Genomic DNA, 72,089 nt, shown 5'->3' on the forward strand with positions numbered 1-72,089 from the left:
CCTCAATACTTCTAACACCTTTCTCAAATGTTCACCGTGTTCTTGGTCATTCTTTGAGTAAATAAGTATGTCATCAATGAAAACAATGACAAACTTGTCAAGGTATGGTCCACACACTCGGTTCATAAGGTCCATGAACACAGCTGGTGCATTAGTTAAACCAAACGGCATGACCATAAACTCGTAATGACCGTAACGTGTTCTGAAAGCAGTCTTTGGAATATCATCTTCTTTCACCCGCATTTGATGATACCCGGAACGTAAGTCAATCTTTGAATAAACAGACGAGCCTTGTAGTTGATCAAATAAGTCGTCGATTCTCGGTAATGGGTAGCGGTTCTTGATGGTAAGTTTGTTCAACTCTCGGTAGTCGATACACAACCTGAATGTACCATCTTTCTTCTTGACAAACAAAACAGGAGCTCCCCACGGTGATGTGCTTGGTCGAATGAAACCACGCTCTAAAAGTTCTTGTAATTGGCTTTGCAGTTCTTTCATCTCGCTGGGTGCGAGTCTGTAAGGAGCACGAGCTATTGGTGCAGCTCCTGGTACAAGATCTATTTGAAATTCAACGGATCGATGTGGGGGTAATCCCGGTAATTCTTTCGGAAATACATCGGGAAATTCTTTTGCAATGGGAACATCATTGATGCTCTTTTCTTCAGTTTGTACTTTCTCGACGTGTGCTAGAACAGCATAGCAACCTTTTCTTATTAGTTTGTGTGCCTTCAAATTACTAATAAGATGTAGCTTCGTGTTGCCCTTTTCTCCGTACACCATTAAGGGTTTTCCTTTTTCTCGTATAATGCGAATTGCATTTTTGTAACAAACGATCTCCGCTTTCACTTCTTTCAACCAGTCCATACCGATTATCACATCAAAACTCCCTAACTCTACTGGTATCAAATCAATCTTAAATGTTTCGCTAACCAGTTTAATTTCTCGATTCCGACATATATTATCTGCTGAAATTAATTTACCATTTGCTAATTCGAGTAAAAATTTACTATCCAAAGGCGTCAATGGACAACTTAATTTAGCACAAAAATCTCTACTCATATAGCTTCTATCCGCACCCGAATCAAATAAAACGTAAGCAGATTTATTGTCAATAAGAAACGTACCCGTAACAAACTCCGGGTCTTCCTGTGCCTCTATCGCATTAATATTGAAAACTCTTCCACGGCCTTGTCCATTCGTGTTCTCCTGGTTCGGGCAATTTCTAATAATGTGGCCTGGTTTTCCACATTTATAACAAACTACATTGGCATAACTTGCTCCGACACTACTTGCTCCGCCATTACTCGTTCCGACACCATTTGTTCCTTTCGTTCTATTAGCCCCTGGTCCGTAGACCTCACACTTCGCCGCGCTATGACCATTTCTTTTACACTTGTTGCAAAATTTGGTGCAGAACCCCGAGTGATTCTTTTCACACCTTTGGCATAGCTGCTTCTGATTGTTGTTGTTGTTGCGGTTATTATTGTTGTTGGGATGATTGTTGTAGTTGCTGTTGTTGTTGTTGTTGTTGTTGTTGGGCCGTTTGTTGTAGTTGCGATTGATGTTGCGATTGTTGGGATAATTGTTGCGATTATTGTTGTAATTACTGTTGTTGTTGTATTGGTGATTCTTATCACCGTTTTCCTCCCACTTTCTTTTGACTTGCTTCACATTGGCCTCTTCAGCAGTCTGATCTTTAATTCTTTCTTCAATATGGTTCACTAGTTTGTGAGCCATTCTACATGCCTGTTGTATGGAGGCGGGCTCGTGTGAACTTATATCTTCTTGGATTCTTTCCGGTAATCCTTTCACAAACGCGTCGATCTTCTCTTCCTCATCTTCGAATGCTCCCGGACACAATAGGCACAATTCTGTGAATCGTCTTTCGTACGTGGTAATATCAAATCCTTGGGTTCGTAACCCTCTAAGTTCTGTCTTGAGCTTATTGACCTCGGTTCTGGGACGGTACTTCTCGTTCATCAAGTGCTTGAATGCTGACCACGGTAGTGCGTACGCATCATCTTGTCCCACTTGCTCTAGATAGGTATTCCACCATGTTAACGCAGAACCTGTGAAGGTATGCGTAGCGTACTTCACTTTGTCCTCTTCAGTACACTTACTTATGGCAAACACCGATTCAACCTTCTCGGTCCACCGTTTCAATCCGATCGGTCCTTCGGTTCCATCAAATTCCAAAGGTTTGCAGGCAGTGAATTCTTTGTAGGTGCATCCTACACGATTTCCTGTACTGCTAGATCCAAGGTTATTGCTGGTATGTAGCGCAGCCTGTACTGCGGCTATGTTTGAAGCTAGAAAAGTACGGAATTCCTCTTCATTCATATTCACGGTGTGTCGAGTAGTCGGTGCCATTTCCTTCAAAATAGTTAAATGGAACAAGTTAATCATACAGAATATTAAGAGTAGTTAATAGTATTTCGTAGCATAATATGAACTCATTTATAAAAGCTTTTTCTTCATATTAGCGTTTTATAAGTTTAAATTCGGGTAGTACCTACCCGTTAAGTTCATACTTAGTAGCTAATATACAATTCAACTACTACAATTCTATATGAAAAACTGATTATAATAATATTTCACGTTCAAACTTTTATACAATATTTTACAAACTTACAATACCGCTTATTTTACATAAAGCATGAAATATAGCACACAATAACTTTGATACAAGATAGTTGTGAAGACAATTCTAGCTAGTACACAAGTCGTTCAGCAAAGGCAATAAAGACACGTAATTCATACATCCAGAAACAAGTCATGCATTCTGGTTTTACTAGGACTACTTCCCATCCTTGGTCTTGTGCAACATAACCGTTATGGCCGTTGATAAGACAGCGTGTTGTAACGTCATCAAAGGGACGAGGGTTACGTAATGTCCAACAGTCCCGTAATAATCTAAAAACCTCATTTCTTACCCCAATTACCGACTCCGTCACTTGTGGAAACGTTTTGTTTAATAGTTGTAGCCCGATGTTCTTGTTCTCACTTTGGTGAGAAGCGAACATTACTAATCCGTAAGCATAACATGCTTCTTTATGTTGCATGTTAGCCGCTTTTTCTAAATCACGAAGTCCAATATTCGGATATATTGAGTCAAAATAATTTCTTAACCCGTTGCGTAAAATAGCATTTGGGTTCCCCGCAATATATGCGTCAAAGTAAACACATCGTAACTTATGGGTTTCCCAATGTGATATCCCCCATCTTTCAAACGAAAGTCTCTTATAAACCAAGACATTCTTGGAACGTTCTTCGAATGTCTTACAAACTGATCTCGCCTTAAATAGTTGTGCCGAAGAATTCTGGCCGACTCTAGACAAGATTTCATCAATCATGTCTCCGGGTAGGTCTCTTAAAATATTGGGTTGTCTATCCATTTTGTGTTTTTAAACTGTAAAATAGACAAGAGTTAGATTCATAAAAAAATACTTATTAATACAAGCAATTTTTACATATATCATAAAGCATAAGAACACTATATTACATATATTACACCACACGAATACAACTATCTTATTCCGACTCGCTCGTTTCTTCTTCTTCGGTTTTGGTTCGTTTTGCCAAGTTTCTAGGGATATATGATGTTCCCCTAATACGAGCCGTCGTTGTCCACATTGGTTTAGAAAAACCTGGTGGTTTAGAGGTTCCCGGGTCATTGTTACAACTTAAGGACTTCGGGGGTTGACGATACATATAAAGTTCATCGGGGTTGGAATTAGATTTATCTATTTTTATGCCCTTTCCCTTATTATTTTCTTTTGCCTTTTTAAATTCAGTTGGGGTAATTTCTATAACATCATCGGAATTCTCGTCGGAATCCGATTCATCGGAGAATTGGTAATCCTCCCAATATTTTGCTTCCTTGGCGGAAACACCATTGACCATAATTAACCTTGGTCGGTTGGTTGAGGATTTTCTTTTACTTAACCGTTTTATTATTTCCCCCACCGGTTCTATTTCTTCATCCGGTTCCGATTCTTCTTCCGGTTCCGACTCTTCTTCCGGTTCCTCTTCAGGAACTTGTGAATCAGTCCACGAATCATTCCAATTTACATTTGACTCTTCATTATTATTAGGTGAGTCAATGGGACTTGTTCTAGAGGAAGACATCTATCACATAATATCAAACACGTTAAGAGATTAATATATCACATAATATTCATATGTTAAAAATATATAGTTTCCAACAAAAATGTTAAGCAATCATTTTTAAAGAAAACACGGTCGAAGTCCAGACTCACTAATGCATCCTAACAAACTCGATAAGACACACTAATGCAAATTTTCTGGTTCTCTAAGACCAACGCTCGGATACCAACTGAAATGTCCCGTTCTTATTGATTAAAAACGTTCCATATTAATTGATTTCGTTGCGAGGTTTTGACCTCTATATGAGACGTTTTTCAAAGACTGCATTCATTTTTAAACAAACCATAACCTTTATTTCATCAATAAAGGTTTAAAAAGCTTTACGTAGATTATCAAATAATGATAATCTAAAATATCCTGTTTACACACGACCATTACATAATGGTTTACAATACAAATATGTTACAACAAAATAAGTTTCTTGAATGCAGTTTTTACACAATATCATACAAGCATGGACTCCAAATCTTGTCCTTATTTAAGTATGCGACAGCGGAAGCTCTTAATAATCACCTGAGAATAAACATGCTTAAAACGTCAACAAAAATGTTGGTGAGTTATAGGTTTAACCTATATATATCAAATCGTAACAATAGACCACAAGATTTCATATTTCAATACACATCCCATACATAGAGATAAAAATCATTCATATGGTGAACACCTGGTAACCGACAATAACAAGATGCATATATAAGAATATCTCCATCATTCCGGGACACCCTTCGGATATGATATAAATTTCGAAGTACTAAAGCATCCGGTACTATGAATCTAAACAAAAAAGGTATAGGTTTCTAGTCGGAAAAATAAGTTACAAGTCGTTTTTGTAAAGGTAGTCATTTCAGTCGAAAGAACGACGTCTAGATGACCATTTTAGAAAACATACTTCCACTTTGAGTTTAACCATAATTTTTGGATATAGTTTCATGTTCATAATAAAAATCATTTTCTCAGAATAACAACTTTTAAATCAAAGTTTATCATAGTTTTTAATTAACTAACCCAAAACAGCCCGCGGTGTTACTACGACGGCGTAAATCCGGTTTTACGGTGTTTTTCGTGTTTCCAGGTTTTAAATCATTAAGTTAGTATATCATATAGATATAGAACATGTGTTTAGTTGATTTTAAAAGTCAAGTTAGAAGGATTAACTTTTGTTTGCGAACAAGTTTAGAATTAACTAAACTATGTTCTAGTGATTACAAGTTTAAACCTTCGAATAAGATAGCTTTATATGTATGAATCGAATGATGTTATGAACATCATTACTACCTTAAGTTCCTTGGATGAACCTACCGGAAAAGAGAAAAATGGATCTAGCTTCAATGGATCCTTGGATGGCTCAAAGTTCTTGAAGCAAAATCATGACACGAAAACAAGTTCAAGTAAGATCATCACTTGAAATAAGATTGTTATAGTTATAGAAATTGAACCAAAGTTTGAATATGATTATTACCTTGTATTAGAATGATAACCTACTGTAAGAAATAAAGATTTCTTGAGGTTGGATGATCACCTTACAAGATTGGAAGTGAGCTAGCAAACTTGAAAGTATTCTTGATTTTATGAAACTAGAACTTTTGGAATTTATGAAGAACACTTAGAACTTGAAGATAGAACTTGAGAGAGTTCAATTAGATGAAGAAAATTGAAGAATGAAAGTGTTTGTAGGTGTTTTTGGTCGTTGGTGTATGGATTAGATATAAAGGATATGTAATTTTGTTTTCATGTAAATAAGTCATGAATGATTACTCATATTTTTGTAATCTTATGAGATATTTCATGCTAGTTGCCAAATGATGGTTCCCACATGTGTTAGGTGACTCACATGGGCTGCTAAGAGCTGATCATTGGAGTGTATATACCAATAGTACATACATCTAAAAGCTGTGTATTGTACGAGTACGAATACGGGTGCATACGAGTAGAATTGTTGATGAAACTGAACGAGAATGTAATTGTAAGCATTTTTGTTAAGTAGAAGTATTTTGATAAGTGTATTGAAGTCTTTCAAAAGTGTATAAATACATATTAAAACACTACATGTATATACATTTTAACTGAGTCGTTAAGTCATCGTTAGTCGTTACATGTAAGTGTTGTTTTGAAACCTTTAGGTTAACGATCTTGTTAAATGTTGTTAACCCAATGTTTATAATAACAAAAGAGATTTTAAATTATTATATTATCATGATATTATGATGTACGAATATCTCTTAATATGATATATATACATTAAATGTCGTTACAACGATAAACGTTACATATATGTCTCGTTTCAAAATCATTAAGTTAGTAGTCTTGTTTTTACATATGTAGTTCATTGTTAATATAATTAATGATATGTTTACTTATCATAATATCATGTTAACTATATATATAACCATATATATGTCATCATTTAGTTTTTTTACAAGTTTTAACGTTCGTGAATCACCGGTCAACTTGGGTGGTCAATTGTCTATATGAAACCTATTTCAATTAATCAAGTCTTAACAAGTTTGATTGCTTAACATGTTGGAAACATTTAATCATGTAAACATCAATCTCAATTAATATATATAAACATGGAAAAGTTCGGGTCACTACACATTTAACCAAAGAAGACCTTAATTTCCTTAATTATCAAAGAATCAAATCTTATTACTAAGATTTTCTCTAAATCCCTTGAATTTTGGAAATCAACCGTGTCTACGTCACCGGTTAAGTCAAATCTTCATTTACTCATTTTCGCTCTTTTGTGATAGCTTCACTAGTACGCTTCGAGTAATCGTATTATTTTATCAAAATTACTCAATGTTGATAAACTCTATTTTATCAACTCATAATCATCATGAAAACATTTTTATTGTTAGCCATGACGATTTCGATCAAATTTCGGGGACGAAATTTCTTTAACGGGTAGGTACTGTGACGACCCAGAAATTTTCTATCAAATTTAAACTTAATTTTTATATGATTTCGACACGATAAGCAAAACCTGTAATATTGAGTCTCAAAATTTTTAGAACTGTATATATGAATTCATTTGTCCTTCGACTGTTCCCGATGATTTACGAACTATTGTCTGTAATAAAAATGTAAATATAAATATAAGAATATTTATATAATAAATAAGATATAAAATAATTAAGTTGTACTTAAAATAAAATTATATGATAGATAAATTATTATAATATGTATATTGTAATATTTACATAAAAATTTATTATTCAATATAAGTTACTATATACATATATAATTATTAAACATTACATAAATAATAAATTATAATATTAAAGGTAATTCTAAATTAAAATATAGTTATTATATTAATATTTTATAAACATTAATACTAATATTAATATCAAATTTATTAATATTATTAAAATTATAATATGAAATTTGATATAAATTATTATGTTATTATTGTTATTAATGTTATCATTGATAATATTAATAATATTATAACTAGCATTATTATTAGTATCATTAATAATATTATCATTATCATAATTACTTTTATTCTTATTATTATTAGTAAAAATTTTATAAAATTATTATTAATATTAATATTAATATTATATTTCTTTTATTATTATTAGTATTAGTATTCTTAATAAAACTTAATAACATCCTCAGATTTATTAATAGAATTATATTATAAGTAATATTACAAAATTAAATTGGATATATATGAAAGGACCCGTTCATATCGATTATAAACGATTCACAATAGTTGATTACATAGCGAGGTACTTGACCTCTATATGATACATTTTACAAACACTGCATTCGTTTTTAAAAGACAAACTTTCATTACATCGAAAGTTGACGACATGCATACCATTGCATAATATATCCAACTATAATTGACTTAATAATAATCTTGATGATCTCAAAGACTCGAATGCAACGTCTTTTGAAATATGTCATGAACGACTCCAAGTAATATTTCTAAAATGAGCAAATGCACAACGGAAGATTTCTTTCATACCTGAGAATAAACATGCTTTAAAGTGTCAACCAAAAGGTTGGTGAGTTCATTAGTTTATCATAATCGATTATTTTCATCATTTTAATAGACCACAAGATTTCATATATTTATTTGTACACGTAACCCGAGTACAAAATAACACGCGTAACCCGCGAATTAAAAATCATTCATATGGTGAACGCTTGATAACTGACTTAACTTTAATGCATAGAATATCCCCAAACATAACCTCTAGTCTGTATAATAATAATAATCTCGAAGTACTAAAGCATCCGTACCCCGGATGGGACTTGTCGAGGTCCATAAATCTATCTTTAGGATTCGCGTCAATTAGGGGCCATACCCGTTTCCTAATTATTAGGTTACCAAGCTAAAAAGGGGTGATATTCAATATTCATAATCCAGCCATAGAATGTAGTTTTTGATCACTTGTGTCTATTTCGTAAAACATTAGTAAAATCAGCGCATGTATTCTCAGTCCCAAAAATATATATAAAAAGGGAGTAATGAAACTCACAATACTGTATTTCGTAACAATTATGCATATGACAGCACTGAACAAGTACAGGGTTGGCCTCGGATTCACGAACATATATCATTTGTATATTCATTAATACATATAGTCGTAATCGAATAAATATATATTATTATTAGTGATGTAATTTATATTTTTTATAATTTATAGGTTTCATTATTTATATATTTTCATTTTATATATATAATTGTTAATATAGTTAAGTTATGTGTATTAAATACATTTATATATATAATCTTTACTTATAACCTTATTAATGTCATTAAAACCTTTATTTTGATAATCAATATTATTTTAATAAATGACCTAGATATTACTTGTTAATACAAATAATGTTAGTTTTAAGGATAATAAATTAATATTTTTTGTAAAAATGATAATAAAAATAAAATATTAGTAGTGATCATAATAATAATATTATTAATAATAATACTTATTACCATCTTAAGAACTTAACGGTGTTATATCTATACTTACATATGTATAGCTATTTTGTTTACAATATGCACGATCATAGTTATATCCTAATTAATATAAATCTTATATTTATCTAATACTTATCTTATTCAAGAACATAAGAGTTTCCATAATTTCCAAGTTTAGTTCATAAACGTATAATACTTATTAATAATCATAATCATAATTGTACGACAATAATAAATATAATAATAACAATCTTAATACTAATGATAATATTAACAATAATACTACTTAATAATAATGCTAATAATAATAATAATAATAATAATAATAATAATAATAATAATAATAATAATAATAATAATAATAACACTAATAATAATAACACTAATAATAACACTAATAACAATAATGATTATAATCATACGTATAACATTAATAACTAATAGTAATAATAATCATAACAATAATAATAATAATCATAATAATTAATAATAACAATAATAAAAATAAAAATAATTCTGTATACCCTTTAAAGCTTTGTGTAAAAAGAATTGTCCCTAACCGGGCTCGAACCCATGACCTTCCGCTCACCCATGACACCCTCTAACCGTTCCTCCAATTCTGTCTTTCTGAAATATATCCCTTCCCATTATTTAAAAACCCATCCGTCACTTGTTCTTCATCTTCTTCTTCGTTTAATTCACACAACCCAAAACCCATTTAATCTTACTAATTAATGCAAAAATCGATTTTAGGAGTTAATATTCAACACATAAATATCTATTAGTGATTGATTGAATTGAAAAAAAAAATATAAAAATAAGCACAATAATCTGCTGCCGCTGCTATATGAAAAAAAATATAATGATTTGGAAATGCAAAACGTTTTACAAGATTGTTACAACATAAAATAAGTTTCAAATGATCCATAAAAACTTTTTCAATCATTAATTTTGACAGAAACAATCTATAGAACTTCAATTTGATCTTAGAATGACGTTTGACTTTTTTTCCTTTAAAACTTTGACCTCGAAACTCTTACTCAATTTAAGGAATTGAGATTTGAAACTTTGCAGAAAGATTGAACACGTGATTCCTAACAACTTTGCTTTAATAGTTTTTGAAAATTTATACGAATTTGATATTTAGGTAAAAAAAGTTAAACGAACAGATGAAAGACTTGGTGTTCGTTTTTAATTTTCTGTTTCTTCAACAATAATAACACTTGATAATATATAATGTGTATGTGAATAATTAACACAGTATCCAGAAGTGACTAAAGTTGTTTTGTAGCCAAGATTGCTCAACAGGAAATCAAGCTGGAAGAGAAAAATAATAAAAAAAAAATATTAACAGATGACATCGACCTTCAACAGATTTCATTTGAATGTGGAATCGATTTTGATTTAGCAGACAAGAAACAAAATTATGATAAAGTTTGATGTGGATATATCAAACGGCTTTGACTGTTAACAGATTTTTACATATATATCATAATTAACAATTAATATTCAAAATATATTAATAATAATAATACTAATAATAATAATTATAATATAAATAATAATATAAATAATAATAATAATAATAATAATAATAATAATAATTAATAATAATATTAACAATAATGATAATAAAAATTATTAATAACAGTAAAAAAATATCATTAATGATACTAATAATGTATTGTATTATTTTTATAATATAATAATGATTTTAATGATAATGGTAATTATAAATATAATGATAATAATAATCTTAATAATAATAAAAAAATCATAATCATAATAATGATATTAATATAATAACAATTATATTAGTAATTTAATGTATCCAATTTCATATATATATTATATGTATATAATAGTATTAATAATACTGATATTAATATTAATAATAATAATTAATATAACAACTATATTTTAACTTGTGATTATATTTTTATATATTAATCTTTTATATTATTAAGTATGTAATACTTATATCATATTTGAATTGTTAATATTTATATATTTTATATTTAATACAATATACATATAATATTAATTATGTATGAAAGTCATATATATATATATATATATATATATATATATATATATATATATATATATTCATTTTAATAATATATTTAATTCAATTGATTAAATTGTATTTTTATTATTTCAAATTATTATATATATACTTTTGTTTATAGTCATATGTATATATATACACATATATGTATACATATTTATTTACACCCCATTGTTCGTGAATCATCGGGAATAGTCAAAGGTTGATTGAATCTATATAAATAGATAAAAAAAATTTAGACTCAACATTACAGACTTTTCTTATTGTGTCGAAATCATAATAAGATGAAGTTTAAATTTGGTTCAAAATTTCTGGGTCGTCACAATATACATATGAATATATAAATATATATCAGTTATATATATAAGAGTTAAATAAAGGAATACAGTTATATATAAATTACTGTTATAATAAAACGCGTAATCTTTTATCTATCACAATCAATTTGTCTTAGTTCCTGCTCGTGATTTGTACTATATCTATTCTATATCGAATTCACTTCAACTAAGAAACAAATTCTGTTAAAAATCCCTGTTTGCTTTTAAATTTTCTTGTTGTTATTGTCTTTTCTGTTCTTGGTTCTATCTGATGTATTATGAGTCAACAACCAGAATTGTATTATAAATAAATCAGTTTCAGGTATTATGAATCAATATATTTCCACTACCATTATCAATTACATCTTCAATTTGGAAATTTAAAACAGAAAAATTAAAAGAAAACCCATTTTACCTCTGTTCTTGAGTTCATCTTTTAAAAAAGCTCAAATTTGAATTGTATTTCAAAATTGTAATAATGCAATTCTGTTAAAAATCCCTTTTGAAAACTTTCTGTAAAACTTCAAAGTCCAATTCATCTTATTGAATTTCAATTTTTGAGTCAAAGTTTTGTAATGAACAAGTCAACCATCGTTCTTAAATTAAATTCGAATTTTCTGTTATAATTCATGTGAAATTGATGATTGATAAAGTTTATAGGGATGAATTAAAACCTTTTTCATGTTATGATTATAGTCCAAAACGTCCTCAAATTTTGAAAGTGATTTTGAGTTCATTACGTGTTCTTCGTTATCTGCTACTGCTATTAATTCGATTTTTCTTCTCTGTTATGATAATTCAAATTGAATCAAAGTCTTATTCTATTTGTTTACAAGTCTTAATTGAAATTATAAGTTCATTACTATGGTTCCTGGTCGACTAGTTATATGGAGCCCTCGTTCTTAAATCAAAGTCTTTTTCTTTAATTTTTTTTTAACGAACGGCTGTTTCTGTTTGATTAAATTGTTTTTGTTAAATTCAAATCACCAACATGATCGTATCTATTTCTATTTTAACACCTAAACCCAATAACTAAATCCCAAGTGTGATTATTAAGTGATCTAGTCGATTGATTTGATTAAGAAGAAGGAGAGAAACAGGAGTACGGTTTAAATAAATTAAAAGGTGAATTAAACCAGATAAGTCGAGGTAGAGGAATGGTTTAGAGGGTGTTCCGATGAGTGAGAGGTCTTGAGTTCGAGCCTGGCTTGGTGCATTTTTTTTAAGATGGGCTTCAAATGTAGTTTTATATTCCAAAAATCATTTCTATTTTTATTATTGATATTGTTATTATTATTATTATTACTAGTATTATTAATTAATGTTATTATTATCATTATTATTAACTTAGTCTTTATTAATAGAATAAGTATTATATTTATTATTAATATGATTATGATTAAAATTAAAATTATTGTTATTATTATTATTATTGTTATCTATATCAAAATCAATAAAAGTATTTTTATTAAAATTTTAGAATTATTAGTATTATTAATATAGGAATTACCACTATCCCTATGATTAAGATTATTATTATTATTATTATAAAAATAATACAAATTATTTCATTAATATTAGTACTTGTATCATTTTATAATTATTAGTATTATTATTATCATTAACATAGACATTATTATTAGTATTAGTATTATTATTATTAATATTACAAAGTATCATTAATAGACTTATCATTTAAACATTAATATTAGTGTTATCGTATGATTACTGAAATTTCTATTAAAACTATTAAAAATGACCATTATTAATAAAAGTATTATTTTTACTAAAACTATCATTATTATTGTTATCAGTATTATCTATATTATTATTATTAAAATAATTACGACTATGAGAATAAAAGTTTTAATGATGTTATTAAAGTTATAAGCATAAAAATAAAGATTATGTATATAAATATATAATTAATGCACATAACTTAACTTTATTAATATCTCTATATATAAAATAAAAAAATATATAATGAAACTTATTAATTTATAATATATATATAAATTACATCACTAATAATAATATATATATTTGTTCGACTACAATTATGTGTGTTAATATATATACAAATGTTATAGGTTCGTGAATCCGAGGCCAACCCTGCATTGTTCAGTATCGTCGTATGAATATTTTTACTACAAAATATTGTATCGTGAGTTTCATTTGCTCCCTTTTTAAATGCTTTTGCAATATATATTTTTGGGACTGAGAATACATGCGCTTTTATAAATGTTTTACGAAATAGATACAAGTAATTAAAACTACATTATATGGTTGAATGAATCGAAGCCGAATATGCCCCTTTTAGCCTGGTAATCTAAGAATTAGGGAACCGAGCCCCTAATTGACGCGAATCCTAAAGATAGATCTATTGGCCTAACAAACCCCATCCGTTGTTGCGGATGCTTTAGTACTTCAAAATTTATCATGTCCGAAGGGAGTCCCAGAATGATGGGGATATTCTATATGCATCTTGTAAATGTCGATTATCAGGTGTTCAATCCATATGAATGATTATTTTTGTCTCTATGCATGGGACGTATTTTTATGAGAAATGGAAATGAAAATCTTGTGGTCTATTACAATGATGAAAATGATCAATTATGATAAACTAATGAAATCACCAACCTTTTTGGTTGACACTTTAAAGTATGTTTATTCTCAGGATTGAAAGAAATCTTCCACTGTGCATTTGCTCATTTTAAAGATATTACTTGGAATCATTCATGGCAAATTTCAAAAGACGTTGCATTCAAGTCGTTGAGTTCAGTAAATATTATGATTAAGTAAATGAAAGATTAGATCATTTATGGTTAGATATTATGAAATGGTATACATGCATGTCAACTTTCGATGTAATGAAAGTTTGTCTTTTTAAAAACGAATGCAATGTTTGTAAAATGTATCATATAGAGGTCATGTACCTGGCGATGTAATCATATGTTATTGTATTCATTCTTATGGATTAGGATGTGTCTTTACAGAACTGTATTTATAGAATTTGAAATTCGTTAAGAGATCAAGTTGTTTGAAAATTGAAGTGAAAACAGGGTAGTCGACAAGTTTATGCAAAAATTGAATTTGAATTGCTATGTTTTCACTCAAATTGCTTTAGTGGTGTACTATATAGAGTTTAACAGGTATAACTGCAGTTGGATTAACTCAATTAACGTTTGTATTCTAGCTTGATTCGCTCGACATCAAAATATTTCGTCAGAAGTAAAAAAATAAAATAAATAAAGAGGACATCGACCCTTAACGGATTTTGTTTGTGTTATAGATAATTGGATTGACTTGATTAATCTAACAGACAAATTCCACAGTTTAGATAGCGATTTGCAACTGAAAATGTAATTATTTGTATTTAAATTTATATATATCATTATTTATATATCTATATACATGCATATGTGTATATATATATATATATATATATATATATATATATATATATATATAATTATATTTTATATATGTATATGTATATATATAATTCTGTACGTATATATCTATTTATAGATATATATATACTTTGTATATCTAGATGATTACAAGTATAAATATGTTAATACTATTAATAATACAATAATAATAATATTATTGGTAATAATAAAATTTATGGGTAAAGAGGTTAGTAATAATAGATGATAAATAATGATAATATTAATACAAACAAAAATGCTAAATTTTAATAAACTTAATTAATAATAATGATAATAATGATCTTATTAATGTTACAAATAATAGTACTAGTTATAATAATATTAACGTTATTAATTAGAAAAGATAATATAATAATTTGTTTATAACAAATTTTATTTAAAAAATTTATTAATACTGATTCTAATATTAGTATTTATTTTAGTATAGTAATTATATTTTAATTTATAAGAAATTTTAATATGTTTATAACATTTAACAACTATTTATTATATATATTATCATACATTGATTATTTATATCTTATATATATTACAATATACCTATAAAAATAATTATACATAAAAATCATATATATTTATATATAGATTCCTTTTAAATTACGCTTAATTATTTTGTATCTTATTTTACATTTCCAATTCAAAAGATTATATTGTAATTTATTAATTCAAGATAATATATATACTTATTTTCATTTTTATATACATATCTATATATATTCATATTCATTTACAACAGTTGTTCATGAATCGTCGGGTATAGTCACAAGGTAATTGAATACATGGAACAGTTCAAAACTTTTGAGACACAATGATTACCGTCTTTGCTTATCGTGTCGAAATCATATAAAGATTAAGTTTAAATTTGGTTGGAAATTTCCGGGTCGTCACATGTGTTACCCCAAAATAGGGTGTAAAGGGAATGTGGAAAAAATCTTTTTTCTCTGTTAAAGCTACATGTGTTTCTGAAGAATACAACAACATTCTTATCTGGTATTCTGTCAAACAAGGAGAGAAAAACAAACCTCTGCCGATTCTTCCTGAGGAAGATAAATTTTACAAGTCTTGCCTTAATCTAATGCTTCCATCTCGCATTTACCCTAATGTCCCACTAGTTCTTGGCTGCATTTCAACCAACTGGATGCACTCTGATAAGCATCCTGTTATTATTAGAAACAAGAAGGGTATATCCCTTTTTTATTCGTATTACCTTAGGCGTGTATTTAACTCCTTTTTCCTTACACTTGAATTTTGCCTTGTATTGCAGAAATGGATTTGAATGAGTTTATGATGTTGAAAGCGTCTGATAGCGTCATTTTTGGACAAAAAGATCTGCATGATACCGAACCTGATGTTCAACCGGAGAATATTAAGGTTGTGACGACCCAGAAATTTTTGACCAAATTTAAACTTGATCTTTACATGTTTCCGACACGATAAGCAAAATCTGTAATATTGAAATCTCCAAAACCTTGAACTGTGTTCATATATACATTTGACCTTTGACTAACCCCGACGATTCACGAACAATTGTTGTAAATAAATATGTATATATATATATATACGTATATAAATGTAAGTATATATAATAATTTAAAAATTATAAAATATAATTTAAATATTAGAATTAAAAATGTAAAATGATAAATAAAATAATTAAGAATGAATATATATATATATATATATATATATATATATATATATATATATATATATATAAATATATATGATTTATATTATTATTATTATATTGGAATATATATAAAATATATATATATATAAATATTAAACATTCAAATATATAGAATAGGTATTATATAAACAATGAAATGTAAAGATAATACATTATGTGTAATTACAAATTATGGTATAAATGTTGTATTATGATCATTACTTTCGTTAATATTGATATTTTATTATTAATATTATTAATTATAATATAAATGAGATTGGATATATATAAGTTGTTATTATTATTATTATTATCATTAATAATATTAATATTATTATAAGTAGTGTTAATATTAGTAATATTATTGTTATCATTATTATTAATATGATTATTATTATTAAACTTATTAAAATTATCATTTTTATGATTATTGGTATCATTATTATTTATTATTATTAATATATTTATTATTATTAGAAATATAAATATAAATATTATTATTATTATTATTAATTCTATTATTATTATTAGTATTTGTATTATTATTAATAAAATTATCAATATTAAATAATATAATTATTAATACAAATTTATATATAAAAAGATCAAGATCAGATTCATATCCTAATCAACTATATACGTTTTTTGTATCTGTCTCCAATCTGTTAGAAGTCGGTATCAGATTACTAAAACAAAACAAAATCCAGTACAAATCAGTATTATTCTTTATTTTTTTTATTTTCTTCCATGTACGATTGATTCTCTCTGTCGATGAATTTTGCTATAAAGCTCGAATAAATTCAGTGTTAATTAATATAAAAACAACCTTACATTATCAACTATCAATTTATAATATCTGTTACAATTATTAATTGGTTGAATTTAAACAGAAAACGAAGAACCCAGGTCCAGTGCTCTGCTCGTGTTCTATTTTTTTAAAACCTCGAATTCAAATAAAATTTTAAAATGTGTAAATGCAATTGTGTTTGAAATCTTCTTCTCAAACTATCCACAAAGTCTCATAGTTCAATTCGTCCTATCGAGCTTCAATTTCGAAGTTAAACTTTAAATTTCAAAAGTCAAACGAAGTGTTCATCCTAAAATTTGGATTCGTTTCAATGTTTTCAGTCAAATTGATCATCCAGAAAGTTTCTAACAATGATTTAGAATCTTTTTCATGAAGGATTTGAAGTCTAAAACATTCTAAAAAGTCAATTTTGTGATGGAGTTCATGAAGTTCATAACGTAACTGTAAAATGGTTTTATTTTATTTTTCTGTTACACAATCCAAATTCAAATGAAATATAAACGTTTCTGTTTTGTTTAAGAATCCTAAAACCACAAGAATTAATCGTTGAAAGATTTGTTTAAAACCTTTGGTCGATTACAGTTAATGAAGAAGAAGAAAAAGAAGTTGAAACAGTAACAGTTTAAATAAAATGCTGATGGGAATTATATTCAGAAAACGGGCAATGGCTCAATGGTAATGGGTGTTAGCGGGTTAGCGAGAGGTCTCGGGTTCGAGCCCGGTTCAGTGCATATTGTTTTTAGAAAAGCCTTCTAAGGTAGTTTATTACTTTTAAAAATCATTATTATTATTACTATTATTATTATTATTATTATTATTATTATTATTATTATTATTATTATTATTATTATTATTATTATTATTATTATTATTATTATTATTATTATTATTATTATTATTATTATTATTATTATTATTACAATTATCATTGTTATTGTTGTTATTGTTATTGTTATTGTTATTATTATTATTATTATTATTATTATTATTATTATTATTATTATTATTATTATTATTATTATTATTATTATTATTATTATTATTATTAAGTATTAGTATTATTATTATTATTAGTATTATTATTATTATCATTGTTATTATGATTTTTATTGTTATTATTATTATTATTATTATTATTATTATTATTATTATTATTATTATTATTATTATTATTCTTATTATTATTATTATTATTATTATTATTATTATTATTATTATTATTATTATTATTATTATTATTATTATTATTAGTATTAGTATTATGATTATAATTATTATCACATTTATATTTATAAGTATTATAATTATCATTAGTGTTGGTATTATAATTATCACTATTATTAATATTATCATAATTATAAATATCATAATCATTATTATTATTATTATTGTTATAAGCATTATTAATATGTTGATTATGGTTAAATTTTAACATTTATGTATTATATCTATTGTTACTAATATATGTATTAATATTATTATGATTAGGATTATTATTATTATTATTATTATTATTATTATTATTATTATTATTATTATTATTATTATTATTATTATTATTATTATTATTATTATTATTATTATGAAAATAATACGATTTATTATTATTATCATTAATATTAGTATTAGTATCATTTTATAATTATTAGTATTAATAATATCAACATAAGTATTACTATTAATATTATCATTATCATTAATGTGAGCATCATTAACAATATTATTATTATTATTAAAAATTTATATAATTATTACTAAAAGTATCATTATATTTAATCTATCATTATTTTCATAAAAACTATTATTAATACTATCATTAGTAGTATTAAAATTATTATTTTTATCATTATACTTATTCTAGTATTATTATGATTATATTATGTAAACAAAAGATTGCTTATATAAAAAGATATATAATATGAAACTTAACTATATTAAAATTGTTATTTATTTAAATATATAAAATAACATATAATTTATTAATATAAAAATTACATCATTAATAATAATATATATAAATTTGTTCGATTACGATTATACGTTTTAATATATATACAAATGATATAGGTTTGTGAATCCAAGGCAAACTCCACACTTGTTCAATGTCGTCATATGTATTTTTACTACAAAATACAGTATAGTGAGTTTCATTTGCTCCCTTTTTAAATGCTTTTGCAATATATATTTTTGGGACTGAGAATACATGCACTGCTTTTATAAATGTTTTATGAAATATACACAAGTAATCGAAACTACATTCTATGGTTGGATTATCGAATCGAATATAACCCCTTTTAGCTTGGTAGCCTAAGAATTAGGGAACATACACCCTAATTGACACGAATCCTAAAGGTAGATCTACGGGCACTAACACCCCCCATACTGGAAAATGGTATGCTTTAGTACTTCGAGTTTATATTATACAGAGGGATTTCTGTTTTGGGGATATTCTATATGCATGATGTTAATGTCGGTTACCAGCTGTTCAATCCATATGAATGGTTTTTAAACACTTGCGAGTGTATGATTATTGAATAAAGGAAATCTTGTGGTCTATTAAAATTATGGAAATGATTGATTACGATAAACTAATGAACTCACCAACCTTTTGGTTGACACTTGAAAGCATGTTTATTCTCAGGTATGAAAGAAATCTTCCGATGTGCATTTGCTCATTTTAGAGATATTACTTGGAGTCATTCATCACATATTTCAAAAGAAGTTGCATTCGAGTCATTGAGTTCATCAACATTATTATTAAGTCAATTATAGTTGGATATATTATGAAATGGTATGCATGCCGTCAACTTTCGATGTAATGAAAGTTTGTCTTTTTAAAAACGAATGCAATGTTTGTAAAATGTATCATGTAGAGGTTAAGTACCTCGCGATGTAACCAAATGTAATGTATTCGTCCAGATGGATTAGAACGGGTCGTTAAAAAGGTGCCAACTAATACAGCTGCCCCTGCAACTTCGAAGCGCATAACGACTAGCATGCGCCAAGAAAGAGGATGTCTCTTCCTTTGTTGAAATTCATCGGTCCCCTATTGTGGAAACATCGAGAGCGGCCAGAAAGAGGCCAATTGTTGGTAAACACTTGTTATGCGTTCAATAACATTCATACTGCATATAAAGTTATTTTATTTGTTAAATGTTATTCCCAATTCTTGTAGATGTTAGCAATCCTATTGAAATTGATCAGGAGGTTGAATCTGACAACCGTGCTCTTGCTCTGGAAAACCAAGCATCGCAGACATGGGAGGATATTGCCCTAAATTCTCCTGTCTGCCGTCAATCAATCGTTGATCCTAATCTTTCCCGTAAGCTTCTGCCATTTCAAAGGTGCACCGATTTATATGCTGATACCCCTTCATAGGATACCAGTCGCAATAAGCATGCTCGACTGAATATCCCTACTAGCTTTTCTTTGTCCCCTGACATGAATCTGGACTATTTTGACGAGTTTTTTAAGATATCCATGCCTACTTTTACTCAACAGTTTTCTCATCTTGGTGCGTGTGCTCCTTCCAATCTTACTGCGAAGTTTGAGCATCTGTCTCCTGAGCAAGATCTTTTTATTGACACGCGGCCCACTATGTTCAATCTTGCAAAAGATATTAGTCGCTTAAAACAGAAATCCAATTCCATAATCCTTGGTCACAAACATCTTTCGCTTGAACAAAGAGAGTTTGCCAAACTTGATACTGAAAAGAAACAGATATGTGAACAACTTTACCAGGCTGTTGCAGCTCGTTTGAAAGCGGATGAGAGAAATTCTCATCTTAAGGGTGAATGTCAGCGGTTGATGAATGAAATTAGGCACTCGGAAACTATTCGAGCCGATCTTGAGACTCAAGTTAATGACCTGTCTTTGTAACTTGGTACTGCAACATCTGATAATTGTCAGCTTAAGAAGCAACTTGATCAACAGGACGCGGAGCACAAAGCAGTTGTTAGTGAGCGTGATAATCTCAAGGCTGAATGCTCAAGCCTCAAATCTGAATACTCAATTCTAAGATCTGGTCTCCCTGAAATTGCTAAGCATATCATGGCCTCCCCGAGTGTTCGTATTCCTTTTGGTCAGACCATACTTGTTGCGCGTGCCTATGAGCGGTCCCTTTTTTGGGATGTTGTTAAATCAAACCTTGCTGTGCCGGACATTATTCCGGTCCCCATTTCGAATGAGTTGGTGGAGGATGCCGCTGGGAAATGCAATGAGGCTTGTGCGGCGTTAGAGACTTTGACAATTCCTCGCTTGGAGGAATTAGCTGAGAATAGGGACTTTACGTTGTAGTGACCCGAACTTTTCCATGTTTATATATATTAAAGAAATTTTTATTTACATGATTAAGTGTTTCCAACATGTTAAGCAATCAAACTTGTTAAGACTTGATTAATTTAAATCGGTTTCATATAGACAATTGACCACCAAAGTTGACCGGTGATTCACGAACGTTAAAACTTGTAAAAACTATATGATGACATATATATGATTATATATATAGTTAACATGATTTTATGATAAGTAAGTATCTTATTAGGTATTCTAACAATGTGTTATATACATAAAATTGAGTTTATTGAATTAAGAAACTCGAAACGATATATATAATGATTATCGTTATAACAACGTCTTACTAAATACATATGAATCATATTAAGATATTGATACACTATGTTTAATCATGATAAATGATAAGTAAACATATCATTAAGTGTGTTAACAATGAACTACATATGTAAAAACAAGACTACTAACTTAATGATTTCAAAACGAGACATATATGTAACGATTATCGTTGTAACAACATTTAACTGTATATATATCATACTAAGATATATTAATATATCATAATATCATGATAATGTAATGATTTAACATCTCTTTAGATATAATAAATAATGGTTTAACAACATTTAACAAGATCGTTAACCTAAAGGTTTCAAAACAAAATTTACATGTAACGACTAACGATGACTTAACGACTCAGTTAAAATGTATATACATGTAGTGTTTTAATATGTATTTATACACTTTTGAAAGACTTTAAGACACTTATCAAAATACTTCTACTTAACAAAAATGCTTACAATTACATCCTCGTTCAGTTTCATCAACAATTCTACTCGTATGCACCCGTATTCGTACTCGTATAATACACATCTTTTAGATGTATGTACTATTGGTATATACACTCCAATGATCAGCTCTTAGCAGACCATGTGAGTCACCTAACACATGTGGGAACCATCATTTGGCAACTACCATGAAATATCTCATAAAATTACAAAAATATTAGTAATCATTCATGACTTATTTATATGTAAACAAAATTACACATCCTTTATATCTAATCCATATACCAACGACCAAAAACACCTACAAACACTTTCATTATTCAATTTTCTTCATCTAATTGATCTCTCTCAAGTTCTATCTTCAAGTTCTAAGTGTTGTTCATAAATTCTATAAGTTCTAGTTTCATAAAATCAAGAATACTTCCAAGTTTGCTAGCTTACTTCCAATCTTGTAAAGTGATCATCCAACCTCAAGGAATCTTTCTTATTTACAGTAAGATATCTTTCTAATACAAGGTAATACTCATATTTAAACTTTGATTCAATTTCTATAACTATAACAATCTTATTTCGAGTAGAAATCTTACTTGAACTTGTTTTCGTGTCATGATTCTGCTTCAAGAACTTTCAAGCCATCCAAGGATCCTTTGAAGCTAGATCTATTTTTCTCATTTCTAGTAGGTTTATTCACAAAACTTGAGGTAGTAATGATGTTCATAACATCATTCAATTCATATATATATAACTACGTTATTCGAAGGTTTAAACTTGAAATCACTAGAACATAGTTTAGTTAATTCTAAACTTGTTCGCAAACAAAAGTTAATCCTTCTAACTTGACTTTTAAAATCAACTAAAAACATGTTCTATATCTATATGATATGCTAACTTAATGATTTAAAACCTGGAAACACGAAAAACACCGTAAAACCGGACATACGCCGTCGTAGTAACACCGCGGGCTGTTTTGGGTTTGATAATTAAAAACTATGATAAACTTTGATTTAAAAGTTTTTCTTCTGAGAAAATGATTTTTCTTATGAACATGAAACTCTATCCAAAAATCATGGTTAAACTCAAAGTGGAAGTATGTTTTCCAAAATGGTCATTTAGACGTCGTTCTTTCGACTGAAATGACTACCTTTACAAAAATGACTTGTAATCTATATTTCCGACTATAAACTTATACTTTTTTCTGTTTAGATTCATAAACTTAAAGTTCAATATGAAACCATAGCAAATTGAATCACTCAAAACGGATTTAAAACGAAGAAGTTATGGGTAAAACAAGATTGGATAATTTTTCTTGTTGTAGCTACGTGAAAATTGGTAATAAATCTATATTAATCATATCCTAGCTAACTAATATTGTATTATACATGTATTCTAATATATTATGTAATCTTGGGATACCATAGACATGAATACAATGTTTTGACATATCATATCGACCCATCTATATATATATTTCGGAACAACCATAGACACTCTATATGCAGTAATATTGGAGTTAGCTATACAGGGTTGAGGTTGATTCCAAAATATTATATATACTTTGAGTTGTGATCTAGCCTGAGGCTTGTATACACGAGGTCGTGGATTGATTCGAGGTACTCCCTCCGTCCCATTACAAGTGTCCACTTACTTTTTGCACACAGTTTTAGACAATCCCACTAACTTCATTCTCCACCAATCAAAAATCTTCTCTCTCCAGAATAACCTCTTCTCATTGGTTAAAACACAAAGTGGACACTTGAAATGGGACATCCCAAAATAAAAAGGTGGACACTTGTGGTGGGACGGAGGTAGTAATATATATCAATTTATTTCTGTACATCTAACTATGGACAGCTAGTTGTAGGTTACTTACGAGGACAGCTGACTGAAAATATTTAAAACATTAAAACGTATTAAAAATGTTGTAAATATATTTTAAACATACTTTGATATATATGTACATATTTGTTATAGGTTCGTGAATCGACCAGTGGCCAAGTCTTACTTCCCGACGAAGTAAAAATCTGTGAAAGTGAGTTATAGTCCCACTTTTAAAATCTAATATTTTCGGGAAGAGAATACAATGAGCTTTATAAATGTTTTACAAAATAGACACAAGTACATGAAACTACTTTCTATGGTTGAATGATGTAGTGACCTGAACTTTTCCATGTTTATATATATATTAAATGAAATTGTTATTTACATGATTAATGTGACGACCCAGAGATTTCCGAACAAATTTAAACTTGATCTTAATATGTTTTCGACACGATAAGCAAATTTTGTTAAACTGAATTTCAAAAACTTTGAACTGTGTTCATGTATACACTTAACCTTTGACTATTTCCGACGATTCACGAACCATTGTTTGAAGGAGAATGAGTGTGCAAATATATATATATATATATATATATATATATATATATATATATATATATATATATATATATATATATATATATATATATATAAACATAAATATAATTGTATAATATTATTATTACTTTTAAAATTATTGATTTTAATATCTATGTCAGTATTATTAATATCATTAATCTAATACGAAAATAGAACACATGTAATTTGTTATATCTTTATATCACTTATATTATTAGATATTATTGTTATTATTAAGAATTATTAATTAATACTATTATTAGGAACTAATACTTCTTATTATTAACAACATTTTTATTATTATCATTATCATTGGTTATTATTAAACTTATTAAAAATTATTATTATTGTTATTATTAATAACATCATGTTACTATTATTACTACTAATAATAATATTATTATCAAAAATATTATTATTATTATTATCATTAAAAATTTATTATAATTATTATTATTAATAGTATTATTATTATGTTACAGTAAATTCATGACCACTTGTTTACATGTTTCAAATTCATGACCACTTGTTTACATGTTTCATTCTCAATGTATTTAATTGAATTCCAATATCTAATACGAAGTACAAATCATGACTTTTATCACCATAACATCCAAAATCGGTTGAATGTCCTGATCAACTTTTTTTTTATTTGTTTTAACTTGTCTCTAATGTCCATTGTGAAGCATCATTGAATCAACTTGTTTCAATCGTTAACTTTGATCACTTTGCACCACACCTCCGGTTTAACAATCGGACCACAAAACACCTTCCTCATAAAAACCAAACCTCACTCTTGTTCGACCTCCTACGCCATATTTTCTTTCTTTCTTTTCTTCTTCTTTGTTGTTTTTCGGGAACCATCTCTACCACCATTAACCTCATTTAACCCGTTACCAACGAGACCATTTTAAAACTCATACATCCATCACCAGTCGTTGCTTTCTGTTTTCTTTCTGTATTATCTATCAAACACCATACATGTCTTTCATTCTTCTTCTTTGAGTTCTCTCTTTGTGAATCGTACAGGCCAAAACCAACACCATGGAGTACTTCTATCTCTGAACAAACCCCATAATTGCCAACGAAAAACCATGTATTGCTGCTACTAATTGGCCTTCGATTTCTGCTCCTGCTCAAAGGTTCGTGAATTCGAGGCCAACCCTGCATTGTTCAGTTTGTCTAATTCCGTCATATGTATTTTTACTACAAAATACATTAGGTATGAAAGAAATCTTCCGCTGTGCATTAGCTCATATTTGAGACATTAAATGGAGTCATTCATGGCATATTTCAAAAGATGTTGCATTAGAGTCGTTGAGTTCATCAAGATTATTAAGTCAATTATAGATAGATGTATTATGAAATGGTATGCATGCCGTCAACTTTTGATGTAATGAAAGATTGCCTTTTCAAAAACGAATGCAATGTTTGTAAATATATCATATAGAGGTCAAGTACCTCGTGATGTAATCAACTATTGTGAATCGTTTATAATCGATATGGACTTCGTCCGGATGGATTAGGACGGGTCCTTTCAGTTGGTATCAGAGCGGTGGTCGTAGCGAACCAGGTCTTGTATTAGTGTGTCTAACTAGGAGTTGTTAGGATGCATTAGTGAGTCTGGACATCGACTTAATAGTTGTTAGGTTACTTTAAGGAGTCTGGACTTGAACCTGGTCTGCATGTCAAAAGTTTTGCTTATCATTTTGTGTCAAAAATTACCTGCTTATCATTCTTAGAGAATCACTTGCTTATCATTCTTAGTCTAGACACATTTTACTGCATTGACTGCATGAATAGTGTATAGACAAAATTCATATCTTAGCGTATCTGCTACTTCATATCTTAGCGTATCTGTTACTGTAACTTTGTCTGACATATTCCGTAGATTCCTCCGTAACTTATGTGATTTTAGTATTATATATGCAAATGTAAATTATGTATTGCAGGGTACTAATCTACATCCTATAATCTATTTCTTATCGAAAATCCTTCATCTGATTGTACGAAATGAATCCCTCAACCAGTTCGTGTCCCTCAGATTTCGATAGCTATTCCGATAGTTATTCCGACAGCTATTCCGACATGGATATTCACCTAAGCTCCGAAAGCGATGTCACCAAAATGAATCAATCAATCAGCCATCCCCAATTCATCTGATGCATTCATAGTCGACTTAATCAATGGAGACGCGAAGAAGGCGATCCCTTCCACCAACCGAATTCACCTCTTGACAATGAACCTGAAGCGTTTACCGGCGAACCTATCCGAAACACCATTTTCAGCCTCATTTCCAGGGTAGCTCGACAAGATTATATTCTATCTAAAATTCTAAACCTTATTCATCTGCTCGTTCTGACCGAAAATCATCTTGGAATAATAGGAGAAGTCAACGAACTTCGCGCTCGAGTAATCAATCTGGAGAATATGGTACAAAATGTACCAGCTTTAGCAACATCACCGGCACCAACAGTACTATCAGTAACAACAACAGTACCATCAACAATCCATGCCTCAACATCTCATTATGTACCTCGAGTATAATCGTCGTTCTATGTATCGTTCTACATCGATTATCTTCGTTCTTCATGACGATTAAGTAATCTCTAAATGTTTTAGAGATTATGTATTCTAGTTCTAATGGTAAACCAAATGAGTTTAATATCATATTATATCATATTAACTCATTAAATCCATGATTATATCTGAAGAAAATATATATGTATATATATTTTCATAAAGATTGTAATTAAAAATTCTTTTGTACAAACTGTTAATGATGAAAATATTTTAACGGGTAGGTAATACCCGAGGGATATTTAGATTTCACATTAATAAGTTACACTGTATACTCTTCGAATCTGATTCAACAGTCATTTACTATCCTACTTGCAACCACAGCTATACGAATCCGTTCATCACAGAATAACCATTTTCATTCAATTTCATATTTGGATTTTGACCTATCAAAATCCGACAAGTGGCATAATGAAGAAAACATTGGACAAAATAAAATTTGTTAGAAACAAACAAATTAGCTATGAGAAATTTTGTTAAGAATCCACGCTAACAAAATCCTAGCTAACTGTTCCTAGCTAACTGACTACATTTTATTTATCGCAACTTATTTTATCGCAATTTACATTCTCGCAATTTTATTTATCATCATTAAAATTCTGTTATTTACTTTACGCACTTTATTTATCGTTATTTAATTTTCTATTATTTATTTTACGCACTTTAAATATCGAGACACGTATACAAGGTTTTGACATATTATATCGATGCATTTATATATATTATTTGGAATAACCATAGACACTCTATATGCAGTAATGAACGAGTTCTCTATACAGGGTTGAGGTTGATTCTACAATAATATATATATATATAACTTGAGTTGTGATCGAGTCTGAGACATGTACACGGGTCACGATACGTATTAATTAATTCGAATATTATATATTAAGCTATATATAAATTATTAGACTGTTAACTGTGGACTGTCGACTGTGGACGAATAATATTGGACAATTAAAATGAATTAAAATATTGATTATAACATCTGAAACTAAACAATTCTTCAAGTTGCCACTTGATTTCATCTTAAACCCCATTTGTATCTTGACAATTACAATCTGTGTTCAAATTTTTCACGATTCTTGAAAACACCTCAATCGAGAAGATGAACCAACCGCACTTCATCTACAGAAGAAAAGATTGATGCATATAGTTATGCACCTGAAAAACTCTCGAAACCTGAGTAAACATTTAAAACATAGCTGTGCTAATTCCTTTGGCGTTGTTATTACCGAAAATAAATTTGCAATTCCTTTTCAAATTAGCTAATTTTGTCACAGCTCCAACAAGTCAATCCCAACTTATCGTTCCAATCAACCTTATTATAACTTTGATATATATATATATATATATATGTTGGCCATTATTATTGTTATCGGGAAAACCTTTTATATTCCGTCACATTAGCAGTAAACTTACCAACAACTTCATTGATCTTTGACCTTTTGAAAAACCATTATATTCATCAAAACCCTATCATATACTAATCCGTATCTTGTAACGAGAATTACCATATCAGTTGACGAGAATTAGCAATTAGTATTTTGAATATCGCAGCGTTTCTACATCAACAGTTATATGTATACATATAACCTTTACCTCTTAGAATTATGACCTTCCATTCTGAAATTTTAAAAAGCACCCAGTCTACGAATCAATACTCGGAATGCTGAAAAAGCTGAATGAAGCAGCAAAAACAGTACACGACCTTAATCGTCGAAAGTTTGATGATATAGAATGGAGTATTGGAAACACTCAATAGAAAATTTAGTACCGAAAAGCGGATTATGCGAAACTATGAAGGAAAACGTGGACAAATCACAAAGAATAAGTTTGACTTCAAAGAATCCAAATGATTCAATGTCTGCTGAAGTCTTTAGCGAATATCTTGCTCCTTACTCTAAACCCTTGCGGACAATATTCTTCATCATCTTCTGATCTTAGTAATTCCAAGATATCATCGTATCTTTCATTATAAATATCCTCCATATTTCTGAAGATATTTTCATAACTATTCTTATCTGAAATCATTAATCTCTTCGTGCTATCAGTGTTACATCATATAGAAACTGTTAGTTTCTATATTCTGTAAACTTTCGAGCTTAAAATATGAATGTTATTGAAGTAATGTTGGGAACTGATGCATGAGTTAGTATAATATAATGACACTTGATCAACGTGATTATATTACAGTAAGTCATGCTGAGTTTCTAATGAAATGTGATGATTCACAGACTCTAACGTCATCATGTGCCATGTTACACGACTCTTGTATTCTACCTAAACCTCTAAAATATCAAGAAAATATTCCTTGATGATTCAGTCTTTTCCACGGTATTCTGGTAATTTAATAAATCAAGATCGTGCCATTACCATTCCCTTCTTAGAACATTAACAATGTTCATTCTAAAACTTATATCCGCGAATTCTGGACCATTACAAGAGATGCCCAATCGTAAGAGGAAGAAACGAAGGGACAAAGCTTCGAAATAGAAAGTGGAGTATAAATCGCAGCAAATAGGAGGGAGTATTAACTGTGAATAACAATGATTATAGGAAACAGAAATAGGGACATTGAAATATAAGGGAAGATATAAAGTCCAATAACAACACGGAAATTACAGACCGTGTATATCAATGTTTATCGCAACATAAAGACACGGGAGAATTAAAAACACTATAACCCCAAGGGCGAAGTAAAATAAAACAGATTCCTCCGGTGGAAGTTGGAAAAGGAGAATGATTGTTGCAATAGTCAGAATAAGGACAAGAATCAGAACTGGATTAAGCATTTTCACAGCCTTGTGGATGTAAGAACCATGAAAGATAGTATAGGAATGGTGAAAATTATGGAACGGGAAGAGTTTAATTTATAATGGAAATATCAGACGGAGAAATCGAGGCAGATCACCGTATTTAATTATAGAGATCCTTATTTCCTTAAATCCTGAAGAATCAAATCTTTTGGATTTCGAAGATTTTCTTTAAATTTCTTGAATTCCGAAATTCAACCAAGACAACATCAAAAGTTAAGCCGCACCTTATAATTTAAATTCAACCATAACAACGTTAAAAGTAAAGAAGAATATCTATTACCCTATCCCAATCTTTTGTGATAGCTTCATTCGTACTCTTCGAATAATCGCATTGTTTTATCCATATTATTCAATGGTGATAAAACTCTATTTATCAACTCATATTCGTCATGAAAACATTTTTAATGTTAACCATGACCACCTCACTCAAATTTCGGGACGAAATGTCTGTAACGGGTAGGTACTGTGACGACCCAGAGATTTCCGACCAAATTTAAACTTGATCTTAATATGTTTTCGACATGATAAGCAAATTTTGTTAAACTGAATTTCAAAAACTTTGAACTGTGTTCATGTATACACTTAACCTTTGACTATTCCCGACGATTCACGAACCATTGTTTGAAGGAGAATGAGTGTGCAAATATATATATATATATATATATATATATATATATATATATATATATATATAAACATAAATATAATTGTATAATATTATTATTACTTTTAAAATTATTGATATTAATATCTATGTCAGTATTATTAATATCATTAATCTAATACGAAAATAGAACACATGTAATTTGTTATATCTTTATATCACTTGTATTATTAGATATTATTGTTATTATTAAGAATTATTAATTAATACTATTATTAGGAACTAATACTTCTTATTATTAACAACATTTTTATTATTATCATTATCATTGGTTATTATTAAACTTATTAAAAAATATTATTATTGTTATTATTAATAACATCATGTTACTATTATTACTACTAATAATAATATTATTATCAAAAATATTATTATTATTATTATCATTAAAAATTTATTATAATTATTATTATTAATAGTATTATTATTATGTTACAGTAAATTCATGACCACTTGTTTAGATGTTTCAAATTCATGACCACTTGTTTACATGTTTCATTCTCAATGTATTTAATTGAATTCCAATGTAGTGACCCAAACTTTTCCATGTTTATATATATTAATGGAGATTGATATTTACATGATTAAATGTTTCCAACATGTTAAGCAATCAAACTTGTTAAGACTTGATTAATTGAAATATGTTTCATATAGACAATTGACCACCCAAGTTGACCGGTGATTCACGAACGTTAAAACTTGTAAAAACTATATGATGACATATATATGGATATATATAGTTAACATGATACTATGATAAGTAAACATATCATTAAGTATATTAACAATGAACTACATATGTAAAAACAAGACTACTAACTTAATGATTTTTAAACGAGACATATATGTAACGATTATCGTTGTAAAGACATTTAATGTATATATATCATATTAAGAGATATTCATACATGATAATATCATAATAATATAATAATTTAAAATCTCATTTGATATTATAAACATTGGGTTAACAACATTTAACAAGATCGTTAACCTAAAGGTTTCAAAACAACACTTACATGTAACGACTAACGATGACTTAACGACTCAGTTAAAATGTATATACATGTAGTGTTTTAATATGTATTTATACACTTTTGAAAGACTTCAATACACTTATCAAAATACTTCTACTTAACAAAAATGCTTACAATTACATCCTCGTTCAGTTTCATCAACAATTCTACTCGTATGCACCCGTATTCGTACTCGTACAATACACAGCTTTTAGATGTATGTTCTATTGGTATATACACTCCAATGATCAGCTCTTAGCAGCCCATGTGAGTCACCTAACACATGTGGGAACCATCATTTGGCAACTCGCATGAAATATCTCATAAAATTACAAAAATATGAGTAATCATTCATGACTTATTTACATGAAAACAAAATTACATATCCTTTATATCTAATCCATACACCAACGACCAAAAACACCTACAAACACTTTCATTCTTCAATTTTCTTCATCTAATTGATCTCTCTCAAGTTCTATCTTCAAGTTCTAAGTGTTCTTCATATATTCTACAAGTTCTAGTTACATAAAATCAAGAATACTTTCAAGTTTGCTAGCTCACTTCCAATCTTGTAAGGTGATCATCCAACCTCAAGAAATCTTTGTTTCTTACAGTAGGTTATCATTCTAATACAAGGTAATAATCATATCCAAACTTTGGTTCAATTTCTATAACTATAACAATCTTATTTCAAGTGATGATCTTACTTGAACTTGTTTTCGTGTCATGATTCTGCTTCAAGAACTTCGAGCCATCCAAGGATCCGTTGAAGCTAGATCCATTTTTCTCTTTTCCAGTAGGTTTATCCAAGTAACTTAAGGTAGTAATGATGTTCATAACATCATTCAATTCATACATATAAAGCTATCTTATTCGAAGGTTTAAACTTGTAATCACTAGAACATAGTTTAGTTAATTCTAAACTTGTTCGCAAACAAAAGTTAATCCTTCTAACTTGACTTTTAAAATCAACTAAACACATGTTATATATCTATATGATATGCTAACTTAATGATTTAAAACCTGGAAACACGAAAAACACCGTAAAACCGGATTTACGCCGCCGTAGTAACACCGCTGGCTGTTTTGGGTTAGTTAATTAAAAACTATGATAAACTTTGATTTAAAAGTTGTTATTCTGAGAAAATGATTTTTATTATGAACATGAAACTATATCCAAAAATTATGGTTAAACTCAAAGTGGAAGTATGTTTTCTAAAATGGTCATCTAGACGTCGTTCTTTCGACTGAAATGACTACCTTTACAAAAATGACTTGTAACTTATTTTTCTGACTATAAACCTATACTTTTTCTGTTTAGATTCATAAAATAGAGTTCAATATGAAACCATAGCAATTTGATTCACTCAAAACGGATTTAAAATGAAGAAGTTATGGGTAAAACAAGATTGGATAATTTTTCTAATTTTAGCTCCGTGAAAATTGGTAACAAATCTATTCCAACCATAACTTAATCAACTTGTATTGTATATTATGTAATCTTGAGATACCATAGACACGTATACAATGTTTCGACCTATCATGTCGACACATCTATATATATTTCCGAACAACCATAGACACTCTATATGTGAATGTTGGAGTTAGCTATACAGGGTTGAGGTTGATTCCAAAATATATATAGTTTGAGTTGTGATCAATACTGAGATACGTATACACTGGGTTGTGGATTGATTCAAGATAATATTTATCGATTTATTTCTGTACATCGAACTGTGGACAACTAGTTGTAGGTTACTAACGAGGACAGCTGACTTAATAAACTTAAAACATCAAAATATATTAAAAGTGTTGTAAATATATTTTGAACATACTTTGATATATATGTATATATTGTTATAGGTTCATGAATCAACCAGTGGCCAAGTCTTACTTCCCGACGAAGTAAAAATCTGTGAAAGTGAGTTATAGTTCCACTTTTAAAATCTAATATTATTGGGATGAGAATACATGCAGGTTTTATAAATGATTTACAAAATAGACACAAGTACGTGAAACTACATTCTATGGTTGAATTATCGAAATCGAATATGCCCCTTTTTATTAAGTCTGGTAATCTAAGAATTAGGGAATAGACACCCTAATTGACGCGAATCCTAAAGATAGATCTATTGGGCCTAACAAACCCCATCCAAAGTACCGGATGCTTTAGTACTTCGAAATTTATATCATATCCGAAGGGTGTCCTGGAATGATGGGGATATTCTTATATATGCATCTTGTTAATGTCGGTTACCAGGTGTTCACCATATGAATGATTTTTATCTCTATGTATGGGATGTGTATTGAAATATGAAATCTTGTGGTCTATTATTATGATTTGATATATATAGGTTAAACCTATAACTCACCAACATTTTTGTTGACGTTTTAAGCATGTTTATTCTCAGGTGATTATTAAGAGCTTCCGCTGTCGTATACTTAAATAAGGATGAGATTTGGAGTCCATGCTTGTATGATATTGTGTAAAAACTGCATTCAAGAAACATATTTTGTTGTAACATATTTGTATTGTAAACCATTATGTAATGGTCGTGTGTAAACAGGATATTTTAGATTATCATTATTTGATAATCTACGTAAAGCTTTTTAAACCTTTATTGATGAAATAAAGGTTATGGTTTGTTTTAAAATGAATGCAGTCTTTGAAAAAACGTCTCATATAGAGGTCAAAACCTCGCAACGAAATCAATTAATATGGAACATTTTTAATCAATAAGAACGGGACATTTTAGTTGGTATCCGAGCATTGGTCTTAGAGAACCAGAATTTTGCATTAGTGTGTCTTATCGAGTTTGTTAGGATGCATTAGTGAGTCTGGACTTCGACCGTGTTTACTTGAAAAATGATTGCTTAACAAATTTTGTTGGAAACTATATATTTTTAACATGTGAATATTATGTGATATATTAATCTCTTAACGCGTTTGATATTATGTGATAGATGTCTACCTCTAGAACAAGTCCCATTGACTCACCTAATAATAATGAAGAGTCAAATGTAAATTGGAATGATTCATGGACTGATTCACAAGTTCCCGAAGAGGAACCGGAAGAAGAGTCGGAACCGGAAGAAGAATCGGAACCGGAAGAAGAATCGGAACCGGATGAAGAAATAGAACCGGTGGGAGAAATAATAAAACGGTTAAGTAAAAGAAAATCCTCAACCAACCTACCAAGGTTAATTATGGTCAATGGTGTTTCCGCCAAGGAAGCAAAATATTGGGAGGATTACCAATTCTCCGATGAATCGGATTCCGACGAGAATTCCGATGATGTTATAGAAATTACCCCAACTGAATTTAAAAAGGCAAAAGAAAATAATAAGGTAAAGGGCATAAAAATAGAGAAATCTAATTCCAACCCCGATGAACTTTATATGTATCGTCAACCCCCGAAGTCCTTAAGTTGTAACAATGACCCGGGAACCTCTAAACCACCAGGTTTTTCTAAACCAATGTGGAAAACGACGGCTCGTATTAGGGGAACATCATATATCCCTAGAAACTTGGCAAAACGAACTAAAACCGAAGAAGAAGAAACAAGCGAGTCAGAATAAGATAGTTGTATTCATGTGGTGTAATATATGTAATATAGTGTGCTTATGCTTTATGATATATGTAAAAATTGCTTGTATTAATAAGTATTTTTTTTTATGAATCTAACTCTTGTCTATTTTACAGTATAAAAACACAAAATGGATAGACAACCCAATATTTTAAGAGACCTACCCGGAAACATGATTGATGAAATCTTGTCTAGAGTCGGTCAAAATTCTTCGGCACAACTATTTAAGGCGAGATCAGTTTGTAAGACATTCGAAGAACGTTCCAAGAATGCCTTGTTTTATAAAAGGCTTTCGTTCGAAAGATGGGGGATATCACATTGGGAAATCCATAAGTTACGATGTGTTTACTTTGACGCATATATTGCGGGGAACCCAAATGCTATTTTACGCAATGGGTTAAGAAATTATTTTGACTCAATATATCCGAATATTGGACTTCGTGATTTATAAAAAGCGGCTAACATGCACCATAAAGAAGCATGTTATGCTTACGGATTAGTAATGTTCGCTTCTCACCAAAGTGAGAACAAGAACATCGGGCTACAACTATTAAACAAAACGTTCCCACAAGTGACGGAGTCGGTAATTGGGGTAAGAAATGAGGTTTTTAGATTGTTACGGGACTATTGGACATTACGTAACCCTCATCCCTTTGACGACGTTACAACACGATGTCTTATCAACGGCCATAACGGTTATGTTCCACAAGACCAAGGATGGGAAGTAATCCTAGTAAAACCAGAATGCATGACTTGTTTCTGGACATATGAATTACGTGTCTTTATTGCCTTTACTGAACGACTTGTGTACTAGCTAGAATTATCTTCACAACCACCTTGTATCAAATTTATTGTGTGCTATATTTCATGCTATATGTAAAATAAGCGGTATTGTAAGTTTGTAAAATATTGTGTAAAAGTTTGAACGCGAAATATTATTATAATCAGTTTTTCATATAGAATTGTAGTAGTTTAATTGTATATTAGCTACTAAGTATGAACTTAACGGGTAGGTACTACCCAAATTTAAACTTATAAAACGCTAATATGAAGAAAAAGCTTTTATAAATGAGTTCATATTATGCTACGAAATACTATTAACTACTCTTAATATTCTGTATGATTAACTTGTTCCATTTGACTATTTTGAAGGAAATGGCACCGACTACTCGACACACCGTGAATATGAATGAAGAGGAATTCAGTACTTTTCTAGCTTCAAACATAGCCGCAGTACAGGCTGCGCTACATACCAACAATAACCTTGGATCTAGCAGTACAGGAAATCGTGTAGGATGCAAATACAAAGAATTCACTGCCTGTAAACCTTTGGAATTTGATGGAACCGAAGGACCGATCGGATTGAAACGGTGGACCGAGAAGGTCGAATCGGTGTTTGCCATAAGTAAGTGTACTGAAGAGGACAAAGTGAAGTACGCTACGCATATCTAGAGCAAGTGGGACAACACGATGCGTACGCACTACCGTGGTCAGCATTCAAGCACTTGATGAACGAGAAGTACCGTCCCAGAACCGAGGTCAATAAGCTCAAGACAGAACTTAGAGGGTTACGAACCCAAGGATTTGATATTACCACGTACGAAAGACGATTCACAGAATTGTACCTATTATGTCCGGGAGCATTAGAAGATGAGGAAGAGAAGATCGACGCGTTTGTGAAAGGATTACCGGAAAGAATCCAAGAAAATATAAGTTCACACGAGCCCGCCTCCATACAACAGGCATATAGAATGGCTCACACACTAGTGGACCAGACTGAAGAAAGAATTAAAGAACAGACTGCTGAAGAGGCCAATGTGAAGCAAGTCAAAATAAAGTGGGAGGAAAACGGTGATAAGAATCACCAATACAACAACAACAGCAATTACAACAATAATCGCAACAATTATCCCAACAATCGCAACATCAATCACAACTACAACAAACGGCCCAACAACAACAACAACAACAACAACAACAACAACAACAACAGCAACTGCAACAATCATCCCAACAATAATAATAACCGCAACAACAACAACAATCAGAAGCAGCTATGCCAAAGGTGTGAAAAGTATCACTCGGGGTTCTGCACCAAATTTTGCAACAAGTGTAAAAGAAATAGTCATAGCGCGGCTAAGTGTGAGGTCTACGGACCAGGGGTTAATAGAACGAAAGGAACAAATGGTGTCAGAATGAGTAATGGTGGAGCAAGTAGTGTCGAAGCAAGTTATGCCAATGTAGTTTGTTATAAATGTGAAAAACCGGGCCATATTATTAGAAATTGCCCGAACCAGGAGAACACGAATGGACAAGGCCGCGGAAGAGTTTTCAATATTAATGCGGCAGAGGCACAGGAAGACCCGTAGCTTGTTACGGGTACGTTTCTTATTGACAATAAATCTGCTTACGTTTTATTTGATTCGGGTGCGGATAGAAGCTATATGAGTAGATATTTTTGTGCTAAATTAAGTTGTCCATTGACGCCTTTGGATAGTAAATTTTTACTCGAATTAGCAAATGGTAAATTAATTTCAGCAGATAATATATGTCGGAATCGAGAAATTAAACTGGTTAGCGAAACATTTAAGATTGATTTGATACCAGTAGAGTTAGGGAGTTTTGATGTGATAATCGTTATGGACTGGTTGAAAGAACTGAAAGCAGAGATCGTTTGTTACAAAAATGCAATTCGCATTATACGAGAAAAAGGAAAACCCTTAATGGTGTACGGAGAAAAGGGCAACACGAAGCAACATCTTATTAGTAATTTGAAGGCACAAAAACTAATAAGAAAATGTTGCTATGCTGTTCTAGCACACGTCGAGAAAGTACAAACTGAAGAAAAGAGCATCAATGATGTTCCCATTGCAAAAGAATTTCCCGATGTATTTCCGAAAGAATTACCGGGATTATCCCCACATCTATCCGTTGAATTTCAAATAGATCTTGTACCAGGATCTGCACCAATAACTCGTGCTCCTTACAAACTCGCACCCAGCGAGATGAAAGAACTGCAAAGCCAATTACAAGAACTTTTAGAGTGTGGTTTCATTCGACCAAGCACATCACCGTGGGGAGCTCCTATTTTGTTTGTCAAGAAGAAAGATGGTAGATTCAGGTTGTGTATCGACTACCGAGAGTTGAACAAACTTACCATCAAGAACCGCTACCCACTACCGAGAATCGACGACTTATTTGATCAACTACAAGGCTCGTCTGTTTATTCAAAGATTGACTTACATTCTGGGTATCATCAAATGCGGGTGAAAGAAGATGATATTCCAAAGACTGCTTTCAGAACACGTTACGGTCATTACGAGTTTATGGTCATGCCGTTTGGTTTAACTAATGCACCAGCTGTGTTCATGGACCTTATGAACCGAGTGTGTGGACCATACCTTGACAAGTTTGTCATTGTTTTCATTGATGACATACTTATTTACTCAAAGAATGACCAAGAACACGGTGAACATTTGAGAAAGGTGTTAGAAGTATTGAGGAAGGAAGAATTGTACGCTAAGTTTTCAAAGTGTGCATTTTGGTTGGAAGAAGTTCAATTCCTCGGTCACATAGTGAACAAAGAAGGTATTAAGGTGGATCCGGCAAAGATAGAAACTGTTGAAAAGTGGGAAACCCCAAAAACTCCGAAACACATACGCCAGTTTTTAGGACTAGCTGGTTACTACAGAAGGTTCATCCAAGACTTTTCCATAATAGCAAAACTCTTGACTGCATTAACGCATAAAGGGAAGAAATTTGAATGGAATGATGAACAAGAGAAAGCGTTTCAGTTATTGAAGAAAAAGCTAACTACGGCACCTATATTGTCATTGCCTGAAGGGAATGATGATTTTGTGATTTATTGTGACGCATCAAAGCAAGGTCTCGGTTGTGTATTAATGCAATGAACGAAGGTGATTGCTTATGCGTCTAGACAATTGAAGATTCACGAACAAAATTATACGACGCATGATTTGGAATTAGGCGCGGTTGTTTTTGCATTAAAGACTTGGAGGCACTACTTATATGGGGTCAAAAGTATTATATATACCGACCACAAAAGTCTTCAACACATATTTAATCAGAAACAACTGAATATGAGGCAGTGTAGGTGGATTGAATTATTGAATGATTACGACTTTGAGATTCGTTACCACTCGGGGAAGGCAAATGTGGTAGCCGATGCCTTGAGCAGGAAGGACAGAGAACCCATTCGAGTAAAATCTATGAATATAATGATTCATAATAACCATACTACTCAAATAAAGGAGGCGCAACAAGGAGTTTTAAAAGAGGGAAATTTAAAGGATGAAATACCCAAAGGATCGGAGAAGCATCTTAATATTCGGGAAGACGGAACCCGGTATAGGGCTGAAAGGATTTGGGTACCAAAATTTAGAGATATGAGAGAAATGGTACTTAGAGAAGCTCATAAAACCAGATACTCAATACATCCTGGAACGGGGAAGATGTACAAGGATCTCAAGAAACATTTTTGGTGGTCGGGTATGAAAACCGATGTTGCTAAATACGTAGGAGAATGTTTGACGTGTTCTAAGGTCAAAGCTGAGTATCAGAAACCATCAGGTCTACTTCAACAACCCGAAATCCCGGAATGGAAATGGGAAAACATTACCATGGATTTCATCACTAAATTGCCAAGGACTGCAAGTGGTTTTGATACTATTTGGGTAATAGTTGATCGTCTCACCAAATCAGCACACTTCCTGCCAATAAGAGAAGATGACAAGATGGAGAAGTTAGCACGACTGTATTTGAAGGAAGTCGTCTCCAGACATGGAATACCAATCTCTATTATCTCTGATAGGGATGGCAGATTTATTTCAAGATTCTGGCAGACATTACAGCAAGCATTAGGAACTTGTCTAGACATGAGTACTGCCTATCATCCACAAACTGATGGGCAGAGCGAAAGGACAATTCAAACGCTTGAAGACATGCTACGAGCATGTGTTATTGATTTCGGAAACAGTTGGGATCGACATCTACCGTTAGCAGAATTTTCCTACAACAACAGCTACCATTCAAGCATTGAGATGGCGCCGTTTGAAGCACTTTATGGTAGAAAGTGCAGGTCTCCGATTTGTTGGAGTGAAGTGGGGGATAGACAGATTACGGGTCCGGAGATTATACAAGAAACTACCGAGAAGATCATCCAAATTCAACAACGGTTGAAAACCGCCCAAAGTCGACAAAAGAGCTACGCTGACATTAAAAGAAAAGATATAGAATTTGAAATTGGAGAGATGGTCATGCTTAAAGTTGCACCTTGGAAAGGCGTTGTTCGATTTGGTAAATGAGGGAAATTAAATCCAAGGTATATTGGACCATTCAAGATAATTGATCGTGTCGGACCAGTAGCTTACAGACTTGAGTTACCTCAACAACTCGCGGCTGTACATAACACTTTCTACGTCTCGAATTTGAAGAAATGTTTTGGTAAAGAAGATCTCACTATTCCGTTAGATGAAATCCAAATCAACGAAAAACTTCAATTCATCGAAGAACCCGTCGAAATAATGGATCGTAAGGTTAAAAGACTTAAGCAAAACAAGATACCAATTGTTAAGGTTTGATGGAATACTCGTAGAGGACCCGAGTTCACCTGGGAGCATGAAGATCAGATGAAGAAGAAATACCCGCATCTATTTCCAGAAGATTCGTCAACACCTTCAACAGCTTAAAATTTCGGGACGAAATTTATTTAACGGGTAGGTACTGTAGTGACCCGAACTTTTCCATGTTTATATATATTAATTGAGATTGATATTTACATGATTAAATGTTTCCAACATGTTAAGCAATCAAACTTGTTAAGACTTGATTAATTGAAATATGTTTCATATAGACAATTGACCACCCAAGTTGACCGGTGATTCACGAACGTTAAAACTTGTAAAAACTATATGATGACATATATATGGATATATATATATAGTTAACATGATACTATGATAAGTAAACATATCAATAAGTATATTAACAATGAACTACATATGTAAAAACAAGACTACTTACTTAATGATTTTTAAACGAGACATATATGTAACGATTATCGTTGTAAAGACATTTAATGTATATATATCATATTAAGAGATATTCATACATGATAATATCATGATAATATAATAATTTAAAATCTCATTTGATTTTATAAACATTGGGTTAACAACATTTAACAAGATCGTTAACCTAAAGGTTTCAAAACAACACTTACATGTAACGACTAACGAAGACTTAACGACTCAGTTAAAATGTATATACATGTAGTGTTTTAATATGTATTTATACACTTTTGAAAGACTTCAATACACTTATCAAAATACTTCTACTTAACAAAAATGCTTACAATTACATCCTCGTTCAGTTTCATCAACAATTCTACTCGTATGCACCCGTATTCGTACTCGTACAATACACAGCTTTTAGATGTATGTACTATTGGTATATACACTCCAATGATCAGCTCTTAGCAGCCCATGTGAGTCACCTAACACATGTGGGAACCATCATTTGGCAACTAGCATGAAATATCTCATAAAATTACAAAAATATGAGTAATCATTCATGACTTATTTACATGAAAACAAAATTACATATCCTTTATATCTAATCCATACACCAACGACCAAAAACACCTACAAACAATTTAATTCTACAATTTTCTTCATCTAATTGATCTCTCTCAAGTTCTATCTTCAAGTTCTAAGTGTTCTTCATATATTCTACAAGTTCTAGTTACATAAAATCAAGAATACTTTCAAGTTTGCTAGCTCACTTCCAATCTTGTAAGGTGATCATCCAACCTCAAGAAATCTTTGTTTCTTACAGTAGGTTATCATTCTAATACAAGGTAATAATCATATTCAAACTTTGGTTCAATTACTATAACTATAACAATCTTATTTCAAGTGATGATCTTACTTGAACTTGTTTTCGTGTCATGATTCTGCTTCAAGAACTTCGAGCCATCCAAGGATCCGTTGAAGCTAGATCCATTTTTCTCTTTTCTAGTAGGTTTATCCAAGGAACTTAAGGTAGTAATGATGTTCATAACATCATTCGATTCATACATATAAAGCTATCTTATTCGAAGGTTTAAACTTGTAATCACTAGAACATAGTTTAGTTAATTCTAAACTTGTTCGCAAACAAAAGTTAATCCTTCTAACTTGACTTTTAAAATCAACTAAACACATGTTATATATCTATATGATATGCTAACTTAATGATTTAAAACCCGGAAACACGAAAAACACTGTAAAACCGGATTTACGCCGTCGTAGTAACACCGCGGGCTGTTTTGGGTTAGTTAATTAAAAACTATGATAAACTTTGATTTAAAAGTTGTTATTCTGAGAAAATGATTTTTATTATGAACATGAAACTATATCCAAAAATTATGGTTAAACTCAAAGTGGAAGTATGTTTTCTAAAATGGTCATCTAGATGTCGTTCTTTCGACTGAAATGACTACCTTTACAAAAACGACTTGTAACTTATTTTTCCGACTATAAACCTATACTTTTTCTGTTTAGACTCATAAAATTGAGTTCAATATGAAACCATAGCAATTTGATTCACTCAAAACGGATTTAAAATGAAGAAGTTATGGGTAAAACAAGATTGGATAATTTTTCTCATTTTAGCTACGTGAAAATTGGTAACAAATCTATTCCAACCAAAACTTAATCAACTTGTATTGTATATTATGTAATCTTGAGATACCATAGACACGTATACAATGTTTCGACCTATCATGTCGACACATCTATATATATTTCGGAACAACCATAGACACTCTATATGTGAATGTTGGAGTTAGCTATACAGGGTTGAGGTTGATTCCAAAATATATATAGTTTGAGTTGTGATCAATACTGAGATACGTATACACTGGGTCGTGGATTGATTCAAGATAATATTTATTGATTTATTTCTGTACATCTAACTGTGGACAACTAGTTGTAGGTTACTAACGAGGACAGCTGACTTAATAAACTTAAAACATCAAAATATATTAAAAGTGTTGTAAATATATTTTGAACATACTTTGATATATATGTATATATTGTTATAGGTTCGTGAATCAACCAGTGGCCAAGTCTTACTTCCCGACGAAGTAAAAATCTGTGAAAGTGAGTTATAGTCCCACTTTTAAAATCTAATATTTTTGGGATGAGAATACATGCAGGTTTTATAAATGATTTACAAAATAGACACAAGTACGTGAAACTACATTCCATGGTTGAATTATCGAAATCAAATATGCCCCTTTTTATTAAGTCTGGTAATCTAAGAATTAGGGAACAGACACCCTAATTGACGCGAATCCTAAAGATAGATCTATTGGGCCTAACAAACCCCATCCAAAGTACCGGATGCTTTAGTACTTCGAAATTTATATCATATCCGAAGGGTGTCCCGGAATGATGGGGATATTCTTATATATGCATCTTGTTAATGTCGGTTACCAGGTATTCACCATATGAATGATTTTTATCTCTATGTATGGGATGTGTATTGAAATATGAAATCTTGTGGTCTATTATTATGATTTGATATACATAGGTTAAACCTATAACTCACCAACATTTTTGTTGACGTTTTAAGCATGTTTATTCTCAGGTGATTATTAAGAGCTTCCGCTGTCGCATACTTAAATAAGGACGAGATTTGGAGTCCATGCTTGTATGATATTGTGTAAAAACTGCATTCAAGAAACTTATTTTGTTGTAACATATTTGTATTGTAAACCATTATGTAATGGTCGTGTGTAAACAGGATATTTTAGATTATCATTATTTGATAATCTACGTAAAGCTTTTTAAACCTTTATTGATGAAATAAAGGTTATGGTTTGTTTTAAAATGAATGCAGTCTTTTAAAAAACGTCTCATATAGAGATCAAAACCTTGCAACGAAATCAATTAATATGGAACGTTTTTAATCAATAAGAACGGGACATTTCATCCAATATCTAATACCAAGTACAAATCACGACTTTTATCACCATAACATCCAAAATCGGTTGAATGTCCTGATCAACTTTTTTTTTTATTTGTTTTAACTTTTCTCTAATGTCCATTGTGAAGCATCATTGAATCAACTTGTTTCAATCATTAACTTTGATCACTTTGCACCACACCTCCGGTTTAACAATCGGACCACAAAACACCTTCCTCATAAAAACCAAACCTCACTCTTGTTTGACCTCCTACGCCATATTTTCTTTCTTTCTTTTCTTCTTCTTTATTGTTTTTCGGGAACCATCTCTACCACCATTAACCTCATTTAACCCGTTACCAACGAGACCATTTTAAAACTCATACATCCATCACCAGTCGTTGCTTTCTGTTTTCTTTCTGTATTATCTATCAAACACCATACATGTCTTTCATTCTTCTTCTTTGAGTTCTCTCTTTGTGAATCGTACAGACCAAAACCAACACCATGGAGTACTTCTATCTCTGAACAAACCCCATAATAGCCAACGAAAAACCATGTATTGCTGCTACTAATTGGCCTTCGATTTCTGCTCCTGCTCGAAGGTTCGTGAATTCGAGGCCAACCCTGCATTGTTCAGTTTGTCTAATGCCGTCATATGTATTTTTACTACAAAATACATTAGGTATGAAAGAAATCTTCCACTGTGCATTAGCTCATATTAGAGACATTAAATGGAGTCATTCATGGCATATTTCAAAAGACGTTGCATTCGAGTCGTTGAGTTCATCAAGATTATTAAGTCAATTATAGATAGATGTATTATGAAATGGTATGCATGCCGTCAACTTTCGATGTAATGAAAGATTGCCTTTTCAAAAACGAATGCAATGTTTGTAAATATATCATATAGAGGTCAAGTACCTCGCGATGTAATCAACTATTGTGAATCGTTTATAATCGATATGGACTTTGTCCGGATGGATTAGGACGGGTCCTTTCAATTAAGTGTTTCCAACATGTTAAGCAATCAAACTTGTTAAGACTTGATTAATTGAAATAGGTTTCATATAGACAATTGACCACCCAAGTTGACCGGTGATTCACGAACGTTAAAACTTGTAAAAACTATACGATGACATATATATGGTTATATATATAGTTAACATGATTTTATTATAAGTATGTATCTCATTAGGTATTTTAACAATGAGTTATATACATAAAAGTGAGACTATTAATTTAAGAAACTCGAAAACTATATATATAACGATTATCGTTATAACAACGTCTTACTAGGTACATATGAATCATATTAAGATATTGATACACTTGGTTAATTATGTTAAATGATAAGTAAATATATTATTAAGTGTATTAACAATGAAATACATATGTAAAAATAAGACTACTAACTTAATGATTTCGAAACGAGACATATATGTAACGATTATCGTTGTAACGACATTTAACTGTATATATATCATACTAAGATATATTATATATCATAATATCATGATAATATAACAATTTAACATCTCATTTGTTATAATAAACAATGGGTTAACAACATTCAACAAGATCGTTAACCTAAAGGTTTCAAAACAACATTTACATGTAACGACTAACGATGACTTAACGACTCAGTTAAAATGTATATACATGTAGTGTTTTAATATGTATTCATACACTTTTGAAAGACTTCAAGACACTTATCAAAATACTTCTACTTAATAAAAATGCTTACAATTACATCCTCGTTCAGTTTCATCAACAATTCTACTCGTATGCACCCGTATTCGTACTCGTACAATACACAGCTTTTAGATGTATGTACTATTGGTATATACACTCCAATGATCAGCTCTTAGCAGCCCATGTGAGTCACCTAACACATGTGGGAACTATCATTTGGCAACTAGCATGAAATATCTCATAAAATTACAAAAATATGAGTAATCATTCATGACTTATTTACATGAAAACAAAATTACATATCCTTTATATCTAATCCATACACCAACTACCAAAAACACCTAAAACACTTTCATTCTTCAATTTTCTTCATCTAATTGATCTCTCTAAAGTTCTATCTTCAAGTTCTAAGTGTTCTTCAAAAATTCCAAAAGTTCTAGTTTCATAAAATCAAGAATACTTCCAAGATTGCAAGTTTACTTCCAAGTTTTCTAAATCCATTCCAAGTAATCATCCAAGATCAAGAAACCTTTGTTACTTACAGTAGTTTATCTTTCTAATACAAGGTAATAATCATATTCAAACTTTAATTCAATTTCTATAACTATAACAATCTTATTTCGAGTGGAAATCTTACTTGAAATTGTTTTCGTGTCATGATTCTGCTTCAAAAATTTTCAAGCCATCCAAGGATCCTTTGAAGCTAGATCTATTTTTCTCATTTCCAGTAGGTTTATCCAAGGAACTTGAGGTAGTAATGATGTTCATAACATCATTCGATTCATACATATAAAGCTATCTTATTCGAAGGTTTAAACTTGTAATCACTAGAACATAGTTTAGTTAATTCTAAACTTGTTTGCAAATAAAAGTTAATCCTTCTAACTTGACTTTTAAAATCAACTAAACACATGTTCTATATCTATATGATATGCTAACTTAGTGATTTAAAACCTGGAAACACGAAAAACACCGTAAAACCGGATTTATGCCGCCGTAGTAACACCGCGGGCTGTTTTGGGTTAGTTAATTAAAAACTATGATAAACTTTGATTTAAAAGTTGTTATTCTGGGAAAATGATTTTTATTATGAACATGAAACTATATCCAAAAATTATGATTAAACTCAAAGTGGAAGTATGTTTTCTAAAATGGTCATCTAGACGTCGTTCTTTCGACTGAAATGACTACCTTTACAAAAACGACTTGTAGCTTATTTTTACGACTATAAACCTATACTTTTTCTGTTTAGATTCATAAAATAGAGTTCAATATGAAACCATAGCAATTTTATTCACTCAAAATGGATTTAAAATGAAGAAGTTATGGGTAAAACAAGATTGGATAATTTTTCTCATTTTAGCTACGTGAAAATTGGTAACAAATCTATTCCAACCATAACTTAATCAACTTGTATTATATATTATGTAATCTTGAGATACCATAGACATGTATACAATGTTTCGACCTATCATGTCGACACATCTATATATATTTCGGAACAACCATAGACACTCTATATGTGAATGTTGGATTTAGCTATACAGGGTTGAGGTTGATTCCAAAATATATATAATTTGAGTTGTGATCAATACTGAGATACGTATACACTGGGTCGTGGATTGATTCAAGATAATATTTATCGATTTATTTCTGTGCATCTAACTGTGGACAACTAGTTGTAGGTTACTAACGTGGACAGCTGACTTAATAAACTTAAAACATCAAAATATGTTAAAAGTGTTGTAAATATATTTTGAACATACTTTGATATATATGTATATATTGTTATAGGTTCGTGAATCAACCAGTGGCCAAGTCTTACTTCCCGACGAAGTAAAAATCTGTGAAAGTGAGTTATAGTCCCACTTTTAAAATCTAATATTTTTGGGATGAGAATACATGCAGGTTTTATAAATGATTTACAAAATAGACACAAGTACGTGAAACTACATTCTATGGTTGAATTATCGAAATCGAATATGCCCCTTTTTATTAAGTCTGGTAATCTAAGAATTAGGGAACAGACACCCTAATTGACGCGAATCCTAAAGATAGATCTATTGGGCCTAACAAACCCCATCTAAAGTACCGGATGCTTTAGTACTTCAAAATTTATATCATATCCGAAGGGTGTCCCGGAATGATGGGGATATTCTTATATATGCATCTTGTTAATGTCGGTTACCAGGTGTTCACCTTATGAATGATTTTTATCTCTATGTATGGGATGTGTATTGAAATATGAAATCTTGTGGTCTATTGTTACGATTTGATATATATAGGTTAAACCTATAACTCACCAACATTTTTGTTGATGTTTAAAGCATGTTTATTCTCAGGTGAATACTAAGAGCTTCCGCTGTTGCAAACTAAAATAAGGACAAGATTTGGAGTCCATGTTTGTACAATATTGTGTAAAAACTGCATTCAAGAAACTTATTTCGATGTAACATATTTGTATTGTAAACCATTATGTAATGGTCGTGTGTAAACAGGATATTTTAGATTATCATTATTTGATAATCTACGTAAAGCTTTTTAAAACTTTATTTATGAAATAAAGGTTATGGTTTGTTTTAAAAATGAATGCAGTCTTTGAAAAACGTCTCATATAGAGGTCAAAACCTCGCAACGAAATCAATTAATATGGAACGTTTTTAATCAATAAGAACGGGACATTTCAGTTGGTATCCGAGCGTTGGTCTTAGAGAACCATAAAATTTGCATTAGTGTGTCTTATCGAGTTTGTTAGGATCCATTAGTGAGTCTGGACTTCGACCGTGTTTTCTTTAAAAATGATTGCTTAACATTTTTGTTGGAAACTATATATTATTAACATGTATATATTATGTGATATATTAATCTCTTAACATGTTTGATATTATGTGATAGATGTCTACCTCTAGCACAAATCCCATTGACTCACCTAATAATAACGAAGAGTCGAATATATATTGGACTGATTCACAAGTTCCCGAAGAAGAACCGGAAGAAGAATCAGAACCGGAAGAGGAGGAACCGGAGGAGGAAATAGAACCGGTGGGGGAAATAATAAAACGGTTAAGTAAAAGAAAATCCTCAACCAACCGACCAAGGTTAATTATGGTCAATGGTGTTTCCGCCAAGGAAGCAAAATATTGGGAGGATTACCAATTCTCCGATGAATCGGATTCCGACTAGAATTCCGATGATGTTATAGAAATTACGCCAACTGAATTTAAAAAGGCCAAAGAAAATAATAAGGGAAAGGGCATAAAAATAGAGAAATCTAATTCCAAACCCGATGAAGTTTATATGTATCGTCAACCCCTGAAGCCCTTAAGTTGTAACAATGACCCGGGAATCTCTAAACCACCAGGTTTTTCTAAACCAATGTGGAAAACGACGGCTCGTATTAGGGGAACATCATATATCCCTAGAAACTTGGCAAAACGAACCAAAACCGAAGAAGAAGAAACGAGCGAGTCGGAATAAGATAGTTGTATTCGTGTGGTGTAATATATGTAATATAGTGTGCTTATGCTTTATGATATATGTAAAAATTTCTTGTATTAATAAGTAATTTTTTTTATGAATCTAACTCTTGTCTATTTTACAGTTTGAAAACACAAAATGGATAGACAACCCAATATTTTAAGAGACCTACCCGGAGACATGATTGATGAAATCTTGTCTAGAGTCGGTCAGAATTCCTCGGCACAACTATTTAAGGCGAAATCAGCTTGTAAGACATTCGAAGAACGTTCCAAAAATGTCTTGGTTTATAAGAGACTTTCGTTTGAAAGATGGGGGATATCACATTGGGAAACCCATAAGTTACGATGTGTTTACTTTGACGCATATATTGCGGGGAACCCAAATGCTATTTTACGCAACGGGTTAAGAAATTATTTTGACTCAATGTATCCGAATATAGGACTTCATGATTTAGAAAAAGCGGCTAACATGCAACATAAAGAAGCATGCTATGCTTACGGGTTAGTAATGTTCGCTTCTCACCAAAGTGAGAAAAAGAACATCGGACTACAACTATTAAACAAAATGTTCCCACAAGTGACGTAGTCGGTAATTGGGGTAAGAAATGAGGTTTTTAGGTTATTACGAGACTGTTGGTCATTACGTAACCCTCGTCCCTTTGACGACGTTACAACATGCTGTCTTATCAACGGCCATAACGGTTATGTTCCACTAGACCAAGGATGGGAAGTAGTCCTAGTAAAACCAGAATGCATGACTTGTTTCTGGACGTATGAATTACGTGTCTTTATTGCCTTTGCTGAACGACTTGTGTACTAGCTAGAATTATCTTCACAACTATCTTGTATCAAAGTTATTGTGTGCTATATTTCATGCTTTATGTAAAATAAGCGGTATTGTAAGTTTGTAAAATATTGTATAAAAGTTTGAACGCGAAATATTATTATAATCAGTTTTTCATATAGAATTGTAGTAGTTGAATTGTATATTAGCTACTAAGTATGAACTTAACGGGTATGTACTACCCGAATTTAAACTTATAAAACGCTAATATGAAGAAAAAGCTTTTATAAATGAGTTCATATTATGCTACGAAATACTATTAACTACTCTTAATATTCTATATGATTAACTTGTTCCATTTGACTATTTTGAAGGAAATGGCACCGACTACTCGACACACCGTGAATATGAATGAAGAGGAATTCCGTACTTTTCTAGCTTCAAACATAGCCGCAGTACAGGCTGCGCTACATACCAACAATAACCTTGGATCTAGCAGTACAGGAAATCGTGTAGGATGCACCTACAAATAATTCACTGCCTGCAAACCTTTGGAATTTGATGGAACCGAAGGACCGATCGGATTGAAACGGTGGACCGAGAAGGTCGAATCGGTGTTTGCCATAAGTAAGTGTACTGAAGAGGACAAAGTGAAGTACGCTACGCATACATTCATAGGTTCTGCGTTAACATGGTGGAATACCTATCTAGAGCAAGTGGGACAAGATGATGCGTACGCACTACCGTGGTCAGCATTCAAGCACTTGATGAACGAGAAGTACCGTCCCAGAACCGAGGTCAATAAGCTCAAGACAGAACTTAGAGGGTTACGAACCCAAGGATTTGATATTACCACGTACGAAAGATGATTCACAGAATTGTGCCTATTGTGTCCGAGAACGTTTGAAGATGAGGAAGAGAAGATTGACGCGTTTGTGAAAGGATTACCGGAAAGAATCCAAGAAGATATAAGTTCACACGAGCCCGCTTCCATACAACAGGCATGTAGAATGGCACACAAACTAGTGAACCAGATTGAGGAAAGAATTAAAGAACAGGCGGCTGAAGAGGCCAATGTGAAGCAAGTCAAAAGAAAGTGGGAGGAAAACGGTGATAAGAATCACCAATACAACAACAACAGCAATTACAATAATAATCGCAACAATTATTCCAACAATCGCAACATCAACAAACGGCCCAACAACAACAACAACAACAACAACTACAACAATCATCCCAACAACAATAACAACCGCAACAACAACAACAATCAGAAGCAGCTATGCCAAAGGTGTGAAAAGTATCACTCGGGGTTCTGCACCAAATTTTGCAACAAGTGTAAAAGAAATGGTCATAGCGCGGCGAAGTGTGAGGTCTACGGACCAGGGGTTAACAGAACGAAAGGAACAAATGGTGTCGGAACGAGTAATGGCAGAGCAAGTAGTGTCGGAGCAAGTTATGCCAATGTAGTTTGTTATAAATGTAGAAAACCGGGCCACATTATTAGAAATTGCCCGAACCAGGAGAACACGAATGGACAAGGCAGCGGAAGAGTTTTCAATATTAATGCGGCAGAGGCACAGGAAGACCCGGAGCTTGTTACGGGTACGTTTCTTATTGACAATAAATCTGCTTACGTTTTATTTGATTCGGGTGCGGATAGAAGCTATATGAGTAGAGATTTTTGTGCTAAATTAATTTGTCCATTGACGCCGTTGGATAGTAAATTTTTACTCGAATTAGCAAACGGTAAATTAATTTCAGCAGATAATATATGTCGGAATCGAGAAATTAAACTGGGTAGCGAAATATTTAAGATTGATTTGATACCAGTAGAGGTAGGGAGTTTTGATGTAATAGTTGGCATGGACTGGCTGAAGAAGGTGAAAGCAGAGATCGTATGTTATAAAAATGCAATTCGCATTGTACGAGAAGAAGGAGAACCCTTAATGGTGTACGGAGAAAAGGTCAACATGAAGCTACATCTTATTAGTAATTTGAAGGCACAAAAACTAATAAGAAAAGGTTGCTATGCTGTTCTAGCACACGTCGAGAAAGTACAAACTGAAGAAAAGAGCATCAATGATGTTCCCGTCGTAAAAGAATTTCCCGATGTATTTCCGAAAGAATTACCGGGACTACCTCCACATCGATCTGTTGAATTTCAAATAGATCTTGTACCAGGAGCTGCACCAATATCTCGTGCTCCTTATAGACTCGCACCCAGCGAGATGAAAGAACTGCAAAGCCAACTGCAAGAACTATTAGAACGTGGTTTCATTCTACCAAGCACATCACCATGAGGAGCTCCTGTTTTGTTTGTCAAGAAGAAGGATGGTACATTTAGGTTGTGTATTGACTACAGAGAGTTGAACAAACTTGCCATCAAAAACCGTTATCCACTATCGAGAATTGACGACTTATTTGATCAACTACAAGGCTCGTCAGTTTATTCGAAGATCGATTTACGTTCTGGATATCATCAAATGCGAGTAAAGGAGGATGATATTCCAAAAACTGCTTTTAGGACGCGTTATGGTCATTACGAGTTTATGGTTATGCCGTTTGGATTGACTAACGCACCAGCTGTGTTCATGGACCTTATGAACCGAGTGTGTGGGCCATATCTTGACAAGTTTGTCATTGTTTTCATCGATGACATACTTATTTACTCAAAGAATGATCAAGAGCACGAAGAACATTTGAGAAAAGTGCTAGAAGTATTGAGGGAAGAAAAACTGTACGCTAAGTTTTCAAAGTGTGCATTTTGGTTGGAAGAAGTTCAATTCCTCGGTCACATAGTGAACAAAGAAGGTATCCAGGTGGACCCGGCAAAGATCGAAACCGTTGAAAAGTGGGAAACCCCAAAAACTCCGAAGCATATACGTCAATTTTTAGGATTGGCTGGTTACTACAGAAGATTCATCCAAGATTTCTCCAAAATAGCAAAACCCTTGACTGCATTAACGCATAAAGGGAAGAAATTTGAATGGAAGGATGAACAAGAGAAGGCATTTCAATTATTGAAGAAAAAGCTAACTATGGCACCTATATTGTCATTGCCTGAAGGGAATGATGATTTTGTGATTTATTGTGACGCATCAAAGCAAGGTCTCGATTGTGTATTAATGCAACGGACGAAGGTGATTGCTTATGCATCTAGACAATTGAAGATTCACGAGCAAAATTATACGACGCATGATTTGGAATTAGGCGCGGTTGTTTTTGCATTAAAGACTTGGAGGCACTACTTATATGGGGTCAAAAGTATTATATATACCGACCACAAAAGTCTTCAGCACATATTTAATCAGAAACAACTGAATATGAGGCAGCGTAGGTGGATTGAATTCTTGAATGATTACGACTTTGAGATTCGTTACCACCCGGGGAAGGCAAATGTGGTAGTCGATGTCATAACCCGTCCTTAACCGTAAGAACGTGTTAGATAACGTATGATTTCATTGCGAGGTATTGACCTCTATATGCGACATTTTTAAAAGAAAAACTGCATATATTATACATTACAAACCATGATTCTTATTTTTGATACAAGCTTTCGACGAAATAAAGATGATTATCGTTTAGCGATAATCTTCGACTTACAAACTTTACAAATGATGATAACAACACGATTTCTAGCATATTTTACAACACAAGTTCTTGGATATGCAGTTTTATTTTTGACACAAATATGCGTACGCAAGATCCTGCTCAAATTCAACATAATGCAGCGGAAGCTTTAGTAATCTCCTGAGAATAGACATGTTTTAAAAGGTCAACATAAAGTTGGTGAGATATAGGTTTAGTGCCGGCAGCAATATATATATATATATAGACCACAAGATTTCGTATATAAACAGTTTAATAAAAATATTCTAAGTGGTTGAGCACTTGGTAACCATACTTAACATTTAATCACGTCGCATATTCCCTTTAATATGAAATTTTACTACATCGTACCAAGTGTAGTCACAAAACGAAGTACTGTGCAACCGTTGAATACTGGTCGTCCAGTCCAGTTGGGGTTGTCAGGCCCGATAGATCTATCAACAGGATTCGCGATTACAATACCGCTGTAAATAACAGTTACCAAGCTACAGGGGAGTATGCCAGTGGTACAACTCAACGTAGAATATATTTTTCAGTTACTTGTGTCCATAACGTAAAACATAAAATACATGTATTCTCATCCCGAAATACTTAGAGTTTAAAAATGGGACTATATACTCACGTTCGTCTTGAAGATATATATATTTTTGACTTGGTCTTCCGGTTGATATCACGAACCTATCCATATATAATATATCAATACCTTTTCTTTTTAAACAAACGTCTCATATATATACTTGTTATACTTTTAATACTTTGAATAATTCCTTAGTCCGTAGTTAGCATTTCGTTGTTAGTAATTCAATTTTAATGGTTCATTTTTAGATGTTTAATATACCCGCAATGAAATAAATAAAACCCCCAACGAAATAAATAAAACCCCATCGTATATGTATTGGTCGAGATTAATCTTGACCCATGGTACCGGTGTTGTCAAATGACGTGTTGCGTACATAAAGTACCGGTGTTGTCAAATGACGTGTTGCGTACAATCATGGGATCTTATGATTAATCTTCTCGTGTTGTTTACGGGTGATCCTGAACCATATAAAATTGAATTATAAGTACATATATATAAAATATCATGTTAACTTAAAAAGATGTGATTTATTTAATTTTTCCCAATTATTTTCGTGGCTAAACTAGTCTTGGATATCCGATTTTGTTTCGGTCATAGTTTCTTCGTTACAACTCCGTTTTCGTTGATTCAACTTGCCACTTCCTTGGATCGAGTCCCTCTTTAAGACTATGAACTGTAAATACCTTAGTTTGTATTCAAAATCACAGGTCATAGGTCAAACTTTAGTAAAACTTATGGAGTTGATCATTTTCCATCATGTAAACAACCTTAAATGATTATTTTTCTAAAAATACTTATACTTTGAGTTAAATCATGAAATTTTTATGTGTTAACATATTCATAGTAAATATCAATTTTCCAGAAAATAAGCCTCCAATTCAAAGTTCAAAATAGTTTTTAATTATCCAACCCAAAACAGCCCCCGGTTACACTCCGACACCGTAGATTCAGTTTTTAAGATAATCTTTGAAAAACCAAGTTATACCTTGTTAAATTAGCATATATTTAAGTTATATTACAGGTCTTGGGGTATTTTAAAAGTTAAGTTAGAAGGATCTATTTAGTTTGCAAACAAGTTTGAAAACATTCAAACTATGTTCTTGTTGTTATAAATTTTATACCACAAAATAAGATAGCTATATATATATGAATCGAATAAGGTTATGAACATAGTTACTACCTCAAGTTCCTTGGACAAGGTTGCTGTAAAAGAGGAGTAAGAACCTAGAACTAAAAGGGTGATGGAATTGGATGAAAGATTGGAAGTAAGTTTGTGTTCTTGGAAGGATTCTTGAAGTGTTTTTGTAAGGGTTTTCTTATGGTGATTAAGTGATGTTTTTGAAGCTAAATGATGGGGAAAATGCTTGGAGATGATCAAGTATGAAGTTAAGAGTATTTTGAGAGAGAAATGGGAGTGTAAGTATGAGAAAATGGGGTGAAGAAATGGTGTGCATGCATAAAAACGTTTTTAGGTTATAAAGGAAAAAAAAGATACCTAACTTTGTTTTCTTGCTAAATAATTCATGCTACTTGACAAATGGTTGGTTCCACATGTTTCTTAATCATTTAAGGCTGCTAAGGAGCAGATTTTTATTGGTATATACCAATAGTAAATACATCTAGAAGCTGCGTATGATACGGGTACATATATCCTAGATATACGTGTAGAAATCTTTGAGAAAACGGAACGAGGATTCAAATATAGCTATCTTTTGTAAATATACTTATATTGTTTTATGTATGTAAGCCCTTTAAAAGTGATAAAATACATATCTATACGATGCATGTATAAGTATTATAGGTTATAAGTATTTATGTCGAAGAACGTTACGTATAGTTATCGTTTTGAAAACTTAAGTTAGTAGTTTCAAAATATACTTATAACTCATTGTTATTAGTACCCAATGAGATGTTAAACATCCTTAGATCATGTTAAATATATATAAATACATATATATACATAAACGTATAATTATCGTATGTTATATAGTTCGTGATATCATCGGTCAAATTGAACGGTCAAACGTTGTGTAAAACTCTTTTCGAAGACATAAGTCTCAACAATTTGGATTGCTTGTCATGTTGGTAAGGTTTAATTTATGTAAATATTAATCTTATAAATATAGAATGATCGAAAAAGTGCGGGTCATTACAGTACCTACCCGTTAAATAAATTTCGTCCCGAAATTTTAAAATTGTACCTATTTTGCGTCATCGGGAAACAAGTGTGGATACTTTTGTTTCATTTGATCCTCTCGTTCCCAAGTAAACTCGGGACCCCTTCAAGCATTCCAACGAACCTTAACTATCGGTATGTTGCTCTGCTTGAGCTGTTTAACTTCACGATCCATGATTTCGATTGGTTCTTCGATGAATTGTAGTTTCTCGTCGACATGGATTTCTTCAAGAGGAATGGTGAGATCTTCCTTTGCAAGACACTTCTTAAGGTTTGAGACGTGAAAGGTATTATGTACTCCGGCGAGTTGTTGCGGTAACTCGAGTCGATAAGCTACCGGTCCCATGCGTTCGATGATCTTGAACTGGCCTACATATCTTGGGTTCAGTTTACCCCTTTTACCGAAACGTATTACACCTTTCCAAGGTGACACCTTTAGCATAACCATGTCACCGATCTGAAACTCTAATGGTTTCCTTCGGACATCGGCGTAGCTCTTTTGGCGACTACGGGCTGTTTTCAATCTCTCTTTGATTTGTACTATCTTTTCAGTAGTTTCATGTATGATCTCGGGACCAGTTAATTGTCGATCTCCTACTTCATTCCAACAGATAGGAGATCTACACTTCCTTCCGTACAATGCTTCGAATGGTGCAGCTTTAATGCTCGCATGATAACTATTATTATACGAGAATTCTGCTAATGGTAGATACTTATCCCATCCGTTTCCAAAATCGATCACACATGCCCTGAGCATGTCTTCAAGAGTCTGAATCGTTCTTTCACTCTGCCCGTCGGTTTGCGGATGATATGCGGTACTCATATCCAAACGAGTTCCTAGTGCCTCCTGTAGTGATTGCCAGAACTTTGAGGTAAATCTACTATCACGATCGGATATAATGGAAATTGGTATTCCATGTCTTGAAACAATTTCCTTTATATACAATCGTAATAGTTTCTCCATTCTATCCGTTTCCTTTATAGGCAGGAAATGTGCAGACTTGGTGAGACGATCAACAATCACCCAAATGGTGTCGTATCCCCAGGCAGTCTTTGGTAACTTCGTGATGAAATCCATGGTAATACCGTCCCATTTCCATTCTGGGATTTCTGGTTGTTGAAGTAATCCTGACGGCTTCTGGTGTTCTGCTTTGACTTTGGAACAAGTTAAACATTCCCCAACATATGTTGCAACGTCTGTCTTCAAATTAGGCCACCAATAATGCGTCTTAAGATCTTGATACATCTTTCCAACTCCAGGATGTATCGAGTATCTTGTCTTATGTGCCTCATTCAATATTAACTTCCTTAATCCACCCAACTTTGGTACCCAAATACGGTTTGCAAAATATAGAATTCCATCTTCCCGCATAATGAGTTGTTTCCCATACTTCTTCATTATTTCATTTCCTATGTTTTCTTTAGTAAGAGCTTCTCGTTGAGCCTCTTTGATTTGTGAGTTGAGATTCATGCGAATTTTTATGTTCATTGCTCGTACTCGAATTGGTTCTCGTTCCTTTCTGCTTAAAGCGTCAGCCACCACATTCGCTTTCCCGGGATGATAACGAATTTCACAATCATAGTCGTTTATTAACTCGACCCACCTACGTTGCCTCATGTTCAGCTGTTTTTGATCGAAAATATGTTGAAGGCTTTTATGATCAGTAAACACAGTGCATTTAACCCCATACAAGTAGTGTCTCCATATCTTCAATGCAAACACGACTGCTCCCAGTTCTAGATCATGCGTCGTATAATTCCGCTCGTGAATCTTTAATTGTCGGGATGCGTATGCAATAACTTTCTTCCGTTGCATAAGAACGCAACCAAAACCTTGTCGCGAAGCGTCACAATATATTTCAAAATCATCGTTCCCTTCTGGTAATGATAAAATAGGCCCGTAGTCAACTTCTTTTTCAGTAATTGAAATGCACCCTCCTGCTCGGAAGTCCATTCATATTTCTTCCCTTTTTGCGTTAACGCTGTCAACGGCTTAGCTATTCGGGAAAAATCTTGAATAAACCTTCTATAATAACCGGCTAAACCCAAAAATTAGCGTATCTGCATTGGTGTCTTAGGAGTCTCCCATTTTTCAATGGCTTCAATTTTTGCTGGATCAACCTGAATTCCTTTGCTACTAACAACGTGGCCAAGAAATTGCACTTCTTTCAACCAGAAAGCACATTTAGAAAATTTAGCATATAGCTGTTCTTTTCTCAATAACTCTAATATCAACCTTAAATGCTGTTCATGCTCTTGCTCACTCTTGGAATAGATAAGAATATCATCAATGAAAACGATAACAAACTTATCTAAATATGGACTACAAACTCGATTCATGAGGTCCATGAATACAGCTGGCGCATTCGTCAATCCAAACGGCATGACCAAAAATTCGTAATGACCGTAGCGTGTCCGAAAAGCAGTTTTCGGTATATCTTCTTCTTTGACACGTAATGTCACACCCCCAGTTAGGGCCTGGGTGAAATGTGACTTAATATCAAATCAACCAACATATTATAATATACGAGAACAATACTAAATGATAAAACAAACTTTATTGAGCACGCAGCGGAAAATGAAACGTAGTTACAATGATAGGAATAACAATAATGGAAATGTTCACATGCAGAAGTAATAAATGCGATATCTCTTGATCCTATGTCAAAGTAGCATCACATAAGCAGTAAGTATAAGAGCTTGAATCAAACAGCACCTGAGACAAAACATGCTAAAGTGTCAACCAAAAGGTTGAGTGAAGTTCATAGGTTTAACAAATAAGTTTGACCGTTTGTTTTAGACCACAAGATTTAATTTGTAAGGTTGATCTCCCGCAGGATCAAAAAGTAGATCTCGCAGATCCAAAAGTTATGCCAGTGCGTGATATTTAGACTAAACGTTCAAGTTTGCCCCATGACAAGTTGTGTCTGTCCTTGTCGGTTTAAATTTCATTATCAAGTAATACAAAGACTGAGTCAAATGTATCGGGGACGTTACTCCCGATAGGCCTACCCCCAATAAATAAGCATGTCGCAGCACTTAAAAATATCACTGTAGGGACTTAGTCGGACATAGCCGGGTATAGCATAGTTTTAACAGTTGGTACTGATATTTAGACTAGACTTTCAAGTTTACCCCGTGTCAAGTTATCGTTTATACTTGTCGGTTGGGGGCTTGCTGGTCATAGCCCAACATATCACAGTTTAATAGTTGATACGTGTAAGTACTGATATTTAGACTAGACTTTCAAGTTTACCCCGTAACAAGTTATCGTTTATACTTATCGGTTGGGGGCTTGCTAGTCATAGCCCAACATATCACAGTTTAATAGTTAATACGTGTAAAATAGTTATAAAAGTTGTGCATGTATTCTCACCCCAAAAGTTATAAAACAGTTATGAAACAGTAAAAAGTGGGGCTATGAATTCACGTATATAAATATTGTAAAACAGTTATTAAAATATTGCATGTTAAAAATTTAAAAAGCAAGCATGTGTCTCACCCCATAGTTTCAAAACAGTAATGAAATAGTAAAAAGTGGGGCTATGAAATTCACGTATATAAATATTGTAAAACAGTTATTAAAATATTGCATGTTAAAAATTTAAAAGCAAGCATGTGTCTCACCCCATAGTTTCAAAACAGTAATGAAATAGTAAAAAGTGGGGCTATGAAATTCACGTATATAAATATTGTAAAACAGTTATTAAAATATTGCATGTTAAAAATTTAAAAGCAAGCATGTGTCTCACCCCATAGTTTCAAAACAGTAATGAAATAGTAAAAAGTGGGGCTATGAAATTCACCTTAGTAAGTAGAGAGAGAGTTATTCCTCGGAATAAAGAGTTGAACGAGTGAGCAGGAAAGTCAACCTATTGACATTTAAGAGTAGTTAAGTGTTTTGCCCATGTTTAAGTTTAAGTATGTGTTTAAGTATAGTTTGTTTTACTAAGTTTCTATTCCTAGTAAGTTACTATTTTTATAATGTTTCCATTTTTAGAAAGTTTCTTATTTTACTAAGTTTCTATGACTATAGAGTTTCTACTTTTATGAGTGTTTTTCATTTTAGGATACTTGCCGTATTAGATAAGCTTCCAATCACCCCTTTCCCTTCGAATGGCTAATTTAGATCTAGGGGCTTGAGCCATAGGACCCTTTAAATCGGAAGTCCAAACCCTCTGCCTAGAATCTCGTAGAAACCATTCGTCAAGAAAGTTCGAAGATCTATACATCTCTAATACATATCCCAAAATATTTTTGTGCTACAATATAAGTAGTAGGTTATAGGTGCTAGTAATAGTAATAGTGTATACATGTTAAGTACTAGTATAAGTAGTATTAGGGTTTAAGGTTTTAATATGTATATGTATATATAATTCGTATATATACATAAAAATATTTTTTTTTTTACATGTATATATGTATATATAAATCTAGGAGTGTTTATGTATATACTTATGAATAACAAGTTTATAATATGAATATGAATTAACAAAGATTAAAGTTTATGTAAATAGTTTAGGGTTTATGTTATACCTTTGAAGATTCAAGATAATTAACAAAGAAAAGATGAACACGATGAAGATGGAAGATCAAAGCCTTAAAAATCTTGAAGAACTCCTTGAAGATTCTTGAAGAACACGAAGAACAAGCTTGAAGATCCGAATACCACAAGAGAGGGAGAGGGAGAGATTGTTTTTGAGAGAGGATTTTGGTGTGATTTGTGAATGAGAAACTAGGAGTTTATATAGTGCAAGTATTAGAGTGTTAGTCAACATAAGGATGTTCTAATTAATGATTTTATTTTATTTTATAATTTTTAGTCAACAATAGGTGGTACTAGTTTATATATATATTATTTTAATTTTTAGTCAACATAAGGATGATTCTTTAGTCTCATTATTATTACTATTATTACTATTATTATTTTTTACATTTACTACATGATAAGTATTATTTTCTTTTTACTAATTCATGACTTGTATATATTTAGTTCTCAATTGTTTTATTATTTATATAAATGTCAATTTTTATTTATTACTTATAGGTTATCAGTTATAATATTACATAAATGCATAAATTTTAATTAGCAGTGAGTGTCGACTAACAGTTTATTATTTTCATCTTTTATTAACTTGTCAATTATTGCACAAAGTTAATTAATATGTTTTCTAACTCTAAATACTTAACAATTGTTGATTAAAGTTTAATCATTAAGTTTTGATTATATTGTTTGGGCATTTAATATTGGAAAAATATATAATGGAAAAAATGAGGGTCGTTATAGTACCTCCCCGTTATTGAAAACTTCGTCCCGAAGTTTTTAGGTAGTTTTCTCGTTTGCATCAGCAGTTGAGAAGAGATGGGGATATTTCCGTTTCATATGGTCTTTGCGTTCCCAGGTATATTCGGGGCCTCTACGCGAATTCCACCGGACTTTAACGATAGGTATATTGCTTTTACGCGTTTGTTTGACCTCTCCTTCCATGATTTCTATAGGTTCTTCAACGAAGTGCATTTGCTCATCAATGCGGACATCATCCAGAGGAATAACGAGTGTGTCATCGGCAAGACACCGTTTAAGATTTGAGACATGAAACACATCATGTACTTGACTAAGTTCGGTTGGCAGTTCTAATCGGTATGCCACGGGACCGACTCTTTTAGTGATTGTGAATGGTCCAACATATCGTGGACTGAGTTTACTTCGCTTACCGAAGCGGACAACACCTTTCCAAGGGGATACTTTCAACATGACTTTATCTCCAACTTGGTATTCGATGTCTTTTCGTTTCTTATTGGCATAGCTTTTCTGTCGGCTACGGGCAGTTTCTAAACGTTGCTTGATTTGAACGATCTTTTCGGTAGTTTCGTGAATAATTTCAGGACCAGTTAAATGTCTGTCCTCAAGTTCATCCCAACACAAAGGGGATCTACACTTCCGTCCATATAAAGCTTCAAAAGGTGCAGCCTTAATGCTGGAGTGATAACTGTTATTATAAGAAAATTCAACCAAAGGTAGATGTCTATCCCATCCTTTGCCGAAATCGATTGCACAAGCACGTAGCATATCCTCCATAGTTTGAATGGTTCGTTCACTTTGACCATCGGTTTGCGGATGATAAGCTGTACTCATGTCGAGTTGAGTTCCAAGAGCAGATTGTAAAGTTTTCCAAAATCTAGAAACAAATCGACTATCGCGATCAGAAATGATCGAGATAGGAACACCATGACGTGAGACGATTTCTTTAATATAAAGCTGTGCTAATCTCTCCATCTTGTCGGTTTCCTTGATTGGTATGAAATGTGCAGATTTAGTAAGACGATCAACTACGACCCAAATAGTATCGTTACCGTTCGAAGTCTTAGGTAACTTAGTAACGAAGTCCATAGTGATACCTTCCCACTTCCACTGCGGAATGTCGGGTTGTGTCAATAGACCAGAAGGCTTTTGATGTTCGGCCTTGACTTTCAAACAAGTGAGACACTTACTAACATAAGTAGCAATATCGGCTTTCATGTTAGGCCACCAGTAGAATTCCTTCACATCGTGATACATCTTACTGGAACCGGGATGGATAGAATATCTAGTCTTATGTGCTTCATCCAAGACTAGTTCGCGAAGATTACCAAAACGAGGAACCCAGATTCTATTGCCAAAGTACCGTGTACCATTAGCTTTCACTTGAAGTTGGTTCTCAAAACCAATAGGTCCTTCACCTTCGATAAGTGTCGGTCTAATAGCTTCCAATTGAGCTTCACAGATTCGTGAAATAAGATTCGATTTGATTTTTAGGTTTAAAGCACGAACACGTTTAATATCGTCTTTTCGACTAAGGGCATCGGCAACTACATTCGCCTTGCCAGGATGATATTTCAGCTCACAATAATAATCGTTCAATGTCTCGAGCCATCGACTTTGCCTCATATTCAGCTGTTTTTGATCAAAGATGTGTCGAAGACTTTTATGGTCAGTGTACACCGTAAAGTGATTACCATAGAGATAATGTCTCCATATCTTTAATGCAAATACCACGGCACCTAACTCTAGGTCATGTGTGGTATAGTTTACTTCATGTTTCTTCAACTGTCTAGATGCATAGGCGATAACCTTCTCTCGTTGCATTAAAACACAACCAAAGCCATGCTTTGAGGCATCGCAGTAAACAACAAAGTCGTCGGTACCTTCAGGTAAAGAAAGAATCGGGGCTGTTGTCAACTTCTCCTTCAGAATCTTGAAAGCAGATTCCTGTTCTTCGGACCACTCAAATTTCTTCCCTTTTTGAGTCAGCTTTGTAAGAGGTTTGGCAATGAGAGAAAAATCTTTTATAAACCTTCGATAGTAACCGGCAAGTCCCAAAAATTGACGAATATGCTTTGCAGTCTTTGGTATCTCCCAGTTCTGAATAGCAGTAATCTTAGCTGGATCGACATGTATTCCGTTTCTATCAACAACATGTCCGAGAAATTGTACGGTTTTGAGCCAAAACTCGCACTTAGAAAATTTAGCATAAAGTTGTTCCTTTCGTAAGAGTTCAAGAATCATGCGCAAATGTTGCTCATGCTCTTTCTCATTCTTCGAATAGATCAAGATGTCGTCAATGAATACGATGACAAATTTGTCAAGATACGGTTTACAAACACGATTCATGAGGTCCATGAACACGGCAGGAGAATTAGTTAAACCAAAAGGCATGACACAGAATTCATAGTGCCCATAACGAGTGCGAAAAGCAGTCTTAGGAATATCGGATTCCTTGACCTTGAGTTGGTGATAACCGGATCTTAAATCAATCTTTGAATAAACACTTGACCCTTGAAGTTGGTCAAATAGATCATCAATACGTGGCAACGGATAACGGTTCTTGATAGTAAGCTTGTTAAGTTCGCGGTAATCAATGCACATCCTTAATGTACCATCCTTCTTTTTAACAAACAGAATAGGAGCTCCCCAAGGGGACGAGCTTGGACGAATGAAACCTTTATCCAATAGTTCTTGGAGTTGGTTGGATAATTCCTTCATTTCGGAAGGTGCTAAACGGTATGGTGCTTTAGCAACAGGAGCAGCACCAGGAGTTAAATCAATTTGGAATTCAACTTGTCGAGGAGGTGGAATACCCGGAAGATCTTCGGGAAACACATCGGGAAAGTCTTTAACTACTGGTACATCTTCAATTCGCTTCTCTTTCGATTCAATCAGATTAACGTGGGCTAGAATAGCTGGATAACCTTTCATAAGGTATTTGCGGGTTTTAATACAGGAGATAATATTGAGATTGGAACCACTCTTTTCACCTTGGATAATAAGAGTCTCTCCATTTCCTAATGGAACATGAACGGTTTTATCGTAACACATGATCGCAGCTCTTAATGGACGTAACCAATCCATTCCAACTACGACATCGAAACTTCCTAGCTCGACCGGCAAAAGGTCTATCTTAAATTCTTTGCTGGCTAAGATTAGGTTGCAGTTTTTATAAATTTTATCAACTTTCATGATCTTTCCATTGGCTACTTCTACTAATCGTTTAGTTTCTAAGGGTTGAGGCTTTTCAGTAAATAGGGTACAAAATTCATTAGATACGTAACTTCGGTCGGCACCAGTATCGAATAAAATAGTTGCGTAGCAATTATTGACGAGATACGTACCCGTGATGACCTCATCTTCATCTCGGGCTTCAGCAGCAGTAATAACAAATGCACGACCCTTTGCAGCAGTAGTATTGGCTCCAGTAGCAGGATTATCTCTCTTCTTAGGGCAATTTGGACTAATGTGTCCCTTTTCCCCACAAGTATAACAAGTAGGAGGAGCTTTGGCAGGAACAATAGATTTATTCTTTGGAGGAGTCCTACACGTCTTAGCTACGTGTCCCACTTTCTTACACAACGAACAAGTGGCAGTGCACTGCCCCGGGTGATGCCTTTCACAACGAACACAAAAAGGATAAGTGCCCTTATAATTCGTCCTTGTACTATCCATAAGCTTTTTACTAACATTCTGAGTTGAACCTTGAGACGGCTCAAACTTCCTCTTACCATCATTACCCTTGGTTTCAACTTGCTTATTGGCCGACGCCCTTCTTCTCTTGGCCAACATGAGATTTTGTGCCATGAGAATCACAGCATCCAAAGTAACCTTCTCAGCAGCAATAACATTCCCTTGAACATCCTCGGGAAGACCTTCAATATACCGCTCAATTCTTCTAGCTTCAGTAGGAAACATTTCAGGACATAGAGTAGAAAGCTCCAGATAACGATTGGTATAATTCTCAATGTCAGTACCCTTGACCCTGAGTTCCCAGAACTCAGCTTCAAGCTTCTGAACTTGACTCCTTGGGCAGAATTTGTTGACCATCATACTTTTGAGTTCGTCCCATGGAATTGCATTAGCATTATCAATTCCTACGGACTTGGCATAAGCAGTCCACCAAGTTAAAGCATTACCACCCAACGAGCTAGTGGCATACTTTACTCGATCATCATCACCACAGTTGCAAATACGGAAGATAGATTCCATCTTTTCGAACCAACGAACTAGTTCGACAGCTTCTTCGTTTCCCTTAAAAGCGGGAGGGTGACAGTTTGTAAAGTCCTTGTAGGAACAAGGTTTTGGTTGAGTATTAGCATGATTAGCTTGGGCGTTGCCTTGGGCAGCAGCGAGTAACTGTTGGAATTGCTCAGTAGTTAACACAACGTTGTTAACGGTAGGTGCAGCTGGACGAACCATGATGTCACTACATAAAAGTGAACATATATTTGATAAGTTTAACAAGTTATAAGTTTGAGTAATCACAAGTATGAATAAACTAAAGTATTGATATCGCATGATATTAATAAAACACTTTATATTATTAGAACGAGGCATTAAATAAGCCTTTATTACACGATTCGGAAATAGAAATTGTTTAAGGCACAGCCTTTACATAGATGGAAAATAGGAAAAATAACTAGGAAATATTAAGATTGAAGTAGTCTTCATATTTCGTCTCCAACCTTCTTCATAAACTCCTCAACTTTCTCATTTTTCGACTTTTGTTTCTCATAGAGATACTCGAAGTTGTCATAAAGGTTGGTAACACGACTGTTTACGGCATTAGTGTTGTACTCTCTTATGGCAAGTTGTTCGTCGACTCGACCTTTCTCCATTTTCATTCGGACATCAACATCCTCCTTGAGGTAAGCAAGTGATTGCTTTCCCCAGCGAGTGTTGCGTTCTTCCTCGCACTTTAGCATCAGCAACTCCTTTCTTAGCTCGACGTTTTCTTTCATAAGTTTCTTCATTCGACGATCCGCTCTTTCCATGTGGCGAAGTAGACCTCCAATGTTTCTCTCGGTATCGTTTCGTAATCTCATGATTTCATACTTAGGACCATCATAAAAAGGAGATCGGGCTCTCTTCCTTGATGGACCAACTTCTTCATGCCGTTTTCCCTTATCTTGGGTTCTCGGAGTTGGGTAGTATTGAGGAGACCCATGTGAATCTAAAATAGTATTCGGGCTATAATTCAGCGGTGGTGAAGCAGGATTATAAAGAGGACTTCGAACTGGTCTCGAAGTTGAAGAGTGTCCAACACCTACTTCGGTGGTAGGGTTGTGAGTTGCTTTGTTGGACTTGTTAACGCTTGAGCTTGACATCCTATCATTAGGAAAGAGACCTTGATTAGAATCTTTGAGTCAAGTTTATTAAAGCATAATTTTTAAGATTATACGACAATCCTAAGTGCTTTAAGTCCAAGGCAGGAAAGGTTATAGTTTCCTAGATTGCTAAGGCACCCTAGCTAACAAGTAAGGCACACATAAAAATGCAATCCTGGTTCTCTATAACAGCCTGGTTTGCTCTGATACCAATCTGTCACACCCCCAGTTAGGGCCTGGGTGAAATGTGACTTAATATCAAATCAACCAACATATTATAATATACGAGAACAATACTAAATGATAAAACAAACTTTATTGAGCACGCAGCGGAAAATGAAACGTAGTTACAATGATAGGAATAACAATAATGGAAATGTTCACATGCAGAAGTAATAAATGCGATATCTCTTGATCCTATGTCCAAGTAGCATCACATAAGCAGTAAGTATAAGAGCTTGAATCAAACAGCACCTGAGACAAAACATGCTAAAGTGTCAACCAAAAGGTTGAGTGAAGTTCATAGGTTTAACAAATAAGTTTGACCGTTTGTTTTAGACCACAAGATTTAATTTGTAAGGTTGATCTCCCGCAGGATCAAAAAGTAGATCTCGCAGATCCAAAAGTTATGCCAGTGCGTGATATTTAGACTAAACGTTCAAGTTTGCCCCATGACAAGTTGTGTCTGTCCTTGTCGGTTTAAATTTCATTATCAAGTAATACAAAGACTGAGTCAAATGTATCGGGGACGTTACTCCCGATAGGCCTACCCCCAATAAATAAGCATGTCGCAGCACTTAAAAATATCACTGTAGGGACTTAGTCGGACATAGCCGGGTATAGCATAGTTTTAACAGTTGGTACTGATATTTAGACTAGACTTTCAAGTTTACCCCGTGTCAAGTTATCGTTTATACTTGTCGGTTGGGGGCTTGCTGGTCATAGCCCAACATATCACAGTTTAATAGTTGATACGTGTAAGTACTGATATTTAGACTAGACTTTCAAGTTTACCCCGTAACAAGTTATCGTTTATACTTATCGGTTGGGGGCTTGCTAGTCATAGCCCAACATATCACAGTTTAATAGTTAATACGTGTAAAATAGTTATAAAAGTTGTGCATGTATTCTCACCCCAAAAGTTATAAAACAGTTATGAAACAGTAAAAAGTGGGGCTATGAATTCACGTATATAAATATTGTAAAACAGTTATTAAAATATTGCATGTTAAAAATTTAAAAAGCAAGCATGTGTCTCACCCCATAGTTTCAAAACAGTAATGAAATAGTAAAAAGTGGGGCTATGAAATTCACGTATATAAATATTGTAAAACAGTTATTAAAATATTGCATGTTAAAAATTTAAAAGCAAGCATGTGTCTCACCCCATAGTTTCAAAACAGTAATGAAATAGTAAAAAGTGGGGCTATGAAATTCACGTATATAAATATTGTAAAACAGTTATTAAAATATTGCATGTTAAAAATTTAAAAGCAAGCATGTGTCTCACCCCATAGTTTCAAAACAGTAATGAAATAGTAAAAAGTGGGGCTATGAAATTCACCTTAGTAAGTAGAGAGAGAGTTATTCCTCGGAATAAAGAGTTGAACGAGTGAGCAGGAAAGTCAACCTATTGACATTTAAGAGTAGTTAAGTGTTTTGCCCATGTTTAAGTTTAAGTATGTGTTTAAGTATAGTTTGTTTTACTAAGTTTCTATTCCTAGTAAGTTACTATTTTTATAATGTTTCCATTTTTAGAAAGTTTCTTATTTTACTAAGTTTCTATGACTATAGAGTTTCTACTTTTATGAGTGTTTTTCATTTTAGGATACTTGCCGTATTAGATAAGCTTCCAATCACCCCTTTCCCTTCGAATGGCTAATTTAGATCTAGGGGCTTGAGCCATAGGACCCTTTAAATCGGAAGTCCAAACCCTCTGCCTAGAATCTCGTAGAAACCATTCGTCAAGAAAGTTCGAAGATCTATACATCTCTAATACATATCCCAAAATATTTTTGTGCTACAATATAAGTAGTAGGTTATAGGTGCTAGTAATAGTAATAGTGTATACATGTTAAGTACTAGTATAAGTAGTATTAGGGTTTAAGGTTTTAATATGTATATGTATATATAATTCGTATATATACATAAAAATATTTTTTTTTTTACATGTATATATGTATATATAAATCTAGGAGTGTTTATGTATATACTTATGAATAACAAGTTTATAATATGAATATGAATTAACAAAGATTAAAGTTTATGTAAATAGTTTAGGGTTTATGTTATACCTTTGAAGATTCAAGATAATTAACAAAGAAAAGATGAACACGATGAAGATGGAAGATCAAAGCCTTAAAAATCTTGAAGAACTCCTTGAAGATTCTTGAAGAACACGAAGAACAAGCTTGAAGATCCGAATACCACAAGAGAGGGAGAGGGAGAGATTGTTTTTGAGAGAGGATTTTGGTGTGATTTGTGAATGAGAAACTAGGAGTTTATATAGTGCAAGTATTAGAGTGTTAGTCAACATAAGGATGTTCTAATTAATGATTTTATTTTATTTTATAATTTTTAGTCAACAATAGGTGGTACTAGTTTATATATATATTATTTTAATTTTTAGTCAACATAAGGATGATTCTTTAGTCTCATTATTATTACTATTATTACTATTATTATTTTTTACATTTACTACATGATAAGTATTATTTTCTTTTTACTAATTCATGACTTGTATATATTTAGTTCTCAATTGTTTTATTATTTATATAAATGTCAATTTTTATTTATTACTTATAGGTTATCAGTTATAATATTACATAAATGCATAAATTTTAATTAGCAGTGAGTGTCGACTAACAGTTTATTATTTTCATCTTTTATTAACTTGTCAATTATTGCACAAAGTTAATTAATATGTTTTCTAACTCTAAATACTTAACAATTGTTGATTAAAGTTTAATCATTAAGTTTTGATTATATTGTTTGGGCATTTAATATTGGAAAAATATATAATGGAAAAAATGAGGGTCGTTATACGTAATTGATGATAGCCCGATCTTAGGTCAATTTTCGAGTACACACATGATCCTTGGAGTTGATCAAATAAGTCGTCAATTCTCGGTAGTGGATACCGATTCTTGATAGTTAACTTATTTAATTCACGATAATCTATACACATTCGGAAAGATCCGTCTTTCTTCTTGACGAATAAAATTGGAGCTCCCCACGGTGAAGTACTTGGTCGTATGAATCCACGATCCAGTAATTCTTTTAACTGACTCTGAAGTTCTTTTAACTCGAACGGTGCAAGTCTATATGGAGCACGAGCCACTGGTGCAGCTCCTGGTACTAAATCTATTTGAAATTCTACAGATCTAAATGGAGGTAATCCCGGCAACTCTTCCGGAAATACTTCAGGAAAATCTCTTGCCACAGGCACGTCATTGATGCACTTCTCTTTTTCTTTCTTTTCGACTTTATTAACATGTGCTAAGATAGCATAGCACCCTTTCTTCAAGCACTTTTGAGCTTTCAAATAACTAATGAGTTTTAGCTTTGAGTTACCCTTCTCTCCATAAATCATTACTGGCGTTTTATTCTTACGAGGAATGCGAATTGCCTTCTTGGCGCACACAACTTCGGCTCCTATTTTGGACATCCAGTCCATGCCGACTATTACATCAAAACTTCCTAATTCTAGGGGTATCAAATCAATCTTAAATGTTTCTCCGGCTAAATTTATTTTACAATCACGGCAAATTTTATCGGCTTTAATTAGTTTACCATTAGCTAACTCAATCATGTACTTAGCATCTAGAGGTAATGATGAACAATTCAATTTAGCGTGAAAGTCTCTACACACGTAACTTCTATCAGCACCAGTATCAAATATAATAGATGCGGATAAGTTATTAATGGTAAACGTACCCGTAACAAGCTCCGGGTCTTCACACGCCTCTCTAGCATTAATAACAAATGCTCTCCCTCGTGCAGGTCCGATATTTTTCTCTGGATTCGGGCACTGGCTCTTATAGTGACCTTGTTTTCCACACCCATAACAAGTAATGGTAGCTAAAGCAGTTCTATTTGCATTGGTGGCAGGAGTCTTGGTACCATTTGTAACGAGAGCCCTACAATCTTCAGCAAGATGACCCTTTCGATTACATTTGTTGCATACCACATTACAGTAACCAGAGTGATGTTTGTGGCATCGGTTGCATAAAGGATTTTGTCCTTTATAACCAAAGCTTAAACCACTACCCGCACCTTGCGTGTTTTCTTGTTTCTTAAAAGATTGTTGTTGGTTACCTCGATCATAATTTCCATTCCACTTTCTTTTGTTACCTGATACCTTCACATCAGTATTGGATACTTTCTTATCCATGATGACCTGATCCATTAGCTCGTTTGCCATGGTTATAGCTTCATGAATTGTCTTAGGTTTCGATGCTGTAACATTTGCCTTGACCTTTTTGGGCAAACCATCTTTGTACATTTCAATCTTCCGTTCTTCGGTTGGAACCAATTCAGGACATAGCAAAACTAATTCCATGAATCGCTGATTGTAGTTGGTGAT

This window comes from Rutidosis leptorrhynchoides, chromosome 11, assembly GCF_046630445.1.
Source record: "Rutidosis leptorrhynchoides isolate AG116_Rl617_1_P2 chromosome 11, CSIRO_AGI_Rlap_v1, whole genome shotgun sequence".
Lineage (NCBI taxonomy): Eukaryota > Viridiplantae > Streptophyta > Magnoliopsida > Asterales > Asteraceae > Rutidosis > Rutidosis leptorrhynchoides.